The sequence below is a fragment of the Equus przewalskii genome, chromosome X (genome assembly GCF_037783145.1).
Source record: "Equus przewalskii isolate Varuska chromosome X, EquPr2, whole genome shotgun sequence".
Lineage (NCBI taxonomy): Eukaryota > Metazoa > Chordata > Mammalia > Perissodactyla > Equidae > Equus > Equus przewalskii.
This window is the reverse complement of record NC_091863.1, coordinates 24,304,160-24,376,248: the sequence shown is the minus strand read 5'-3', so window position 1 is coordinate 24,376,248 and position 72,089 is coordinate 24,304,160.

The following is a 72,089-nucleotide window of genomic DNA, read 5'->3' as shown; positions in this document are numbered from 1 at the left end:
TTATATTTGTATGTATTTATATAAGTCTACCAAAGGAAGCTGAGGTTGAGTATAAATGTATAGGAGGGAGTGAACAGAATAAGCCCTTGAGAATGGTGAAAGGGACCAATAATGGAAGTTCCTAGAAAACACCTAGAACAAAATATTTAAGGAAGTTGGGGGTCTTACTTGGATGTGCTAAAGCTGTAGCCATTGTTTGTAGCCATAGGTGCAGGACATGGGTCACCTGGCCTGGTGCAGAAGCTCTCAAAAGTCCAGTCTGGGTTGGAGAGTAGAGGAGTTTGGGCTCCACAGATAATCACACAGATGAGACATAACTGCAGGAAGCAATTTGTCTCTGTGGTAGCAGAGAAAGAGTGTTTTGTGAACCTGTCCTTGTCCCTTACCATCCCCCCTACCCCTTGCTATATACATGTACTGGAAATAGTTGACCCATGAGAGTATAACCCATTCAATTATGAGTAATAGAAAAGGAAGAAGTATAAAGACACCACACAGAAAAATTATGTGATAGAGCAGTAAATCTTACCAATACCTGAAGAGCACTCACCAGAAAAATGTTGCCTTAGAACCAAGGAAAATTGCAACTAACAGACATGATTGGTACCTGCTCCATCCCCTTTGCACTCACAGATCCTGAACATGCTGATGGCTTCTTGCTGCAATCCCCTGTGACTTCAGGGGCAATGCTGAGATGTCTTCTACATCCCTGTTAGTCAACATTACCTGGGATCTTGGTAGAACTGCAGACTCTCAGACCTCCTGAATGAGAATCTGTATTTTAAAAACAGATTCTGCACAAGCTCCATTTTGAATAAAACCATATTTGTATGGCAGTAAAATTTGAGGATCTCTGTTATACACAGTTTCCTAGAGGACTCTAGCAGGATTGGGACCCACTGTCCACAGCAACAATCTGCTCATTAATGCACCCTCTATTGGCTGCCGTCCCTTCCTTGTTTCAGTTTACCAGTCTCACACCCGTGTTTCTTAGGATCACCTCCCAAATAAATAACTTGCCCTCACATCCTTGTCTTAGAGTGTACTTCTGAGGGAACCCAACCTATGACAGTGACCAAGAATCAAAAAAAATAGTAATGAAAGCAATTGCCATTCTGAAGAAAAACCACAAAGAAGAAATGTAAGAACTCAGGAAAAACATAACAAGACATAAGGAAGATAATCAAGTGAGTTGTCAGAACATAGTAGAGTATTAGAAGAAAACACAGTAGAATCATAGAAATAAAGATAGAATTGGAAGGAAAACGAGATCATAGATGTAATTATAGACATTATAGTAAACAGGTAAGAGAGAAATAGAAGATAGAAATGAAAATATCAAACCTAATGAAGCAGAAGTAAAGAAAAAGTTAAAAGAGATTAGAGAGAAAATAATAGTTACAGAAGACAGCAAAAGGCCATCCAATACATGCATAAGTCCCAGGAGAAGAAAAACAAAACATGGATTGGGAAAAATATTTAAATATGTAATTTAAAAAAACTTTCCTTAAACAAAAGATAATCTTTACACTGTATGCTGGGAAAAAATTGACTTAGAATGGTCTACCTTAAAACATGTTCTGGCAAAGTTATTGGACCTCAAAGATAAACAAAGAACGCAAATTTGAATATCTTTACTGATATGCACACACCCATGCCCCCAATAATTTTCCAAATGAAAATTCATAAGCACGTTATTAAAATTCTCTTTCAGTACATTAGTTACATATATAAAAAGAGAATCCACTGGGCAACCAGGGAAAAAGATCAAGTCACTCAGGCTGACGTTGGATTTCTCCATAGTATCAGTCCGGGCCAAAAGACAATGGTGAACTTCCTACAAAATACTCAAGGAACAAAAGAATGGGCCAAGGATTTTATATCCAACCAAGCTGTCCTTCAGGCATAAAGGCAACAGAAAATAATTATGAATGTGCAAGAATGCAAGGGGTATTGCTATCACGAGCTCTTCTTGAGAAAACTGCAAGAGGATGAACTTCAGCCAACCAACAGATCACTGGGGAAAGGACTAGTGGTGAGCACCAAACATATTTTAATTGCAGAGTTAAGACTAAAACACATGTGGGGATTAGGACGACAGGTGACAACATAAGTGTTATATGTCCTGACAATGTTTGAAATAATGCATTAAAAAATTGCAAGAAGAAGGGAGGAAAGTAAGTTTTTTCTTTAAAAAACTTGGATTGCTTTAACTGGGAGTCAAAATACATCATTTTAGACTTTCAAGTAAAATCATAGAAATATGAACATAAATAACACCGTACAAAGTTAAGCATCAAGAAAGACCATATTATTTACAAAATCACTGGTAAAAGACAAGGATGAAAGGGAGAAAAAAGTAAATGAATTTGGGTTATTTGCAAATATCATATGAATTATCGCTTTGAACAATCTGGTAAAGTTATTTTTAGTTAAACGTGTTTTAGTTAAAATGTGTCAGAATCTTCTTTAATACAAAACTATTTCATTGCAACTTGTTAGGGAAGAGGATTTGGAGGTCTAAACAGTGTAATCGAGACATATTGTGATTTTACAAACAGGTTGGAGTTTGGCACTTATGTAGCATTATATGAGATTTAAAGCACAAGGCTCCACATTACTGAAAGAATGCATGATTAAAATAGCCTTTATCAAGCAAGTATTTACTTTCATAAAAACTTACGCACAAAGTAATCGTGAAGTAGTCTGTTATGACGCTATAAATTTTCCTTCTGAGGAAGGAAGAACATCCAGGTAGCTGGAAGGGTACACAAGTGGGAGGAATGTACTTGCCACTTATGAGCATATAATTATTATAAAAATTGTGCTCATTTAGAGCATGCTATAATGATCGATCTCATAAAATTACTTTGAGCTAAGCTATCTCATAGAAAGAAGTACTAAAAGATGAAAGGCCTTCATATGTAGAATGCATGACTAATTTCAAATTAGTGCTAAGGAAATTCATAAACTCATTATGTAAGCAACTAACCTAGAAGATTCAAGAATATGCACCTCAACTGAAAGAAAATTCTTGCTGAAAAAGTGCTTTATAAGATTTTCTTTTGTAGTGTTTCCTGCTTCCTGGTGAAGTTACCTAATGGGCCAAGAAAACTCACCGAGCTAGTGACTTATAGGCACAAGAAGTCCCAAAGCTGTCTAAGGCATCACACTCACCACACTAAGGATCTAAATTGACAGACAGAAACTTTAGTTACTCATCCATGTGTTTGATCTATATCAGTCCATATACTCCTATAGAAAGAAGAATTGATTAGATATTCTCAAGCTTTTCAAAGGACCCATTTTTAAGCATCAAAATATTATAAGATGAGAAATGCATCACTGCAAATTACTGAGATGCATTCATAATGCTAAAATGTCCATCCATTATTTTTGCTGGTCAGCATCCCTTCCCTTTATTGAGGTTCCAGTACCCCAATTTTGCTATGGTGAACCATCACTCGTTTTCTACTCTCCAACTATTCATGTTGGAGATTTTGACTCAATTCTTGCCTCCAGGGGTAGGCATGTGACTTAGGCCTGGCCAGTCAGAGCATACCATCTCCCTGGCCACAGTAATCATGTCCAGGATAGGCATGGACTACCCAAATTGAGATGGTCTTTGAACCTTTGCTGGGACTGTTGAGAATGAGGCAGTCCGTTTTGTCCTGACTGTTGGAATTTGCCTATATAGACCTGTAGCTGTTGGCAACCACCTTCACAATGATAAAGCATGCATGAGAAGAAAGCTCAACGACAGGAGATAAAGCTGAGATATTTAAAGAGATGAAGTACCATTTTCATGGTTTTGGATCCTGGAACTATTCAGGCCTGGATTTACTCATATACTTTTCAGATATACGAGCCCATAAATATCATTTTTAGCTTAAATTGGATTTCACTTACTTGAAAGCAAGTCTTCTCTAATATAAATGCTTTAGATGATATTTTATTTTATTAATCCCCAAGAGCAAGTAATACTTAAAATATTAGCACAAATATTCATGAGACATATTATGAGCACAAACACTTATGCTAATATTTGAAATATTAGCACAAATATTCATGAGGCATATTATTTAGTAAATGAGAAATTAACATTCTGTGTGTATATGAATGCGAAGATCTTTTGCAATTAACTACCACAAGGAGCCAGGAAATCTATGGGTTTGGAACCATTTTAATCTAAATTTTGGAGGTCACAGATACAGATTAAGGTCACATTTAATGTATAAATGTATAAATACAACTAAAATGTAGAGTAGAAGATGATTATCTTGAAAATCTAGTGGGACTTAGAAAGCTAATCAACACTACATTTTCTCTCTCAGTGAGCATAGTTTCAAAGTCAAATATGGCTTGAGTCTAGAAAACATGCACTGCGGTTAGAAGGTGTTTTATAGTGATTGAAAATACTCCGGGGAATGCACTACAATTTTATTTTAGCATGTAGAATATTTAGAACGTCAATAAGGCTACAAGGTATTATTCAGTAAAATAAAATAAGTTTATTCTCGATGTCGACTTAAAAAGAACCATGAGGATATATACATAGCTATAGCTATTTTTCAAGCACCATTTTATGACTTCGGAAGTTTGTCAAGTTAACCTACTGCTTTCCAGGTGCCTCCAAATACACTATTTCTTTTAATTCTAACAGTAATTCTGTAAGGAAGTGAACTAGCAGTTATAGAGACTATGTTGAGTTCTATAGTGGGTGATGCATAAACACACATACATGTACTTTGGGTTTTTTTGTGTTTTTTTTGGTAAGGAATATTGGCCCTGAGCTAATGTTTGTTGCCAATCTTCCTCTTTTTGTTTGAGGAAGATTGTCCCTGAGCTAACATCTCTGTAGGCTTCCTCTATTTTGTATGTGGGACACTGCCACAGCATGGCTTGATGAGCGGTGTGTAGGTGTGCACCCAGGATCCAAACCTGCAAACCCCAGACCACCAAAGAGGAGTGTGCGAACCCAACCACTACGGCACCAGGCTGGCCCCACATGTACATACTTTAATTTAAAGTAACACCATAAGGTGAGTGTTATTATAACCATTTCGTACACAAAACAGTTAAGGCTCAAAAAGTAAATAAGTTGTCCTAGTTCACATATTTAATATAAAGCAACATTTTTCAGGACTCAACCGCCTCTCTATTTTATATCTTGTTTTCTATTTCTAATAGACCGAAGTGGGGTCTATATGTCTGAAGCAGAATTCATAAGTACAGCTTTGTCTGATTAATGGTGTTGAGGACCAGCATATCTGGATTTCTTGGCTGCATGTTGACTTGAATTATTGAAAACAATCATCTCTATGCCATTCTACTGCACCTCAGTGGGTTCAATCAAAACATTCTTTCCTTCCTTCACCCTTCCCTCCTCCCTTCCTCCCTTTTTTCCATTCTTGTTCTTGTTCTTGATTTATCCTCCTCCTGCTTCTCCCCTTCTTCTTCTCTTTCTATGGTGGTGATTTGGTAAAGGGCAAATCTTGCTTTGCTAACTTGCCAAATTTTTATTCTGTTCCTTAGTCTGACAAAAGTGACTTTTTTAAAAGCTCACTTTGAACACTGGATTTTGGAAACTCTGATTCAATTATACCACTGGGTATCACTGATCTACAAAGGCTAGTGGCGAGGTGAAAGACTAGAATAGATCTGAAAGGCTTGAAGAAAAAGATGTAGTGATTCTAGGTAACAAATAAAGAAAAAGCCATGGAAATCAGGGGAAGTGACGAGGTTTAATATAGGGAAATAAAGCATAAGGTCTGTTCCTTCTATCTTGTCCAAACTAGGTTCTAAGACTAGTAATTTCAATATCGCTTTTGGCAGTAATTTGAAATACTCATTCTGCTTGACCTCATTCCAGATGGATCTTTTTCCTCAATGAGGTCTTGACTTTACTCCAGGTGTGTTTCATTCATAGGTGAGTGACAATACCCAACCTGTGATGCACTGTACTGTCTAGAGTTTCTGCTCACATACAAGAAGAAATCACAAAACTGAATGGTTCTACTGAAGTTCATGCCACTGAACTTAAGTGGGACTTCCCAGTTGGTTTTTCCATGGGGGCCTCAAATTCAACATATTTTAAACCTGAACAAATTATCTCTCTTTTTCCATATGTCCTACTTTCTTGGCTTCTAATTTTTAATTAATGCCACACCATTTTCCCAGTCACACAAACTTCACAGCTGATTCGTATTTTTCTGTACCCATTTAGTCTTCACAGCCTAACACTTAGGAAACCCTGGAGATTATGTCTTTCTTTTTTAAAGACTTTATTTTTGTTTAGATCTGTTTCAGGTTTCCAACAAAATTAAGAGGAAAGTACCGAGATTTTTCATATATCCCCTGTCCCCACACATGCATAGTCTCTCCCATTATCAATACCACTCACCGAAATGGTACATTTTTTACCAAGGATGAGCCTACACTGACACATCATAATCACCTAAAGTCCATAGTTTACCTTCATGTGCACTCTTGGTGTTATACATTCTATGCTTTGGACAAATGTATAATGACATATGCCCATCATTAGAATATCATATAGAGTATTTTTACTGCCCTAAAAATTCTCTCTTCTCTGCTTATTCATCTCTACCCCTGTCCTTCCCCCTCCCTCTACCTACCCCACATCCACTGATCTTTTTATTGTCTCCATGGTTTTGCCTTTTCCAGAATGTCATATAGTTGGAATCATGCAGTATATAGCCTTTTCAGATTAGCTTCTTTCACTTAAATATGCACTTAAGTTTCCTCCATGCCTTTTCATGGCTTGAAAGCTCGTCTCTTTTTAGTGCTGAATAAAATTATATTGTCTGGATGAACCACAGTTTATTTATCCATTCACCTACTAAAGGGCATCTTGGTTGCTTCCAAGTTTGGCAATTATGAATAAAGCTGCTATAAACATCCACGTGCAGGTTTCCATGTAGACATAAGTTTTCAGCTTCTTTGGGTAAATACCAAGGAGTGTGATTGCTGGATCCCATGGTAAGAATACATTTAGTTTTGTGAGAAACTGTCTTCCAAATTGGCTATGCCATTTTGCATTCCTACCAGCAATGAATGAGAATTCCTGTTGTTCCACATCTTCACCAGCATTTGATATTGTTAGTGTTTTGGATTTTGGCCATTCTAATAGGTATGTAGTAGTATCTCATTTTTGTTTTAATTTGCATTTCCCTAATGACATATGATATGGAGTATCTTTTTGTATGCTTATTTCTCACCCATATACCTTCTTTGGTGAGGGGTCTCTGATGATCTTTGGCCCATTTTTCAATTGGGTTGTTCATTTTCTTATTGTTGAGTTTTAAGGATTCTTCGTCTATTTTGTATAACAGTCCTTTATCAGATGTCTCTTTTGCAAATATTTTATCCCATCCCATGGCGTGTCTTTTCATTCTCTTGATATTGTCTCCTGCAGAGCAGAAGTTTATAATTTTAATGAAGTCCAGTTTATCAATTCTTTCTTTCATAGATTGTGTTTTTGGTGTTTATCTAAAAGGCATCATCCTACAAAAAGCAGTCTAGGTTTTTCCTATGTTATATTCTAGGAGTTTTATAGTTTTGGGTTTTAGGTCTATGATCCATTTTGAGTTAATCTTTGTAAAGGGTGTAAGGTCTGTGTATAGATTCATTTTATTTTTTGAGTATGGATATCCAGTTGTTCCAGCATCATTTGTTGAAGAGGCTATCTTTGCTCCATTGTACTGTCTTTGCTCCTTTGTCAAAGATCAGTTGATTATATTTATATGGGTCTATTTCTGGGTTCTGAATTCTGTTCCATTGATCTATTTGTCTATTCTTTTGCTGATACCACACTGTCTTGATTACTGCAGCTTTATAGTAAGTCTTGAAGTCGAGTAGCATCAGTTCTTGAACTTTATCCTTCTCTTCCAATGCTGTGTTGGCTATTCTGGATCTTTAGCCTCTCCATATAAACTTTAGAATTAGTTTGTTGATATCTATCAAATAACTTATTGGGTTGTTGATTGGAATTACCTTGAATCTATAGATGAATTTGGGAAGAACTGACATCTTGACAATATTGACTCTTACTAGCGAATATGGATTATCTCTTCATTTATTTAGCTCTTCTTTGATTTGTTCATCAGAGTTTTCCTCATATAGATCTTGCACATATTTTGTTAGATTTAGACCTAAGTATTTCATTTTTGGGGTGCTTATGTAAGTGGTATTGTGTTTCTAAGTTTAAATTGCAGGGCCGGCCCTGTGGCCGAGTGGTTAAGTTCACGCACTCCACTGCAGGCGGCCCAGTGTTTCATCTGTTCAAATCCTGGGCGTGGACATGGCACCGCTCATCAAGCCACGCTGAGGCGGCATCCCACATGCCACAACTAGAAGGACCCACAACTAAGAATATACAACTATGTACTGGGGGGCTTTGGGGAGAAAAAGGAAAAATAAAATCTTTAAATTGCACTTTTTCATTGTTGGTGTATAGAAAAGCAATGGACTTTTGTATATTAGCCTTGTATCCTACAACCTTGCTATTATCACTTATTAGTTCCAGGAGTTTTTTTTGGTTAATTCTTTCAGATTTTCTGCATAGATAATCATGTCATCTGCTAACAAAGACAGTTTTATGTCTTCCTTCCTGATCTGTATACCTTTTATTTCCCTTTCTTCCCTTATTATATTAGCATGGATGTCCAGCTTATGTCATAAAGGAGTGGTGAGAAGAGACATCCTTGTCTTGTACCTGATCTTAGTGGGTAAGCTTCTAGTTTCTGGCTGATAAGTATCATGTTAGCTGTAGGGTTTTTTTTTCTTATAGTCTTCATCAAGTTGAGGAAGTTTCCCTGTATTCCCAGTTTAGTGAGAGTTTTCTAAAATCATGAATGGGTGTTGGACCTTGTCAAATACTTTTTCTGAATCGATTGATGTGACCATGTGATTTTTCTTCTGTAGTCTGTTGATGTGATGGGTTACATTAATTGATTATTTTTTTAAAGATTGGCACCTTAGCTAACATCTGTTACCAAACTTCTCTTTTTTTTTTCCTTTTCTTTCTCCCAGAAGCCCCCCAGTACACAGTTGTATATTCTAGTTGTAGGTCCTTCTGGTTGTGCTATGTGGGACTCTGCCTCAGCATGGCCTGATGAGTGGTGCCATGTCCACACCCAGGATCCAAAGTGGCAAAACCCTGGGCTGCCGAAGCAGAGCATGCGAACTTAGCCACTCAGCCACGGGGCCAGCCCCTGATTTTTGAATGCTGACTCAGCCTTGCATACTTGGGGTAAATTCCACTTGGTAGTGGTGTATAATTCTTTTTATGCTTTTTGAGGTTCAATTTGCTAATATTTTGTTGAGGAGTTTTGAAATTATTTTCTCGAGAAATATTTGTCTGTAGTTTTCTTTTTTTGTAATGTCTTTGTCTGGTTTTAGTACTAGGGTAATACTGGCCTCATAGAATGAGTTAGGAAGTAACACATTCTCTGTCCTTTGAAAGAGATTGTAGAGAATTGGTATAATTTATTCCTTAAATGTCTGGTAGAATTCACCAGTGAACCTATCTGGGCCTGGCCTGGTGCTTTCTGTTTTGGAAGGTTATTAACTATTGATTCAATTAATAGATATAGGCCTATGCAGATTATCTATTTCTACTTGTGTGAATTTTGGCAGATTGTGTTTTTAAGAAATTGGTCCATTTTATCTAGGTTACCAAATTTGTGGGCAACTCTATGCTGTTCATAGTATTCCTTTATTATCCTTTTAATTTCCATGGGATCTGTTGTGATGTCCCCTCTTTCATTCTGATATTAGTAATTTGTGTCTTCTGTTTTTTTCTTAGTTAGCCTGACTAGAGGTTTATCAATTTTATTGATATTTTCAATGAACCAGTTTTTGGTTTTGTTCATTTTCTTTATTGATTTCCTGTTTGCAATTTGATTGGTTTCTGATCTAACTCTTATTATTTCTTTTCTTCTGTTTATGTTGGATGTAATTTGATCTTCTTTTCCTAGTTCCCTAGGGTGGAAATTTAGATGACTGATTTCAGATCATTCTTCTTTTTTAATATATACATTCAATGCTATAAATATCCCTCTAAGCACTGCTTTTGCTGCATTCCACAATTTCAATAAGTTGTTTTTCATTTTCATTTAGGTCAAAATATTTTAAAATGTCTCTTGAGATTTCTTCTTTGACCTATGTGTTATTTACAAGTGTGTTGTTTAATCTTTACATATTTTGGGATTTTCCAGTTATTTTTCTGTTATTGATTTCTAGTTTAATTCCGATGTGGTCTGAGAGCAGACATTGTACGATTTTTACTCTTTTAAACTTGTTAAGATGTGTTTTATGGCCTAGAACATGGTCTGTCTTGGTGAATCGTTCATGCGAGCTTGAGAAAAATGTGAATTCTGTTACTGTTGGATGAAGTAGTCCTAGATATGAATTATATCCAGCTGATTGATGGTGTTGTTGAGTTCAAACACGTATGTCCTTACTGATTTTCTGCTTGCTGGATCTGTCCATTTCTGAGAGAGGGGTGATGAAGTCTTCAATTATGATGGTGGATTCATCTATTTCTCCTTGCTGTTCTATCAGTTTTTGCTTCATGTAGTTTGACACTGATAGGTGCATACACATTAAGAATTGGTATGTCTTTTTGGAGAATTGACCTCTTTGTCCTTATGCAATGCCTTTCTTTATTCCTGATAACTTTCCTTACTTTGAAGTTTGTTCTGTCTGAAATTAATATAGCTACTACTGCTTTCTTTTGATTAGTGTTAGCATGGTATATTTTTCTCTATCCATTTACTTTTAATCTATATGTATATTTATATTTAAAGTGGGCTTCTGGTAGACAACATATAGGTCATCTGTTCTGATCCACTCTGACAATCTCTGTCTTTTAATTGTTGCATTTATATCCATTGACATTCAAAGTAATTATTGATATAGTTGGATTAATAGGTATAATATTTATTATTGTCTTCTGTTTCTTGCCCTTGTTCTTTGTTCCTATTATTGTCTTCCAATCTTTTTCTGCCTTTTGTGATTTTAATTGAGCATTTTATATGATTCCATTTTCTCTCCTTTCTTAGCATATTAAAGCTTTTTTAGTGGCTGCCCTAGAGTGTGCAATATACATTTTCAGGTAATCCAAGTCCACTTTCAAATAACACTATACTACTTCATGGGCATTATGAGTATTTTATTATAACAAAATAATCCTAATTCTTCCCTCCCATTCCTTGTATCATTGCTGTCATTTATTTCACATATATAAGCATATATTTATTTGCTATTAATATTTTGAACAAACTGTTATCTGTTAGAGCAATTAAGAATAAGAAAATAAGTTTTTATTTTACCTTCATTTATTCTTTCCTTGATGATCTTCCTTTCTTTATGTAGATCTGTGTTTCTGACCTATATTATTTTCCTTCTCTCTAAAGAACATTTTTTTTGTATGTGAGGAAGATTGGCCCTGAGCTAACATCTGTTGAGAATCTTCCTATTTTTTTTTTTTCTCCTCAAAGCCCCAGTACATAGTTGTATATCCTAGTTGTAGGTCATTCTAATTCTTCTATGTGGGATGCCACCACAGCATGGCTTGATGAATGGTGTGTAGGTCTGTGCCCAGGATCCAAACCGGAAACCCTGGGCCACCAAAGTGGAGTGCATGAACTTAACCACTCGGCCACAGGGCTGGTCCCTAAAGAACTTTTTTTGTTTTTTAACATTTCCTGCAAGGCAGGTCTACTGGCAGCAAATTCCTTCAAGTTTTATTTGAGACAGTCTTTATCTCTCTCTCATTTTTAGAGGATAATTCAGCAGAGTACAGAATTATAGTTTTTTTTTCTCTTTAAATATTTTACTCCACTTTAAATATTTTCCTCCACTCTCTTCTTGCTTGAATAATTTCTGAGAAGAATTTGGATGTAATTCTTATCTTTGTGCCTCTAGGTAAGGTGTTTTTTCCCTCTGGCTTCTTTCAGGCTTTTTCTTTCTCTTTGATTTTCTGTAGGTCAGAGATGATATACCCAGATGTAGTTTTTTTTGGCATTTATCATTCTTGGTGTTCTCTGAGCTTCCTGGATCTGTGGTTTGGTGTCTGACACTAATTTGGAAGAAATTCTCAGTCAATATTGTTCTAAATATGTCTTCTGTTCCTTTCTTTTTTCCCTCTCCTTCTGGTATTCCTGTTATGTGTATGTTACACCTTTTGTAGTTGTCTCACAGCCGTTGGATGGGGAAGCATTCTACAGTCCTATGATTAGGTCTCAGTCTTTTAGTAAGCCTGTGACTCTGAACTGAAAATTTCACAAGCGTTTCTCAGTTTTTTCTATCCCATTAGGTGGGACAGGATGGTTAAAGTGGGCTGGAGTTGGGTATTTCCCTTCTCCCATGTGGAAGCTACAGCCAGCTAGAGTTGGGTATTTCCCTTCCTCACATTAGTTATGCTCTGATAACGCCCCAGCATGTTAGGCTCTAGTTAACTAGTTTCTTTCTACTGAAGGCTGGCCTTATTAAGAACAGAGTGCTCTGGTATATTTCAAAATGGTTCCTTTTCCCCTCCCCCTGGTGGGAGCAGGGGAGATATTTCTCTGATATTTACTATGTGAACCTGGTCTAGTTCCAGGAGGTAAATCTCACAATATTGTGGTGGCCCTCTTATGCCTGAGTCCTTCTGGAATTTTTAATACTCAGAGTTGTTCACACTGAGCCTCCATCAAGTCATCAATTACAGTTCAGCTTTTCCTACCCTGGCACTGGTTCTCATGGCAGTTTCTACTTGTGAGTCTCTGCTCTGATAAGCTGTGACTCCCTGCATTTGCTTGTCTGTCTCTCCACTCTTGGGGGAGTGGTTTGCCCCGTATTCTCCCCTCTCTTATGAATTCAAGAAGAATTGTTGATTTTGCAATCTGTTCAGCTTTTTACTTGTTAGGACAGTGGCAACTTCCAAGCTCCTTATATGTGGAACCAGAAACTGGAAGTCATTATGTCTCTTTATGTCTCTTGAATTTGAACCTTCCTTTCCATTGCCCCTGCTGGTGCCCTGGTTTAAGGTTTCATTACTGGGCTATTATAATAGCCATCTTGTAGGGGTCCATCTGAAGTCTCTCTCTCCTCTATTGCTGCCTCACATCACTTCCTGATTAATCTAAAATGCAAATGAGACCAGGTCATTTCCTTGCTTTGAAGCATTCTCATTGATTATCTTCTAAATCCAAATTCTTGGCTCTGACACTCAAAGTCACCCATTATTTGTTCTATACTTAGTTTTTCACACTTTCTCTCACTGTTCTCTTCACTCCTAGGGGAACTAGACTCTTGACTTCTTCTTGAAGACCCCCTGGTCCTATGTTTTTCTCATTTTCTTTGACTAAAATGCCCTTGCGTTCCCAGGCCTGGTTAGTTCTGAAGTTAACCCTCCTTTCTCTGAGCATTGCTGACCCTTTTGACACCTTTATAGGATAGTTATCTTATTATTCTGTACATTTTAAGTATTTATGTGCCTCTCTTATTGTCCCTGCTAGACTGGGAGCTCTCTGAGTAAAGGGATTATCTGTATCTTCAATCCTTACATTTAGTTTATGCGTTTTCAAATGAAAAGTGATTAAATCTTCAATTTGGATTGTTTCTCTTATGGTGACTGGAAAACTGGAGAATAGTTGTGTACGTGTGTTCATTTTGACCTCTGTGTTGGACCTCATTCTAAACACTAACTTAATTTAGGATTGTAGGTAGTTAAGGAAGAGGAAAATGTCTTTCTTTGTTCTTCGTGCTATTAAGGCACTATTGGGAGCTGTTTTAAAAGCATGGAGATAGAGAGAAGGCAGAGTTCTCTAATATTTTAAAATTTGGATAGATACAGTATAAATCACTTCTGGAGGTGACATAGTACCCACAGTAGTACTGTATCTGAGAGGGCTGTTACATGAAAGTAATCTTTTCTAAACTCAAACTGACATGGGAACAGTTAAGTCTGATTTGTGAGCTACGGAAGTGTCATCTTTTATTCTTCTCAAAGACCTTAACAACTTGAAGGTGAGAACAAAGAGAAGGAAAGAAATGGAGGCTCATTTATTTTTCTTGATGTAGAAATTGATGTTCATCAAAATCTTTTCTCTAACGACTTGCAATGATACAATTGATGGGTCATAAAAATGTTCACTGAGTTTTGACATATTGGGTCACATTTTTATTTTATTTCTGGTGGCTTTTGGCATTCAGCTTTCTTTCTATGGATGGGATTATGCCCCACTACTTACTAGTGGGGGTATTAATGATTACTTACTTGTACCACAATTTGCCATCATTTTGCAGGTCTTTTTCCCACTTTATTTTATTCTGAGTGTATGACTCTAATCCTAAGTTTTGTCTATTCATTAAATATATTTTTTCCCACTAAGGTATAAGAAGGGGAAAAAACTCAGTTCATATGCTCTTCTAAAAATTGAAACATGTTCCCACTTCTCATGGAACTGAATAGTGCTTTGAGCTGCAGAAAATGAAAATGGGGGAAAAAAACCCCCAGAGAATATGACAAAATATTTATTATGTTTTTTTTATTGCAACCATATAAAAGAGGTCATTAATATTTTCTTACCATTTCAGAGACAAATATCACAGAAAAGTCATCTATATTTTCTTGATACCTGCTTTTCCTGTTTCTTCATTCATTCATCCATCAAAATATTCTCTGAGTACTACTCTGTGCCAGGTAGAGTTCTGGGTGCTGGTATTCAGTAGTGGGTTCTTAACTGATGGGGTGACATTCCCACGTCCACTGTCATCTTTACCCACTCCATGTTAACCAAACTGATCATGGAGATCTAACATTTATTTTCTACATACATCTATTTTCGACAGTGTTTTGCATAGTACATGTGTGACAAAGTGATTCTTAAAAATTTATCAACTGAAATTTCTCTTATCTATGTCAGGAGGGCAGCTATTTCAAATAAGGGTTTCCATGAAGAATTATATAGTTCTGTTTCAATTGAGAATGTGAGTCTCCCCAGGACAGAACTCATGTCTCGTCCTTGGCAGCTGCTTGACTAGTCCTGAGAAAGGAGTTTTTGGTTTCTTTCTTAGTTAGAGGGAATAGTTATCAGCATGACAACTACCACAATGCATCATAGGAATTGGAAAATTTTAGTTTTTCACGTATGTGAACAAGTGGTGGTCTTTTATATACCTCTTGTTTGAGTACTGAGCTTTCATTATGTCTACTTTGTCAGGTCACCTGGAAGAAATCCCTCCTCTGTCTTCAAACTCCACATTTTATTTGGTCTCTTGTAATAGCTGTTGGCTGATTGGTTGCAAGAACCTCTTAACTAGTTTGTCTTTTTTCCCTGCCTGAGTGCTTTTTCGAGAAAGCTGAGCTAATCATGCCTTTCCCCAGCTTTAAGTCTCCAAAGGCTTTTCAAGGCCCACCTTAGCTCCAGAACCTTCCCTGACCTGTTCTTTTCCCTCCCCCCAACAGCCAGAGACTAGATCTTTCCTCCCTCTGCTTATTCCCATACCACTTTCTTTATACCTCAAACGTAGCACTTATTATCCAGTAATATAGTTAGTCATTTATATTTCTGTCTTCCTCACTTAGATTTTGAGCATGTTGAGGGCAGAGAGAATGTCTTATTTATCTTTGCCTTTCCAGCACCTAGCGTAGTACCTCGGGTGAAATAGGCAATAATTATTTGCTGAATCGAATTAAACAAATACACTGGAAGCCCCCAGTGAAGTCCTAAATAATTTTACAGGAAACATTAAATTCTTTCTATGTCTTATGAATTTTTACCTTTTTGACAACCACTGGTTACTTGGTAGTATATTCTAAGTCCAAACAGTTAGTCATCCTATAGTAATTCAATGAATTCGGTATCTTTTTGCTCTTGGTGAGGCACAGTTGATTACTTACTATATGACAGACTTTAGACGATGTACGCAACTATCAGATAACCCCCATCAGTGCTCATTTTGTCCTATTTCTCCTTCCCAGCATCTATAAAAATATGAAATAATAGTTTTGAGATTGTTCTTCCTTGGGCAATTCATTCCAAAAAGGTGTGGTTTGAAATGGAGGTTTTGAGCTCTAGATCAATCAGAATTGTAGCAAATCCCACAATAAGAGTGGAATTCAAAGGAAGTCCACCTGCTTGGCTTTCCCAACAGAAGGAGAGGGAAGTGAACTTCCTAGGGGTTCTGTGTTGAGAGAAAATGATTTCTATATGGTACTTGCTGGAGCTTGCTTAGCGAAAAAGTATTTCTCAGACAAGGCTTACCTCTGTTTTGAATTCACCTCACCTTTCCACTTGCATATCCCTTTTTTTCCCTCCCTTTTTTTCAGAATTTCTCCTGACCCCTTTTCACCACATCCCTTGGATATCTAGGTCTTGCAGTTTTTATCCCACCTACATATGCTGTCTATAATCCATCCAAAAAACCCTATTCAAGCTAAGGTATTAACGGACTGATAGATTATTTCTCTAATTTTACCCTTTTAAAAGGACTCCTGGACAAGAAACAGCTGTAGACCAAAGAAATAGTACCTCCAATGGTAGATATTCAGGTACTGTAGCAGACTAAAGGGAAAGAAAATTTCACACGCACCTAAGATCATATCACAGAGGCCCTGGGCCCAAGATAGGTTTATACTTTCACATAGGTTTTGGGAGACTCAGTGTGCTTTGAAAAATGAGAGAATCTACTAGACATTCTTAACATAAGAGTTTATGTTATGAGCTTTCAAACTGTGTTCCTCATTACCTGGGGATTCTGTGGAAGAACTTCAGAGGTCACCAAGGTGATATGAGGAGGAGACCAAGAAAACAAGCGGGTTTATCTCTTTCCTGCCCCCTATCTGAACTAATTATAGTTGACTATTAATAATTATATTAATATTATTTGACTAAGAATAGGATAATCATGTAGTACCACTATGATCTTTTAATAAATTGGGTTTTACATTGTTTATTTGAAGATAAAAGCATTTTACGTCCAAAATTTTTTTGACAATTTCTATTTAAGCTCACATGCTCTGTGCCCAAGAATCCCCAGGTAAGCAAAAACCTATTCAGCTGTCACTATCTCAGGGGATGTTAGTCATCAGATAGCTAAGCCTTGACATGCAGAGGGTAGGTTTAGGCAGAGTGGGCTACAGGGGTGGAACATTTTGTTATGGAGACAGAAGAAGTAGATAAGACAGAGGCATGAAAGTGAGGATGATTAGAGGTGAGCTTAAGGAGTGTCAAAGACAAATGGGCATGCTTCATGACTTTGCCCGTGATGGGCCCTGCCCATGATGCTAGACTTCAGGTTTTCAGAACTTAGAGATACATCACCTGCGCCTTGTTTAACTGATCACATTTGATATTCTTTCAGCACCCCTGACTGTATCAGAATGATAGCTCATTCCTTACCTCACTACAAACACAGGCGTCTCAAATTATTTATGGAAGATTAAACCACAGTGAGAGTCCACTGACAGACTGAGTGGGATATGTTGAATTCTTATTTCCAATTTTTCACCCTTTCCTGTATCCATACTCTTTGCCATGTAACTTTGCATGTCCTTTCACTGAAAGAGGAATATACTTCCGTGCCATTTAACTTTGAGCTTGGCTACATGACTTGCTTTGGTCAGTGGGATGTGCGTGGAAACAGTACTGTACCAGTTACAAGTTTAGGCCTTATGAGGCCTTGTGTGTTCCACTCACGATTTGTGCTCTGTCATCAACCATGCGAAGACCGTAGTCCAGCTAGTCTGTTGATCCACGGAGGGTGAGACATGTAGAGCAGAGCTGGATCCAACCTGCAGCTTGGAGCCATCTGGTTGAGCCAAACCAAGATCAGCTGGGCCACCTCGGCTACTGTGTAGACATGTGAGAAATAAATGTTTAGAGTTGTCCACCACTGAGGTTTTGTGATTGCTTATTATGCAGTACTAGCTGGCTGATACCATAGTTAAGAGCTTGAGTTTTCAGTCAGACAGATTGGAATTTGGGCACCCTCTCTAAAGATTCAGTACTCTCATCTGTAAAATGTACGTAATTATAACTGTCACAGTGTTACAGGCATTAAATAAAATAGTATATGCAAACTACTAGGCAGAAGGCCTCACTATTATCATTATTATACTCACAGATACAAAGATACTTTGGGACTCAGAAATGCAAGGAAGTAGGAGACATGCATGGATTTCAAGATAGGGGTTAGGTGTTAGAATATATGGTAGTTTAAGAAAAGGCATTTTTTTCTGAAACTTGGGGCAGATAAATCATTTTTCTTTAGTTTAATGACTGTTAAACTTCATAAATTTACTACTTGGGGAGATGAATAATTGTTTTGGAAATAGTTTTCTTTTAAAGGGAGATAAAAACATGACTTTACTAACATCACTTGGTGTATAAAGTGCTATTAGTCACATGCTGTAGTTAGCACATTTGACTTGTTTGTGACCAAGAGTTCGGGGGAATACATTTGAGATTTATTTTGTAATTTTCAACATGCCAATATAAAACAGCTTTTTTTTTTTGCCCCTCCATTGCCATCAGGTCGGAATAAATTGACTCTTGATGCAAAGCTGTGGCCAGGGGTTGAAATCTACAAGTGATTGATGGTCAAAGCGCTGACTAGCTGCACCTCCCCCTCTTCTTGTACATTACCTCCTGTTTTGTATAAAATATTGACAACTCGCTGTTCTCTCTACCCCTCATATGCCCTTGAAAGTGAAGAAAAATTGTTGATTAAATTGGTTGTTAAAAAAGAAAAAAGACAACTCCTAATGGGTAAATGCGCTTTGTAAAATATATTTATAATTCTTGGGTCTTCAAGTATACAATCAATCTTAATATATTATTTCTTAACCAATTAGTAAATCAAATGGTTCAACCAGATTTTAGCACCCAGTTCAAGTTTTCTTGCAGGGATTTTGGAATAGATACAAAATTTCTGGAGTGGAGGTGCCCTCTTTCCTTACTGACGCAATTTCCCTATGTTGGACTCCCATTTCCACAAAAAGAACGCCTGAAGGGAATGGCAGCAGGGCTGCGAGCAGCTGTGAAAGGCTTTTTGGTTGCTTTAAAACTAAAATGTGCTAGACTTGTCTTTGCTTTTTTTCATTTTGGTGTTTTGTTAATGAAACTGGAAAAATGCTTAGAATTCATTTCTTCCCCTTTGAAACACATGTACCTGTGTATGAGCACAGGTAGATCACTATATTCATTTGAATTCCTCCAAACGCTGTCCTTGAGACAATGATTTGGGTGCACGTAGTTTATTGGGTGGTGACCCCAGGAAGCGTGGTGAGGGAGTTAGGAAAAGAAAGAAAATAAAAGGTGCATTAATGAGCAAGTTAGCGCTGTGGGAAACTGGAGTTCAATCCTTCCGGGGACCCCCTGAGAGACCATGTAGAACAGAACTCAGAACTGTCCCACAGATGGTTACGAAAGTCCAGGTATTTATTCCTTCGTGCTTGGCCCTCTTGATTGCAAGTGGCTCATGGGGGTGTTAACTTCCAGGCACTTCCAGCCTACCCGGCACAGGCAGGACTCATCTCTGCAGCCAGAGATAGACCTCAGGCAGAGAGAAGGCATGTACTGTACAACTGTCCACCCAAGCTGCAAGTGACTCTTGGGGTCAGCAGAAGGAACATGGGCGAAATTGCCGAGAGCATCTGCTGCGGGCACTAAAAGGGAAAACATGTCTCCTCTATTTTTATTTAAAGTTAAAAAAAAAACAAATCAAAGTTTCTCATGTTACATGAATTGCAAAGTCAATTATTTTGTTTTAAACAATAAATTTATAGAAGAAAATATTTGCAGTGTCCACATCTATTTCCATGAGGGGGTTTTTATTTTTTTTATTCTTGTTTATTTATTTATTTATTTATTTTTTTCCTTTTTCTCCCCAAAGCCCCCCGGTACACAGTTGTATATTCTTCGTTGTGGGTCCTTCTAGTTGTGGCATGTGGGACGCTGCCTCAGCGTGGTCTGATGAGCAGTGCCATGTCCGCGCCCAGGATCCGAACCAACGAAACACTGGGCCGCCTGCAGCGGAGTGCGCGAACTTAACCGCTCAACCACGGGGCCAGCCCTGAGGGGGTTTTTATTTTTGAAATTAAACTCCTTTGTCCCTTTTGGTATGGGAAATATAGTTTTAAGGTAGAAACTTAGAATCTTTCTAATAGCCAAAAGGCAAAATGAGAAAAATTCATTTTACCTTCAAGAACAAAGATTTAATAAGGTTTTTTTCTTTTGGTTGTTTTCTTTTCCACTTCACTTGGCTTCCCTGCCTTAACTTTTCCTGACCTTTGGGATTTTGTTGCTAATTCTTACCACAAGATGTCACTCTTTCACCAGCCTAATATCTAAATGCTTTTTCTACAACCGTTTAAAACTGTCTCCTTTGCTGATATTTCAATAACTTATTGAAACACGTCCACTGAAATTGTCAACATTTTTCTGGTAGCAGAAGTTATAAAATTTCACTTGAATAAAGATCAAATCACAAACAATCTGATCATCTCCCATAGAATCCAGAACCTTCCAGGGACTTTGAAATAATCACCCCCCACCCCCAACAATACACATTGGGCAGATACAACTATCAGGACTCAAGAAAATATTTTATTTTTTCATTATTTGCTTCATTCTATGTTTTTAAGATTTATGAAGCCATCTTTTAATTCAGCACTTCTCAAATATTACAAAATACACACCTCAAATGATATGTTTCTGGAAAATTCCTTTTGAATTTCGATTTAGCTAGCAAGAGGGGAACTCTTATGAAGCCTGCATGAGGAGCATATACACACGTCCACTACAAAGAAGCTTCATAGAATTATTAAACCTTCAGGCAGAGGCCGGACTCCTTCACAACAATGACTCCATTAGGGGTAGCCACTCCTAGGTTTATAGGCCCTCTCCCTGGAGTTTTCATGCAGAATCCATTCTTGATAGTTGTTTTATAACTGTATTTCCCATACCTATAGGGATAATGAAGTTTAATTTGAAATATAAAAGCCCCCTTATGGAAACAGACTAGGGCCTTGCAAATATCTGATTCAATCACCTCATTGTTTAGAACAAATACTTTCCCTTTGAAATGCATGTCCCATGGGACACTTTAATTAGCTTCTTTTTATTTCTAAACAGAGGAAACAACTTTTGGGACAAGACAGTGAAATGTACCTTGATGGTTCACACGAGTTAGTATGACAGAGAATGGTCTGTGGGCTTCAAGTAATACTTCCAGTGCCACACTTCTGTCATTCCCTAGCTGTGTACATTTGCCTAGTTATTTATTTTTTTTACCTCTCTTTGTGTCTCATTTTCTTCATCGGGTGTGTGTGTGTGTGTGTGTGTGTGTGTGTGTGTGTGTAGTAATAATACCATCCTTCCAGAGTAGTTTTAAAATTAGAAATTGTATTAGTTCCCTATTGCTGCTATAACAAATTATCACAAATTTAGTGGCTTAAAACAATACAAATTTATTCTCTTACAGTTCTGGAGGCCAGAAGTCCAAAATTAGTTTCACTGGGCTAATGCCAAGGTGTCAGCAGGTCTGGTTCCTTCTGGAGTTTCTAGGAGAGAATCTGTTCCTTGCCTCCTTTAGCTACTAGAGGCTGCCAAAGTTCATTGCTTTCTCTGGTTCATGGATTCTTTCTCCATCTTCAAAGCCAGCAACATCGCATCTTCAAATCTCTCTCTGTTTGAATCTTCATATCGCCTTTTCTCTTATAAGAACTTTGTTGATTTCATTGGACTTATCCAGATAATCCAGGACAATCTCCTCCATCTCAAGATCTTTAATTTAATCAAATCTGCAAAGTCCCCTTTGCCATATAAGTAGCATTCGAAAGTTCCAGGGACTAGGACCTGAGGGAGCCATTATTCAGCTGACTACAGAAATGTTATATGTAAAGGCTCCACCACTGACTAGGTGCTCAAAAAATAGAACTATGTTTATTATGATAGGACATGAAATGTTAATTTAGCAGTATGGTGCTGTGTCAGTAAATGAGTCAATGATAAAATGACATTTTTCACATTCTAGGTTCAGTGAAAGGACACAGGAGTTTATTTTTCAATATCTACTCAGGTAAGAGGTCGATTTATGAGAAAAATAAAGCCATTTAAATCAGTCTTCAAACAGTGTGAGGAATAAGGTGTCTATTTCCTCTGTTGAATTGAATCATTTTCATTTTCTCTTTGCTATTACAATATAAGGATGTCAGCGTATTTTTACAGATCAACATCTAACTTACTGGTCAGCAAAAATACTGTGTTGTTAGGTGACTTTTTTAAGGTACTTTCCCTTGTTCAAATCAGGCTGAAAAAACTATGCAGGACATTGGATGTCTGTAATCTGATTTCATAAGGAAAAAGAGTTCGTGAATCTATGGAGGAAAAATTAGATAAAAATATAAAGCTTTAATCTCATTATTTTCATTTCATATCTGTCACATCTTGTTGACATTTTCGATGTCATCTAATCTTGAACATACTTGAAGCTATTATTTAAAAAACATAAAGGACAACATTTTGTCAGCACTCCAACTTATGTGGAATAATTATGTTGAAGAGACTATCATTTGGATACTTCAGTTCTGTACTGAGTTTAAATTATGCGTTTCACCAATATGCAATTAATTGAAGTAGAGACACCTGCAAACTAATGTCCTCAAATCAAGTGTGTAAGTAGACTGTACACTCAAGTGAAGTGGCCTATCTTCTTACATTCACATATTGTATGTTTAAGATGACAGTAGAATTAAATACTGCTCAATTAAGAACAGGCATCTAATGGATGGCAGCCTTTGGGAGAAATAGGCAACAAAATTTATTCCAGGTGAGTGAGCATGGCATATTCTGTGCGATCTTAAGTCTCTTGAATGCCCATTGCCATGTAAATTTGCCATTCACACACTTTTCATTAACTGTGTTTAATAATAATTAGTTCTTCAAATGCCCTAGACCAGTGTTTTTTTTTTTTTTTAAAGATTTTTTAATTCTTTTCCTTTTTCTCCCCAAAGCCCCCCAGTACATAGTTGTATATTCTTCGTTGTGGGTCCTTCTAGTTGTGGCATGTGTGACGCTGCCTCAGCGTGGTTTGATGAGCCGTGCCATGTCCGCGCCCAGGATTCGAACCAACGAAACACTGGGCCGCCTGCAGCGGAGCGCGCGAACTTAACCACTCGGCCACGGGGCCAGCCCCTAGACCAGTGGTTTTTAATATACAATTCAGATAAAATTGGATCCAATGAAGGCCCATGAATCCTCTGTAATTGTGTAAGAAATTGTGTGTGTGTGTGTGTCCACGCACACTTTATTGTGGTGTGGTTGAACCTACCAACGGATAGCCAATGTCCAGTCTCTCCTTGTTTTTGTTACTAGAAGCACAGATTTTATTCTGTCTGGAAGTTGGTTGGCTGAATGCTGCATGTGCTTATTTTCCCACTTCTCTTCTAGCTAGGGTTGTCTAATGAGAATTAAGTGCAAGTTGTTGGTGAGACTTCGAGTCTCCTTAAGAAGAATCAGACAGCAGGCACGTGTCCTTTGTCCTTTTATCTTTCCATTCGTTCTCCTTTTCACTATGTGGAATGCAGATGTGATGGTTGGAACTCCAGCAGTCATCTTAGGACTTTTAAAATGTCAAGTAAATACATTATTTTTAGAATTTTTGGATTGAGGTAAAATTTATGTGCAATGAAACATTCAGATCTTAAGTATACATTCAATAAGTTTAGGCAAATGCATATCAAGACCCACAGAATTTCCATCACCCCAGAAATATCCTTCATGCTCTTTCTCAGTCAATTCCCATATCCCCCTAAGAAGCAACTACCAGTTTGAATTGTATTTCCATAGGTTAATTTTGTCTATTTAGAATGTCATATAAAGGGGTCATACAGTATGTACTCTCTTTTGCATCTGGCTTCTTACACTTAGGATAATATTTTTGACATCCATTCCTGTTGCATATGCCAGTAGTTGTCTTAGTCAGCTGGGCTGCTATAACAAAAATACCCTAGACTGGGTGGCTTAAATAATAAATGTTTATCTCTCACAGATCTAGAGGCTGGGAAGTCCAAGATCAAGGTGCCAGCAGATTTGGTGTCTGGTGAGAAGCCTTTTCCTAGTTTGCAGAAGGCTGCCTTCTTGCTGTATCTTCACATGGCTGAGAGAGAACAGCTCTTTCATGTCTCTTCTTATAAGGACACTAATTCTGTTCGTAAGGGCTCCATTTTTATGACCCAAACTACCTCCCAAAGGCTTACCACCAAGTACCATCACATTGAGGATTGGGGCTTCAGCAGATGGATTTGAGGGGGGCACACACTTTCAGTCCATAGCAGTAGTTCATTCCTCTTTTTATTGCAGAGTAGTACTTCATGACGTGAATATACTACAGTTTCTTTAGCCATTCTCCTGTTGATAAGCATCTGGCCTGTTTCTAGTATTTGGCTATTACGAATAAAGCTGGCCATGCACATATGTGTGCAGGTCTTTATGTGGACATATGGTTTCATTTCTCTTGGATAAATAACAGGGGAACAATTGCTGGGTCATAGGGTAGATATATTTTTATTAAAAAACTGCCAACAGTTTTCCAAAGTGGCTGTAAAATTTTACATTCCCATAAGCAATGTCCTCGCTAACATTTGGTGTTGTCAGTCTTTTTTATTTGAGTCATTCTAGTGAGTGTGGAGTGGTATCTGATTGAGTTTTTAATTTGTGATTCCCTGATGATTAATGATATAGAACACTTTTCATGTGATTATTGGACGTTGCATTTTTAATGCAATCTCGAAGTAGAGGATGAAACCTTCAAGGGAACACACTCCAATAACCATAGTATTCACTTAAACCGCTTTTAAAGGATGATGGGTATTGTTAACTGTTGTTTAATGAGGCTTGCAACTTTGAGTATGAATGGAAATGCTTTGGAGAATATTGGGGTCTGAAAAATTTGTGGTGGAAAGGGAAAAAGAAGAGAGACCTGGGGCTACTGGAGGCTAGAAACAGACTTTAGGATGAAACAATGTGAATTTCAATAAGGCTTTAATTAAGTTTTTTGGTGGTGTGTGGCGTAAATAAACGCTCTTCTCCATTCATCATACAAATTTCAAGAAAAACTACATTATTTACTTGTGCAGGAGTGGGCAAACTATTGCTAGCGGACCAAATCTGGGCTGCCACCTTTTGTTTGGTGAATACAACTTTGTTGAAACACAACAACACTCATTCATTTACATATTGTCTGTGGCTGCTTTCATGTTACAATGGCAGAGTTGAGTAGTTGTCATAGAGGTCGTATAGCTTGCAAAGTTGAAAGTGTTTACTATTTGGCTCTTTACAAGGAAAAATTGTCAACCCCTGCACCACTGAACAGGGGCTCTTTGTGGGGGAGGGGAGCTGCAATGAAGTGCTGAGTACTGGGTTAACGTGGGCCAGGAGGAAGAATCTTGGAGGCTGGATCCACTGGGTTCCAAACTCAGTCAAGAACATTTGTAGATACTCCTGGCCCAGCAGCAAAGTATGCGAAGGTGTGCCAAGTGATGCTGCCAGGTAATGTGGGAACAGCTATTGAGCTTATTTTTCTTCTTCTCTCTTTTTGCTGCTATACTGGCTTCACACAATAATTCAGGTTGACGTAGTCCTTACTTCTGATGTGAAGGGACATGAAAAATCACATGGTCAACAGAATAAGAATGCTAAAAAACAGCCAGTATTGAAATACCTTTGCAGACCATTCAAATCTCTGACTTTATGTTAACTAAGCAATTAAAAAAAATCAACTTCTTGGACTCATTCATGGATTAAAACGCAAACACAAATATACACTCTTTGACCAACTATAGCTCCCTCTATGAAATAAAAACATGAAATTCCTGATTTAAATTGGTTTCATGTGACCTTGGAGGTGTGAGCTTGTTTTCCTTGGGCCTAATCACTCTTAAATGAGCTAACCAGTAAATATTGAAATTTAAGAAAGGCCCCACGGGCTAGCAGAAAAACTATAGCACTGGGGTCAAATGGGACAGGGTTTGAATCTATAAGGTTTACTAGTTTTGTGGCTTGGAGAAAGTGATTTCATCTCTCTGAGCCTCCCAATGTGGTTTGCTCTATTAAATGAAATAATATATTGAAGCACTTAACCCAGTGCCAGAACTAAATAAGTGCTTTATAAACAAAGCTTCCTTCTTTATCGTCTATGTCTAGGACCAAGAGACCAAACTTTGAACAATGGTGCTGGGGGCTGGATTGTATCCCTAAATTTGCATGTGGAAACTTTTAGCCCTAGTGTGATGGTACTCAGAGCTGGGGCCTTTGGGAGGTAATTAGGTTTAGACGAACTCATCAGGGTGGGGCTTCATGATGGGGTTAGTGCCTTTACAAGAAGAGACACCAGAGAGCTTGTACTCTCTCTCCACAAGCAGACAAAGGAGAGGTCACATGAAGACATAGCAAGATGGTTGCCACCTACAAGCTAACACCTTGATCTTAGGCTTCCCAGTCTCTAGAACTAAGAGAAAAATAAATGTGTTGTTTAAAACACCCAGTGTGTGGTATTTTGTTATGGCAGCCTGAGCTGACTAAGACAAACAGTGACTCAATGAAGCCCAGTTTCGAAAAGCTCTCCCAATTCCCACTTATCTCCACTGCTGAGAATTTTACGGTGGATGTGATAATTTACGGAGCTATCTAAATAATTTGTACTTTTACGTTCTCTGAAAGAGAGAATAGTCACCAGCTATTCACTTCATTGTCACTCTCTACTGATTCAGTGTTTTCTTTATCTTTTGAGATATTTCAAGCCACTAGGAGATACTTTAAATTTCAAAGAGTTGAATTGGGTCTGCTATGGATGGGTAGAGAGCCTCAAACTCTATTTTACTGAAAGTCCAACCAACGATGGGAATGGTCTTTGGGCTAAGGATATAATGGATTGAGAGGGCTATGCGGGCCTTTTAAAAAATAGATTTTATTTTTCAGAGTTTTAGGTCCACAGCAGTACTGAGCACAAGAGAGTTCCCATATACCCTTTGCCCTTACAGATGCACAGCCTCCGCCATTATCAACGTCCCTCACCAGGGTGGTATTCTTGTTACAATGAATGAACTACATGGACACATCATTATCACCCACAGGCCATAGTTTACCTTAAGGCTCACTCTTGATGTTGTACGTTCTATGAATTTGGAAAAATGTATAATGACATCTATCTACCATTATATCATACAGAGTAGTTACATTGCCCCAAAAATCCTCTGTGCTCTGCCTCTTCCTCCCTCTGGGCCCTCATTTTTCGGGAAGTTTAGGGATTCTAATTCAGAGTCAGAACGATAAAATGTCTGATTCCAAGCTCAAAGCCCTTACTAACTATGTGCCATTGTTTTGCCAATAAGTGTTACCCTGTTCAGGAGCCAGGTCAGGGAATTTCAGGTATACTTGTTTGAAAATGGGCTTTTAAAATCTCAGAGTGCCAGCTGTGAATATATTTTCTTCTTTCTCCATTTAGTGTTCACATTTAACGAAAAAGCTTTGTTTATTTTATTTTTTGCTTCTTTTTCCCTTTTTATTTAATTAGGGACTATACATAGCACTGATACCTGGTCACGATAGAAGGTGACTGAGATAAGTCTAAAACTTGCCACAAAACCCTGACTGTATATCAGTCAATAAATTATATGTAAACATATTTTTCATTCATATCTAAATGATTCACATAAATTATATAGAATTTTGCTTTTGTATTTAAGAAAAGTTCTATGAAATATAGAAGGGTTGCATGTTAAAATGCGGTTTCCCCATTTTGCCCTTACTATGCACCAAAATAAAAATTTAAATATTCATTTGCTTCTTTAATATAGTGTGCAAAGTGTGCTAGCATGTGGTGAAGGAAAAGGCTGTAAACGTCAGCCTTCAGGAGAGCTGAAAGTTCCCCACAAAGGTTAGCAAATTGACCATAATTCCACTCATTGATCGTAAACTCCATGAAGGAGGGATTTCTATTTCAATGTCTGGAGCAGTGCCTGCAGAGAGTGGCTGCTCAATAAGTATTTGTAAATGAAAGAATGGATAATGAAAGAAAGCACATGTGTTTGTTTGGAAAGAGACATTTTTCCTAACATTAAATACTAGAAAAAAAAGTTTTAGGATTTTTTTCTATTTCTTTAAAGGAAAGAAATTGAATGCACAAATTAATGCCTTTCATATGGCAGGAAGCTTCCTTTTGGCCATTTGTCATATAGGCTTTTGCTTAAAAATAATCCAAGAAAGGATACAACATTAAAATATTTTAATGCACTGAAAATATATCTAAGAAACTGAGCAGGGCTGGCTCCATGGGCATGAGGCTGGTGCAGCCGCACAGGGCCCAATGTCTAGAAGGGCTTGGTTTAATGCTCTGTTGTTGCTTTCTTGAAATCGTCAAAAAGTTTTGCACAAGAAGTCCCGTAGTTTCATTTTGCATTGAGCCCTACAAACTATGTAGCTAGTCATAGAACTGAGTTTATATAAGGCCATTACATGCTAACTTATTATTAAGAACAGAGTTTAGAGGGGGCTGGCCCCGTGGCCGAGTGGTTAAGTTCGCGCGCTCCGCTGCAGGCGGCCCAGTGTTTCATCGGTTCGAATCCTGGGCGCGGACACGGCACTGCTCGTCAGACCACGCTGAGGCGGCGTCCCACATGCCACAGCTAGAGGAACCCACAACAAAGAATACACAACTATGTACCGGGGGGCTTTGGGGATAAAAAGGAAAAAATAAAATCTTTAAAAAAAAAAAAAAGAACAGAGTTTAGAGAAGCTAAAGAAATGTAAATGAAAATGAAAATTTTCAGTTCTATAATTTGTTAATTAAGACTGCAGTACCCACATAAGATAGCTCTAGATAATCTAGAAGTCTCTAGAAGTAGGCAAATTGTCTCATATGATAAGAGAAAGGGGAAAAAAAGCTCACAAAATTTTTGATATCATAATATGACATAATGTCTCACTTGGTGACAACTTTGCCCTTATTCCCTAATCTTCTTCACTCAGGCTTATAATTTAAAAGATATAAAAAGTAATGGGGGAGTCTAAAGAGGTGTCTCTGATTGTAGATCCTCCTAACATCTCACAAAAAATATTCTCATGAATATTCGCACACAATAACAACTAAAAAGGGCTTAGAATAAACATAAACAGATACGTTATTGCCAAAATCTAGAAGGAATTTCTCACAACACTACGGCTTATGAAACTGGATAAAGAAAAAAAATTCCCTTACCCATGCTTTGGTTCATTAGACACAGCAACCCAGAAAGAAGATAGGAAGACATTTTATCCCTCTTCCACTCTAGTCTGATGCCTGGGAGACCCAGGACCTGTACCAATAAGCAAACTGGGTGGGCATTCAGATACTAAGAGAAAAAAAAGAAATGTAGCACATTGCTAATGTTCCTTAGCCTGAGTTTTTCAATTATCAGTTGTTCCAAGCTGTATTTAAGGAACAGTTACCAGTTTAAAATTGGACTTTGTAAGGAGTGTGTAAAATTGCTGAACAAAGATATCAGCTGTGTTAGCAAAGTTAACATTTTGTTATAAAAATGAAGAAGGCTGACTTTTGATTTCTGCCTTAGATGAAGAGCCGTTTCAGTGAACTGATAGCATAGCCAGATTCTACAGAAACAATGGGAAAATAAGGCAAAAGGTGGCTTGTTTTTTGTCATTGCTATCTTTGTCATCATCATGATCTCATTCTCTGTAGTACAGGTCTGTTTTATGATGGCTTCAGAATTCCAGACTTCATACAGGTCTTGTGATATATCCCTAATTTCCAGGTTGTCCTATATTGGGGGTAAGGCTGACAACCCCTGAGACCGGGGTGGGCAACACATTTTAACCAAGGAGGTCAATGACCTGTGGTGGTATGACCTCAACATGAGCCTCACTTTCCTTATCTACAAAATAAAAACAGCAGCAGCTGCCACACAGGTTTCTTATGAGGATTATATAAATCAAATATGTATGTAAGTGTGTATGTTTGTATGTAAACTTTTTGGTGGGAGAGTAGGTGCTCAATAAACACTAATTTCCTTCCCGATCCACCTTCTCTAAAGTACCATTTCTCATAGTGGCTTCCCCTGCATAACATTATACCTTCTAAAAATTTTTCTTCTAAAATTAAAGCCAATATGTTTAATTTTAATACTTAGCAACTTTATGCATTCTGGAAGTTTCAATCAATGTAATTTTCCATTTGAATTACATAAATTTTCCCAAGAATTATTCTTTTAGCATTCTTGTATATAAAGGCAGTATTGCTCTGTGTTACCAGCATGGGCTCAGGAGTGAGATTTCTTTGGTTCACATCCCAACTGTGACACTTATTAGTTGTGTGATACTGAGTACAATCCTGGTACCAATTTTGACATGTTGGTTTTTTCCCCACACCGAGCAATTCTCCAACAGTAGCTGAATATCCTACAATTCAACTCAATTCTGACACTATCTACCTGGACACTGTATCAGATCCCACAGATTAAGGGGTCAGTCCTACAAGACTGTCCTCCCCCTCACTTTGAATGCCAATCGAAAGTCCAGGTTGTCACCTGTGCTTCTGACTGACTTGCTATAGATTGGAGGTTCCAATGACCCCCCACCTTGGTTTCAATTAATTTGCTAGAGTGGCTCACAGAACTCAGAGAAACATTTCACTTACTACATTATCCGTTTATTATAAAAGGATGTAAGTCAGGGACAGCCAGATGGAAGAGGTGCATAGGGCAAGGTATGGGGAAAGGGAGCAGAGCTTCCAAGCTCTCTAAGTGGGCCACTTTCCCAGATCCCCACGTGTTAACCAACCTAGAAGCTGTCTGAACTCAGTCCTTTTGGGTCTTTATGGAGGCTTCATTACCTAGGCATGATTGATTAAATCATTGACTATTGGCCATCCGTTCAATCTCCAGCCCCTCTCTCTTTCCTAGAGTTGGGGTGAGACTGAAAGTGCTAACCCTCCAACTACACAGTTGGTTCCCTTGGCAACCAGCCTGAAAGTGCTTTCCAAAAGTCACCTCATTAACATAAACTCAGGTGTAGTTAAAAAGGCTTTATTATGAATATCAACACACATTTATCATTCTTACTGCTTAGGAAATCCCAAGGGTTTTAGGAGCTCTCTGCCAGAAATGGGAGGAGGACCAAATATATATTTCTTTTTATAAATCACAATATCACATGAGCAAGTACTTAACCTTCCTGTGGATAATGGTTGTATCAGCTTCACAGGTTTAATTGTAAGGTTATAAGAGTTAATACATGTATACTCTTCAGAGTAGTTTCTGGCATAGAGTAAACTCTCAGTAACCATTAGCTATTATTTTTTACAGTACTCAGTAAGAAACCCAAGTACAAAACTTGCACCTTCCTATGGATGATCTCTCTTCCTCACATATTTGTAAATTTGCTGGGTATTTAAATCATTTTGTGTCAAAATGGCACTGTCAAACTGGGTCATTCGAGGATAGTTTAATAAAGACACTTACAAATGAGTAGTCAGAGCATAGAAAAACCACAAAGGATATGGAGTACCCAGGGCTAGTAACTACTGAGTGCTGTTACCACCCCTAAGCCTTAAGGTGTGAGAGGTGGAAACTCTTATTGGAACTTGGAGTCAGAGAAGGCAGTGTGGAGGGGGGAGAAGGGAGATAGAAGCTCTAGATTTTGGTGGAGGAATGCCACCAAGATTAGGTAACTGGATAGAGAGGGAGCTGGGGGACTAAATTCTCTCACCCTACTCCCCTCCTTCCTACCTCCCGCCAGTATTCCCTAGCGGCCAAACTGAATGCAAAACTAGAGGGAAGCAAAGCCCACTGATGCAGTTCATTTGCGGCAGCCTCCTCGGTCACAGCAGGATGGAGAAAGGAAAAGAGTGGGTACTCTGGACGAATGGAAGATGCTCAGTGCCATAGTCATATTAATTCTTGAGCTTAAAAATCTGCCGGTTTCATGAAGTTATATCTGATTCTTCAGCAATAAGCATATTTACTTTTTGTGGAAAGAAAATCTCTCATATAAGGCCAATATCTATTGAAACGGATGATATTTCTATGAGCTCTATATGTGTAGGACTTGTGTTAACTTTTTGATTTCTGTTGGAGTCAATAAGTCTCTTAAATGGAGAAATTATGTTTCTTGGAAAAAAATACTATTTTAAACCACAGCCAGTCATCTCATATGTATCTGCTTTTGGCCACAAGAGGGATAATGTTCAAGATTTTGTTGGGCTCAGTCCAGTCCATCTCCAAAAATGGAAAGATTCCATATATATGTCTTATTGACAGGTGAATCAGTCGTATCATCTCTATATATGAAGACCTATGAAACCGGCAAACAGATAAATGTAAAATGAGATCTTTGAAAACTTTGATGTGCTTCTAACTTCAAATATACCAAAGGACCCCTATTCTTTATTCTGTTGCTTCTTGTTCACAAAGACATCCCTCAAAGCTTCCCATACACATTCTTTTGAACTGAAAAGACTTGATTATCATTTCAAAATGCAGCCTCCCCTTCTCCTTTATCAGGTTTTGGCACAAACTCAGTTCCTATTAGAGACAGCCTTGATAGATTTCCTCCTTCTCTTCTGCTAACGAAGATTATCTGGGGGGTTCCTAAATACGAGTTCACTAATGGCCCTTTCCTGGCATGGTCCTCTTACTTCTTGCAATTGGACCAGTAGGAAGCAAGATGGTGTCTGTGGTTTTTATTGCCGAACTTCCTTTGGATCTCTGGAGTTCACCTTGCAAATTTATTAAGAAAATTTGCTCTCACCCGCTCACTCTCTTGCTCATCCTTAGGCCTACTTGATTGTTTTCTAAACTCTTTGGAAGCAATTGAAAAGATTCCTCAGTTTCCCTTTCTTCATATCACTGACACAATAATGGAACCCAAACCTATAAAATTCCATTAAAAGTGCTTAAATTCCTCCCCTGCTCCCACTGAAAACTCTTTCCCATGTTTCTCTTTATCTGTGGATTATGGTTGCTGTTTTTATACCAGGCTTTTGGGAGTTTAATGTTAGTGCTCCATTAATAATGCTTCGTGTTTTTAAAAAAACTTGAAACACATAAATCTTGACAGTGGACATAAGTTTATTTTATTGTTTGTGCCTAACATCACAGGGAACAGTTTAAAAACAGTTTTGTTTCTACTTCAAGATACAGAAAGGCAGCATTTTACAAACCACAGCCAAAGAGAGAGAATTAATTAGTGGAAAGACAATAATGCTTTTATAATTTAAAAATAAATTTTTGCTTCCATCAGTAATAAAAAGATAAAAATTGCTACATTGAGAGAAGAGAAAAAAATTAAAAAACCACACATTTTCCTGGAATAATATGGCAAACTCATGGGTGTGCTAACAATAGAATTTGTACAGAAGATAATAAAAATAGGAAATTTCTAGTTTCGTTTTATTTGAAGTGAATTTGTGACACTAATTTTGGCAATATTTGTCAGTAATTCAGTTTCCATTAGAAGATAACCTTGACTAGTTTTCTATTCGGTCTGATACTCTGCAACATTACTATTGTAACGAATTCGTATACAAGTGAAAATAGTGAGTCTCTTCTAATATTCTCAAGAGCCTTCCCTCCACAAGGACGCCCCTTCCCCCATACAAAGCACCAGATGCAGCCTTCAATCTGGTAGGGAAGTTAAGCGACATTAGATCATTCCAAGTCTAAAAACTTATTTCTGCAACATCCCTGAGAGATGACCAAACTTGACGTCTACTTGAATATTTTCAGTGAGCGGAGCTCATTCTTCACTAGGTGTTCCATTTGAATTGTGTCTAATTGTTAGGCTTTGTATTCAGCAAGAATCTGCTTCCCTGTAACATTCTTTGCTTTAGGATAAATATCTGTCCTTCTCTCAACTTTTCTTCATGTAAAATGATTTCCACATCATTCGCCATCTTGGCTGCTTTCCTTGAGACACTTTCTAACTTGTGAAAATCCTTCAGATGGAGCATCTAGAAATGCATGAAAGGTTTGTGTTATGTTCTTACTAGTAATAATATTAGGCTTCATGATGATGCTATATACCTATCCATGTAGGTTAAAAATTGCATTTTTATGTTTTTTACCGGACATATTATATTGTAAGCTCCAACTGAACTTAGGATTATCTAAAACTGACCATCTTTTTCAAATGATTTGAGGTCAAATGTGGCCTTTCATTTTAAACTTTAAAAATAAATTTTTGGTACCTAAATGCAGGACTTACTAATTATCCTTTTAAAATATTCTCTGTTTATTCCAACTCAATATTTTGGATTTTAATTATATCATCCAATGTATTAGTTTCAAACATTGTGGCATCTGAAAATTTGAAAATCGTGCCGTTGATATCCCCTTGATGTGGAAAGCACATCACTGGAGACCTTTCTCGGTTAGAGATTGAATATATTAGCCATGTGCTAATAGTAGTTGGGAAGATTTTCAATGCCCATAGCTGATAATAAAAAATATAATAGACAAATCATCAGTAATCAATTTTTCAACTGATATTTCTGAGTGCCTGTGATGTGTCAGAAACAGTGCCTGGTGTGGTAGATTATTGCAGTAATGGACCACAATTTGTTCTCACTCTCTGTATCTGTGCTCTTGTGTATTCTGAATCTGGGTTTGGCTCTATGGCTTCCTTTGGCCAAGGGGATAATAGAAAATGTGACACAAGCAGAAGCTTGAAAAATATCTGTGCATTAAAGCTTGCTCTCTTTTGCTGGTCCTAGAAATCTTGAACCTCCAGCATGTGAATAAGCCCACACTAGGCTATTGGAGACATGCGGTTCTGTCACCCTTGCCACTCCAGCTAACAGTCCAGCACCAATTGCCAGGCATGTGAGTGAAGCCATCCTAGACCAATTGGCCCCTAGCAAACTCGCCAGCTGACTATAACTGTGTGAGTGAGCCCAGAGGAGACCAGCAGAAAAACTGCTCAGCTGAGCCCAGCCCAAACTTTCAAACCATGTAATCATAAGCTAATAAATGATTGCTGCTTTAACCCACTGAGTTTTGGGGAAGCTTTTTACATAGCAAAAGATGCAGTGGAGAATACATCAGACACAGTCCCTGGCATCATGAAAAAAAATTTCTAGTAAGACTCTTAACGGATGTGGTAAGTTTTTCAATTTGTCACCCCTACTTGTATCCATTCGCCTTTCCATGTGACTTTTCAGTTATTCCCGTTAGATGCAGAGCATTCTTTCTGGGCTTGGCCATGTCGTTGGGCTTGGCCCATGAAATGTGAGGGGAAGTGACAGTGTGCCAAGTTTCAAGCCAAATCCTTAAGAGGCATCTGTGTTTTGACCCACCTCTTGTGCTTCTGTACTATGAGATGAAGGACACATGGAACTCACCTGGACCCAATCTGTAGTGTGGCACTATGCCCGTCTGAGGCCAACCCAGATCAGTGACAGTCCTCAGCCAAATTACAGATGTGTGGGCAAGAAGAAACTATTGTTTTATGCTACTGAGTTTCAGAGTGGTTTGTTATACTGCATTTTGGTGGCAATATCTAACTGATAAAGTAGAGATATTTAAAGATATTGCTAGGTCAACATTATCCTTTAAAGAAACAAAGTCACTTATCATAGTAAATTACTGTTGAATTTTATCTACTAATAAATTTTTTCATTAGGACAAACAAAAATAATAGGTATTCAAATACTACTGAGAGAGTTAGAAATCATGGGTCATTGAAACATCTGGGAACTGAGCAGTAGCAGCAGCTTTGAATTTTGCAATTGTCATATTTCTAGGACTGAAGGTCATTTGGTTCCACCCCTGGAAACCACTATGCTACTACCACTGTTACTCAAGATTGTTCCTAGGCACTTTCAGTACCAATTGATTTGTCCTCTTTTCCCCTTTATTACGCCAAGGAGGGAGGTGATGATTAAAGTGCTAATAGTTAGTGGAGGTCAACAAGATTTCCATTAGAGATATTTGTACTTAGTAGGGGGTTTCTTAAACATCAAAAGACTTCAGTACTCAAAGGAGCTATGCTACTATAATGGTCTGGCATGAAGTGTGGTTTATATTTTGGGAAGGACACCGTTCTTTCTACGCAAGTCACAAAAACGTAGATTGCTCCAATCTAGCCTGGTTTTAACGCTGGCCCTGCTGGTATGGAAGAACCAGTAAGAGAGTGTTTTTGTTTTAAATTTCGAATTCACCAAAGTCTGATATTTTTGTAAATCGTAATACAAATGAATTCCCAGACGTTGCAGCAATGTACACTTGCTAAAGGTTTTTCTTTGCCCACTCCTTGGTTTCTGTACTTAATCTTGTGAACTTGCAACAAACAATTCACAGCCCCGGACCAGCCTGCGGGCCATACTGTGAGCAGCTCTGCAGCGAGATCTTTTGGACAGGAGGGGATGTTAGAGACAAGCTCTGTTTAATTTTTTCCCTGACAATACCACAGCCATCTTACTGTCTCAGACAAGCAGAAAGTGGTAAGCATGAACGTATCTTTGTTTAGAGGATCTCACTGTTATATATAATAATATGCAGTAATGAGGAATGATGAAATGATGCGATTACCAGCATCTTCTGTCAACCAATATGATTATCATTTTTTAGTGTGGTAATATGTGAGAGGACTTAATTAACTTATCAAATATATACTGAGCACCTACTACGTGCAAGATGCTGTCTTAAGAGCTAGGGATACACCACTGTAAAAAACAGGTGAGCCTTGGCCCTTACAAAGCTTATGTTGTAATAGAAAGCCCCCAAAATATAAAATCAGTTTTGAATGGACCCTGCATTTTTCTCCTACTGCTCTTAACACACATGCTTGATAAACCTCATTAACTTTATCACAATTAATTCTTGGCTTCTTTCTTTCATGATAATTTTAAAACTAGCTTGTATTTATTTTCTGACTCGAGGGTATAATTTTGGAGTAGTCTTCATTTGCCCTTTTCTGAGCAAATTTTTTAAAAAGTTCCATTGTGAAAGTGTCTCTGATCGATTTTTTAATTTGCATTAATATGACCATGTCCCCCATGGAAAAATGAGGAATAGAAAGAGGAAAAAGACTTCTGATTTGCAGAAGTATATGCTTGAAAACGAAAATTACAAAACAGGAAGTTCGGCTTACCATTTTTAACATGCAAACATTTACCACAATAATTATTCTTAAATATCAATCTACATTATGGATCCTAGAGAAAAGAGTTATGAAATAAATTATCCTGAGAGCTGCCAGTGGATAATAAATTGCAATGGAAATGTAAATGACCTGCTTTCAACCATTAACAGCATGGCAAATGCCTACAAATCCCAGATCTGTCATTTACAAACAAGTTGACATGCTGGCTATTAATGCTGGGTGATTTGGAGCAAGATACTTAAGCACTCTGGGTCTAAGTTTCCTTTTCTGTAAAATGGCAATGAAACAGTACCTTTCATATAGGGTTGCTATGAGGATTAATATGCTATTCCATGTAAAGTGCTTAGCACAGTGCCTGGTACATATTAAGTGCTCAATGAATGGTAGTGATTATGGAGGGGATCGAGGCTGTTGTTTGTACCTAAGTTTTTATATTTGATTTCTGAACATTTTTGGAAACAGCTATCAGGAATAAATTCCTCTGCTGGTTGTCCAGGTACCAAGTGAACCAGTGTAGCAATTATTAGATTCCCAAGGGAATGTCTATTTAGCGTTCTTTTTTTTTCCTGCTTTTTCTCCCCAAATCCCCCCAGTATATAGCTGCATATTTTAGTTGTAGGTCCTTCTGCTTGTGCTATGTGGGACACCGCCTCAGTGTGACCTGATGAGCAGTGCCGTGTCTGCGCCCAGGATCCGAACCAGCGAAAACCCGGAACACCGAAGCAGAGCACGCGGACTTAACCACTCGGCCGCTAGGCCACAGGGCTGGCCCCTAAGCTTTCTTAATATAATTATTTCAACAGACATAAAGGCATTTAAAAAAATCCTGATTTCAGCATTCTACCAAATATGAGTAACAATCTCCTCAGAAGTTGACAAAATAAAGAGTGAATTCAAAGCACACAATGGAAGATCAGCCAAGTTCCAAGAAGCAGATTCTAAAGGTCATGCGTCATTGGTCAGTGAAAGCAGACTCCTTTGCTTGTTTCCAGAGCAGAACGTTCTCTGAAGACATTTCCTTCTAAACTGTTCAGCTATTTCCTGTCCCTTTACTGCTACGATCTGCTACTTCAAACACAGTTTAGCAGGGTCACCCTGGTACCAAAAACCTGTCAGCTGAAGGGCCCCCATCCTGGAAGAGACTGTTCCTTCCTAGCACTGACTGAAATAACTTGATGAGATTCTCCTTCTCTTTCGAAACATCACATCCTCAATCCTGACTTCTGTGGAGGTTGGAACTCTAAAAGCCCCACCTTCTGGAACACTGCTCTAAACATAGAATTATGCTTACTTTAATAAAAATTTGCTGGCTACCATTAGCTACAATTTAGAAAGAAAACTTTTATGTCATTCTTAGAAACAGATCCTGGAGAATATCATAGTATGTGGAGTATCGTAGTTATTTGATACCAACCATTATCAATTTAAAGATAAATGCACAAGTTGTTTTTTTTTTTAGTTTTCGGATATACATCATAATATATTTTGAATTCTGTGTAGATTACATCATGTCCACCATCCCAAAACACACACAAGTTCTTTTTTAACTGTAGGAAGTTTTACTGTTCTTTTCTTTGAAATTGAATTTTTATTTCACTTTTATCACACAATTTTATCGTGGATTTCTCCATTACAAGAATATGTATATGAATCAAAATTAATTTTTAAAAATTCCCATGGTCATTAATCTTTAATGGTTTAAAAATTCTTCTGTATTAGATTATTTTTCAGTTATTATTAGAGCCCAATCAACCAAAACACTAGAAATATAGCACACAATTTGATAAATAATTATTGAACATTAAAAGTCAAAATTTATTAAAAGTCTATCTCTTGATGAAATGGCTAGGGTTTTTTTCTAATTCATTTACATTTGTGGATGAATGTAATTAATTCTCCCCAAAAGATAGTAATCAACATCAAGTCTATTCTTACTGTTTGCTCTTCTAAGTGTAAGAAATGATAAACCTTCATATAAATAAGTAGATGGGAATAGAAGGAGTTTTGTTAAAGCTATAACACTCAATTCTTTTACCTCCTTCTGAATTATATGCCAACTATAAGATAACCATATATCATCAAACATAAATTTTAATGATCTATTAACTGAAAACTCAATTATGTACTCCTTTTATTTTGTTGAAAGCAAAAAACTGGAAACCACCTGTCATGCTGAAAGAGTTGTTACCTGGTCATTAGGCTCATTTGCTTTCCCGAGAGCAATACTAATATTTCTAATTATCTTTTTTTGGCACTCCAATATTTTAATGCTCTGGGGAAACGCACTATAGTAATATTTACGATGGGGGAGAAGTAAAGCGACAGAAGTGTAATTCTGCAAAGGCAGACAGAAAGGGGTCAGTATAATCAGCTTTAGGTAAGAATACATATGGAAGTTAGGATCTGGAAATTGATGTTCTTAAAGTTCTTCATGACCATATACCACTTGGTGTATTCCCAGTATAATCTTTGTGTCTTCCCAGTACAACCCACACCTAGTCTGAAGACTCTTATGCAGACAAAATGAAAGTGACAAGGCCCCACCCCCCCTTTTTTTACTACAATTGTAATATTTGAACTAACGCTCATTGCAATATATATATATATATATATATATTTTACTACACTTGTAATATTTGAACTCGTGCTCATTGTAAAAAATTCAGACGATATAGAAGTACACAGAATAAAAGATAAAAATCCCCTTTCACCTTCCCTCACCCCTAATTCCCAGGGATAACCATTTTCCAATAATCTGTTAGGTAACCTTTCAGATGTTTTTGGTCATTTTCCTATACACACAGGGGAGTGTTTCATTAAACAGGGAGCTCTTATGCTGGTTCTGCTCAGGAGCCCCTAAGAGTAAGTATGGAGATTTCCCCTCCATCCTACCATACCCCTGTAGGAGTCTATCTTTGGTTGATTGGCCTAGAAACAGACCTTGAGATGAAGATTCATGTGCAAGTGATTTATTAAGGAACTGTTCCGGGGGAAACTGATAAGGTATTGAGGGAAGCAGGGCAGGGAAGGGTAAGAAACTAAGCATAAAATATAATCCTTTTTGTTTTTGTAAACAGTATATCTTGGAGCTATTTCCATCCTATTACATATACGTCTGCCTCAGTCTTTTAAATAATGACACAGTTTCCTAGTATTCCATGATATAGATGCGCCATCACTTATTTAATCTTTACTGATGTTCCTAAATAGGTAGATTACAAATTTTCACTTTTGGAAGCAATTCACAAAACATCCACATTTCTATGGGCGCGTATATGATTATTCTGTAGGAAATATTATTAGGAATGAAATTTGCTGGGTCCAGCTTATTTAAAATCTTGATAAGTGTTATCAAATTGTCCTTTTAAAAGGCTGTAACAACATCATCCCATCAACAACGTGTGGCCCTTTCCCCTCATACTATCTTTGCAAACTCTCAAGTTATTAGTATTTACAATATTTGGAAGTAATATTAGAGCAATAGTCAAAATTACTAGTGAGTTATGCTTTTTCTTCTGTATACTTATTGGCTATTTGGCTTTGTTGTAAGCCATCCGTTCATGTCCTTTGCCAATGTTTTTTTGTTATGTTTGTCATTTTCTTACAGTTTTTAGGACTTTTAAAATATTATGGATGGCAACTCTTTGCCATTTCAAAAATATTTGAAAATATTTTCCCTTAGTCTTCTGCGTATCTTTTAACTCTGCTTATGCTCTCTTTTGTGATATAAAAGTTTCCCATTTTATGTGGCAAATTTCATCTACATTTTTTTTGTGGTTTCTGTGTTCATTGTCTCCTAGGTTTAAAAAGTCTTATATTTCTAGATGGCTAATTTTAATCTTTTTTAAAATCAAGAAGTGTTGTTGAATTTTATCATGTTTTCAATATCTATTAAAGATGATTGTATGCCTTTCCTCCTTTCTTTTAAAATATTATACTTCATTCTTACACCTCCTAATGTTGAATTATTTTGTTTTGGGGGTAAACTTTATAGATTTTAAATGTATTATTCTTTTAATACATTGATTTGATAATGTTTGATTTATATTTTTGCATCTATGTTGATAGATGAGTTCTCTGTGTGTGTGTGTGATATCTTGTCTGAATTTGATACCTGCCTTACACTAAGCTCTTAAAATGAGTTGGGGAGCTTTCCATGTACTAAATATTACTATATTACTTTGTTGAAGACATTCTTACCCTCCTCCCGAGAGCCATGTTGGTTACTATTTAGCTCAGTTACAATAATCTAGTTTAGAGGGTTTCTCTGTCTACAATTGATGAAAACTCTAAATTAGAGTACGAAGTGTAGTAAATAAAGGCTGCTGAGTGAGGGCTAGGAAAGGGACAAATAGATATAGAAATACTGATAACAACAAGAAGTGACCCTTGAATGTCAACTTCTTGGACTTGCTGGAGGTATCCAAAAACAAAGACAAAATCAGCAATGGACCATTTGGTATAGAAGTTAGGCACTCCACCCATTGCAATAATGCCTAACAGCAGTTTCCTTAATCATATATTAATATTTTCAAATGTTCATAATTATGGATTTGAATCAGAAGGGAACATTTACATTGTGTTCACTATGAAGAGAAGGACATTTAAAAAGTTTACTTAGAAATTGTTTATAATTTAACAAAAGGTGTGGTGTTTGCAAAAGTATCTTAATCTATCTGGGTTTTTTAATTTAAATTTAAATGCTACCCATATCAGCAGCTTTCCTGAGCTTAGCTGCACATTAGAACTTCTTTCTTTTTTTTTTTTTTGAGGAAGATTAGCCCTGAGCTAACTGCTGCCAATCGTCCTCTTTTTGCTGAGGAAGACTGGCCCTGAGCTAACATCCATGCCCATCTTCCTCCACTTTATATGTGGGACGCCTACCACAGCATGGCTTTTGCCAAGCGGTGCCATGTCCGCACCCGGGATCCGAACTGGCGAACCCCAGGCTGCCAAAGTGGAACGTGCGCACTTAACTGCTGTGCCACCAGGCTTGCCCCCAGAACTCATTTCTGAAAATAGCCATGCTTAGGTCTTACTCTCTGAGATTCTGATCTAATGGGTAGCGGATGAGGTGAAGGCATCAGTGTGTTTTCAAAGCGTCCCATGTGATTCTAATGTGGAGCCAAGGCTGGAAAACACTGTCATTTGAATGGACATGTGGTTCTCCACCAGGGGCAGTTTTGCTCCTCCAGGGGCCCTGGCGATGTTTGGAGACATTGTGGGTTGTCACAGCTAGGGGGAAAGGGCTTCTGTTATTTAGTGGGTAGAGACCAGGGATGCTACCAAATATATTACAATGCAGAGGACAATCCCCAACAATAAAGGATGATCTGGTCGAAAATATGAACAGCGTCAAGGTTGAGAAACTCTGGCGTAGATCTATCTCACCCTTACTTTCCATGTACCACCAGTCACCAATCTTGTTGATTCCACTGAGTAATCACCACTCCGATCACCTTTTCTCTACTCTCTGCTGCCAACGTTTTAGTTCAGGCCAGCCTCCTCACACACTTTGGTACCATGAGGGTCTGATCTCCCTCCCTCCAGTCTTGCTGTCCTCCATTGCATTCTCAACCCATGGGCAGAGTGGTCATTTTCAGACACAGATCTTTTCATAATCCCTTAGTGAAACCCTTCAACGGTTTGGGGTTGCCCTCAGGGCAAAGCCCTAGCCCTTAACAGGGCTCACAGGCCATATTGAGGTTGCTCCAGCTCACCTTTGAATACCTCATCTCTCACCAATTTTCTTTCAAATGCTAAACTCGAGACACAACTAAATGGATTCAAATCCCTTCGAGGTCTTTTTCCTCTCCTGAACAGTTGCTCTTTCTGCTACTTGGAATGCCACTATTTTCTTCAGCCTGGCTCATTCTCTTCTCTCTTTTGGGTTTTGGCTTAGAGGCTACCTCCTGTGGGGAACCCTGCCTGAACTCTCATTCTGGGTTGAGTGGTCTTCTTAAATCTGCAGTGGGTGGTTACTACTTCTGTCAGAAAAGTGAATCAACTCCCTTACTAGATCCCAAATTCCATGAGGGCAGAAATGGTGGATGTTTCGATCATCACTACATCTTCAGAGCCTTATTCAATTCCTTGTTCATAGTTTTCAATGTTTAAAATGTTAAATATTTAATTGTTTGCATAATGAAGGAATGAATTACATATAATATTTGATTTCTTAACATCCTAGGAGAATGAAATATTACTCTACTCATATTATCTTTAGAAGAGTCTGCTTTCTTACAGGAGCATGATGCTACTTATTTGTATTAAAAACATCTTTAGGGTAAGAAAAAATCACTCAAATTTTCAAGCTAGTAATTAACAAAAAGCGTTAATTGTGAACCTACTATGAATAAGCTCTGCGCTCTGTTGGATAATCCTGAAGAATATCTGAAATACACTTTTTGTCTTTAGTAAAGTCATTTCACAACACTTGGCACATAACAGGTATTCATTAAAGGTTTGCTGAAGACCATGCAGAATGAGTAAAGTATGACTTTGAAACAAATTAATTTTCATGTGCAAGTTTTGAATTTAAACACTTATTTTGAGAAATGCTTCACATGTGAATTCTTCTGGTGTTAATTGCTATATTTTGTAAATGAAGCAAACATGCTATCAATAGCATTCTTTTTTATTTGTTTGAGGAAGATTAGCCCTGAGCTAACATCTGCTGCCAATCCTCTTTGTGCTGAGGAAGGTTGGCCCTGAGCTAACATCCACGCCCATCTTCCTCTACTTTATATGTGGGACGCCTACCACGGCATGGCTTGCCAAGCGGTGCCATGTCCACACCTGGGGTCCGAACTGGCGAACCCCTCACCGCCGAAGCAGAACGTGCGCACTTAACCGCTGCGCCACCGGGCCGGCCCCCTCAATAGCATTCTTTATCTTAAGTTATTTACGAGATATTGGAATCCAGTGAAACATATTGGCAGTAAAGATTTAGATTTTAATTGAGACAGTTAATTCTGAAACTTAAGACTTCTTGAAGGGCAGCCTTGACTACAACAGTAATTTGGAAAGTTGTTGTAATATAGACTACTTTATATTTTTCCCCTAAACTTATTTAGCTACAGAGCATATATTTTAATGTGCTTTAAATTATGTTTATATACATACAACTACATGCATAAGATTACAAAGTAAATTTCCTATTAGCTGTTGACATGCAAAATTTTCTGTGTATATATAGTTTTCCTATTCTTATTTTTCTAGAAGTGATTAATTAGTGCTCCAGCTATAAAGCTTCTATTTTCCTTGTCAATGACAATCTCAAGGCCTCTGAGCTGCCTCTTGCTTGACCTTGGTTTAAAAGCACAAAGAATAGCAACCTTGAAACTGGCATCAACAAGATTCATTCTACAGAAACCAGAGGCAGCACAATAGAGAAAAACCACACATTTAATTTTAAGTTTTTATAGAAAGGGCTCTCAATATTTCTTCTTCTTAAGGACTTTTAAGTGCAAACGTCCTTCGTTTCACAAAGGGAAATATTGCCATTCTGCCGCTTAACACTGGCCAAAAGAGTCATTTGGAGACCCCTCTGGATTGTTCCCTTTGATGGACACATGGCAGCAGGGGCCACATAACCCCGGGAGAATAACACAGCTGGATGTGACCGTGTAACTGCGAAGCTTGCATTGAGCGAATCCTGACTGTCAGAGCATGCTGTAAAGCATTTCATTAACATTTGAACAAGAAGGTTATGAAGCTGTAATAGAATCATGCAGTTCAAATGGAGATGCATATATTATTTCCCACTTGAGGGGAGTTGTTTTCCATTGTCTTATACCAGCGTTCATTTGACAGTGCAGTGCCATGGCCGTCCTTTGCCCCCAGAATTAAATGGCTCATTGTTTCTCCCTTCTGAGGTGAGAATATAACTACTAACGACAGAAGCTCTCCGGTGGAGTGCGGTGGAAGGGCAGTGGATGAAGACTGAATTGGGAACTTGCTCTTAGTTGTGAACCTGTTTTTCAGCTTCATTATTACCTAACTTATCTCCTAAAATTAAATCACACTTATTAAATTGTCATTCAGTTATCATTTTAAGCCACAAGTATCTTAAAAATTAAACTAAAAGGTCTTATCAAATGTATGAATATATAATCTCTCCCATCCTCTCATACATTCCTATTGTTTCCTTACTCGCCAATAAAATTATTCACATTTAGAGATTTACATCAGGAAGAATTATATTCAAAACATTGATAACTTGCATGCAATAGGGTTTAAATTGCTAAATACTGACTTCAAAAATGAGAGAAGTACAGAGAGTCTTTCTTTTTCCTTAGTGCAATGGTATACTGGTCAATGTTTAACTGGCTCCCTGAAAAGAAAAAAAAGCCTGGATTTGTAGCATTTGCAGAATTCTGTGGTGTAAATACTCCGTCCATGGCCTCTTCCAAGCTACGGATGAGATGTCACTGAGGGCTAGGTTTGGGAGCAGCTGGGAAGACAAGTACACGGTCAGCTCTCCCAGCGGGTGCTAGCAGCGCCAGCACTCTACTGTGTTAACGTCTTGTATCTGTCTCTTTCCTTCCACTTCAACACCCAATTCGGGGGCGGCCCGCTGGCGCAGTGGTTAAGTGCACATGTTCTGCTTTGGCGGCCTGGATTCGCCAGTTCAGATCCCTGGTGCGGGCATGGCAGCGCTTGTCAAGCCATGCTGTGGTAGGCGTCCCACATATAAAGTAGAGGAAGACAGGCACGGATGTTAGCTCAGGGCCAGTCTTCCTCAGCAAAAAGAGGAGAATTGGCAGCAGTTAGCTCAGGGCTAATCTTCCTCAAAAAAAACCACAAAAAACCCACCCAATTCAGACCTTTATTACTGCATGCCTAAAACATTATAATATTAGAATGTCATAATCCCTTTGCACCCTCTGTTTCTCGGCACTCACTCACTGCTTTTATCAGTCAATTAATAAAATTCACACTGAGGCTCTATGAGCAATTCCCTGGGACAAGCACTTGGACACGTAGAAATATAATTCATGGTCACTGCCCTCATGTTCCTTACAAACTGGCTAGAGAGACAAACACATGCATTCTGAAAATTCAACGTCACATGAGACAGATAGCAAAGGAGCGGTTCTAACACAAATTGCTCTAGGATTTCACAGGAAGAAAGTGTGAAGTGTGTATGTTCATAGCTAAAAAAACAGATGTGGGAAGTTTTTAGATGTAGAGGTCCAGTGAATAGTTCTGTTTTGACTGCCAGCTTCTGATGCACTTCCTGTTCTTGGAGACTTTTCTGCCTTGGGAAGCAGGGCCTATCTCCCAGTATAAATGCTGAAAATGCTATGTATTTGATTTCCCATCAGCCCCTGCAGCTAGGATATGGACAGGTGACCTCAGTCAACCAATTAGGTGCACCTGTCCCAAAGGTTAAATCTGGAACAGACGCACAATAGCAGGTACTACTTAGACTATATTTTGCAGATGAGCAGTAGCTGAAGCAGCAGCAGCAGTGCCAGCCCTGTGGAGGGGCCGCAGAGACAGTGATGCTGATGGGAAGCCCCAAGGCCCTATGTCCAGTGTGCTGCAGTGGTGATGGTGTGAGTTCTGAATCCAGTTTTTAACAGCACACATGCTACTCTTGCTAGACTTACAGGGTCTGATATGACTGTGGCCCTGGGTCCCACACAGCCTTCATTCTCCTGTCCTGCTTTATTCACCTTTCTTGTTATTCTTTTATGCTGAGCCAGCCAGAGCTAGTCTCTGTTGCTTGCAGCTAAGAAATCCTGCCTGATATTTGGGGGCTGGGAGGCTGTGTGGGCAAAGTGAGTAAAGAAGTAGAGTGAGGATTCACGTCACCTATTTGCTCCAAATACTTCAATAGCTAAACAAGTGCTGAAAGATCAATTCTAACTTCTGTCGTCTACCCTTCTGGGCCCCTTTTAACTGCACTCTGCTGATCTCAAACATACTCTGAACTGTACTATGAATATCTTACCTCTCTACCTCTGCTCATTCGGTTTTGCCCCCCTGGAATGCTCCCCCTTTCCCACTTAGTCTAATTAAATCCTACCTATTTTCAAAGGTCCAGCTGAACTATTGTTTTATTTGTCAAACCTTCCTAGACAACCCTGATTCGTTAACATTTTTCTCTTCTCTGCACATTCAGAGCACTTGGTGGCACTATCAAGCATTTAGAATGGATATTCTGACACTCTGCATGATAATTTGATTTATCATTCAGCAAATGTTCACTCCCCACCTCTCCCACTATGGGTAGAGAATGCTTCCTCCCCCGTGGATGCTATTCTTGGCCATGTTACTTGCCTTGGCCAATGGAATCTGAGCAGAAGCCTAAGTGTATGGTGGCAGTTTGGCTTGTCTCCTGTGCTCCAGGGGTTCACGATAAGCTCAGGCCCGAGCTAGCTGCTGGGAGGGCAGACCCGAATCCAATTTGGAATGAATCCTGAATCTGACCAGGAGAACAGCATACCTTTGAGTGAAAATAATGCTTCCTGTCTTATGTCACTGAGATGTCGAGGTTTATTATGTAGCCTTATTGCAGCCATTGCTGGTACACTGTCTTTCACTTCTGCATTTTCATATCTGTGCCTTCTTGTTCTAACTAGATGATCTGTTCTGCAGGGCATCGATCATTCTTTATCCTTCTTTATATGCACACATCCAGAACGATGGAGAAGTGATGTGTTTAATAGATATATGTTTGTTCGTTCATTCATTCATTCATTCATGTTTATTGAGCTCCTACTTTGTTCCATGAAATCATTTTTCCAGATGCAGGGGATGAAGGTAAAAGTTACAGTTCTTGCATTGAAAGAATGCATAGTCTGATGATGGAAGGAGACAAGAAAATGGTGTCAAGACAGTGGATGAATGCAATAACAGAGGAGTACACAGAGACCCAGGGGACGGAGAGTGACGGCTAGCTCACTCAATTTGGTACTAGGTTGCTCAGTAGAGATGGTGGCTAGTAGCATGCTAGCAAAGGCTTCTTGGAGGAGGCAATGTTTAAACTATGTTTGTTTGTTTGTTTTGGTGAGGAAGATTGGCCCTGAGCTAATGTCTGTTGCCAATCTTCCTCTTTTTGCTTGGGGAAGATTGTCCCTGAGCTAACATCTGTGCCAATCTTCCTCTATTTTGTATGTGAGATGCCACCACAGCATGACTTGATGAGCGGTGCAGAGGTCTGTGCCCGGGATCCAGAACCATGAACCCCAGGCTGCCAAAGGAGAGTGTGCGAACCTAACCACCAGGCCAGCCCCTAAACTGTGTTTTAAGGGATAAATAAGAGTTATCCAGATGCAGAAGGATGAAAGACATCCCAGAGGAACAGCACATGTAAAGCCACAGAGTGAAATAGCCTAGTGTGTTTGCGAAACTGAATGTAATTCAGCGAGCCTTCCACCTCCATTTTGTGTGGGCAAATAATCCAGCTTTCAAAGTGCTTCCCAAGCGTTTTCTGCTTAAGAGGGTTCATAAGTATATCAGAAATGAGGAAGTATGATGCCTCCTGCTTTGTTCTTCTTTCTCAGCATTGCTTTGGCTATTTGGGATCTTTTGTGGTTTGATATAAATTTTAGGAGTGTTTTTTCTATTTCTCTAAAAAAATGCTATTGGAATCTTGATAGGGATTGCCTTGAATCTATAGTTGGCTTGGGGTATTATGGACATTTTAATGATATTAATTCTTCCAATTCACGAACACAGGCTACCTTTCTGTTTATTTGTGTCTTCTTCAATTTCTTTTATCAATGTCTTCTAGTTTTCAGAGTAGAAAGCTTTCACCTCCTTGGTTAAATTTATTCCTAAGTATTTTATTATTTTTGGTGCTGTTGTGAATGGGGTCATTTTCTTTATTTCTCTTTCAGATAAAACAACATCTCTTGGTAATCAGTATGTGATTCAATCTACTGGGCACACGAATCTCACACCATGATGCACAGAGAGACTGTTAGAGCCACTGCCACTGGACGGAGTAAGGAAGCTTCAAATAGAGGTTCCAGCAGTTTCGGTTAGGCCTGTGGGAGAAATATGTTATTGAATAAGAGTAATTACTAGTACTATTGAGCTCTTACTCTGTGCTTGGTACAGTTCTCAGTACCAGGCATATGGTTATTTCATTTAACGATGGCAGCAAGCCTATAAGATAGGCACTATTATTATTCCCATTTAACAGGTGAAGAAACTGAGGCAAAGAAGGATTAAGGAACTTGCTCAAAGTCACATGGCTAGTGGTGGTTCAGCCAGATTCAAACCCAAACAGTCTGATGCCACCCCTGTGTGCTTAATCTCTATTCCCTACTGCCTCCAGAATGAGGGTAACATGAACCTGAAAAGAACTATTTAAATTAACGTAAGGAAGGGCCATACTCAAAACATGGCTAACAGAAACATAATAATGTTTAACTCGCTTAATATCCATTTGAAAAGGAAAAAAAATGAAAGAAAGCTTTATTTTATACTGCCTCTTAGAAGCCTGAAGGAGGGCAATGTAGACCTGAAAATGAGTGATTAAATTCCTATCATCTTATCATAAATGAAGACTCTATTCTGTTATTATTGAAATGGCTAACACTAAGGGCGGTGGCTGAGAGAACATGAATGCTTACACAATTCGGTGGAAAATTGCTCTGAAGTATGCAGAAGGAATCAATTCCAGTGTCGGTTTAGTCAAGACACTAAATTAAGATTAATCTGAAGCCACACATTTTGACAGAATTTCAAATGATTTCATTTCCAAGACCCCAAATATTCTTCTAGGGATGATAAACAGAGCTTGTGCTTTCATCTTTAAAGTATGATAATTACCTTTTATTTGATTTGATTAGCCTGTATCCAGGACATGATGCTTTCCATGTTGCTATGGAGCTAGGGTAGAAAACTTGAAGACATGTTTCCAGCTTCTCTAGCCCAATTGTTCTTAACATTTATTTTCTGTCTCAACAATGATCTCATGAGTCAACCTTCTCCGATGTGAATTCCTGGCTCACTTGCTATAAAAATCACACTATTCTTTCCCCACTCAGGAAAGCTTGGCATGCAAATGCAGGAGAGTGCTGTTATTACAGGAATAGACTTGAACCTCTTCTTGTGCTTATAAGAAAATGCATCACTCATGGGCAATACTCTTTGTTGGTGTATACACTGTGCCCTCTGAAGCTCTCTCTCATATCCCAAGGGTGGAATGTTGGAAACTATATTTCCCAGACTCTCTTGTGAATAGGGTTTTAATTAGATTTCGTCAGTGAGAAGCAGCTGGATGATATTTGGAAGCTGGAAGAGAAGGGGAAGCAGTCCGCTGTCATCTTGCTGTCTCAGATCATCATAACAGAAGACGAGAATGCTGAGGGTCCCAGAGCAACTTTTCATCGTCTCAGCCCATAAATAACTACTTCTGCTCACAGTCCGTTGTCAAGGTCTAGTCAGTTTTGGCCCTGCCAAGTTGCAAGGTGGCCAGAAAATATAGGTGAAAACATGAATATTTGGTAAGAATTACATGTCTGTGCCACAGGGGTAGCACTTTACGTATTTGATGTATTTATATTCATGTCATTTGGATCCCTATTGGGTCCAAAAGGAAGTAGAAAAGTATGGGCTGGAATGCACATGAACTCTTGAATCAAGTGAGTCATGTAACAACAGTGGGTGAAAGTAGTGGGGAAGAAACAACAGAAAGCCCGGTATGTTGGGGGGATGGGGGCGGGGCATGAGCCAGGATGGTGTCATAGTGCTTTAGAGGGATCCAGGGAGTTGATGATAGTTGACTGGGAGGAAGCCAAAATGGGTGGAATATATCTCGCGAATAAATCTTAGCTGATGATCCAGACCGAGGAGAATATCTGTCAGTGGTTCTGATTCATGTGCGGTTGTAAAACAAGATATGTTTTTAAATGGCCATGACAAATTGGAACAATGATCCTTAAAGAATAATTTCTTTTTCCAAAAGATGAGGCCTCTTTTTAACATTATAGAAGTTGCGTGACCTTTTTATTAAATATTTAAGCAATATGTAAGCATATGAAGTAGAAAGTGATGATCTCCCACATAATCCTAACCCCCCATAGAGCTGTTGATAATGGATGTTATCTATTGCACATATAAGTAAATACATGGATATGTAGATGCTTATCTAAATATAGACTACATATGCTATTCTATAATCTATTTTAAAATATTACATCATTACCTTTTTCTTTGCCATTACATATGGCTCTACCTCATGCTTTTCCAAAGTGGCAGGACACACTCTAAGGATTACCATAATCGATTCAGCCTAGCCTCTCAGAATAGACATGTATCTTGTTTTGTTCTCTTGCTATTACAGAAATGTTGCAAATACATTTTTGAGCATACATCTTTGCGCACATATGAAAGTATATCTGTAGGATACATTTCTAGAACCAGAATTTTGGGTCAAAGAGCATGTGCAAGGGGCTGGCCCAGTGGTGCAGTGGTTAAGTGTGCACGTTCTGCTTCAGTGGCCTGGGGTTCGCCGGTTCGGATCCCAGGTGTGGACATGGCACCGCTTGGCAAGCCATGCTGTGGTAGGCATCCCACATATAAAGTAAAGGAAGATGGGCATAGATGTTAGCTCAGGGCCAGCCTTCCTCAGCAAAAAAGAGGAGGATTGGCAGTAGTTAGCTCAGGGCCAATCTTCCTCAAAAAAAAGAAAAAAAGGAATATGTGCATTGACATATTTATATATATTGACTATTGTTCTTCAGAAATATTGCACCAATTTATACTTCCACCAACAGTATATAAAAGTGAATTGCATTAAAAAATTATTTTATTGAGGTCATACTGGTTTATACCATTGTATAATTTCAGGTGTACATTGTTATATATCAGTTTCTGTGTAGACTGCATCATGTTCACTGACAATAGTCTGGTTTTTATCCGTCACTATACATATGTGCCCCTTTACCCCTTTTGCCCACCTCCCTACCTCCTTCCCCTCTGGTAACCACTGTTCTGTTCTCTTTTGAATTGCATTTTTTAGGAGTATATTCTACGAGTTTCTAGCACAAGGACGCATGTAATCAACAAAATCAACTCTTGTGGAAGTTTTGAGCAATTAATAGAGAGTGACATTGGGAAGTCAGCAACATTCATGATACATCACAGTGACATTGTCCACAGCCCACGTAAACTATGGACGGGGCAATGTGATTGGTATAGAAAATCCCAAGAGCCTGAGGGATTGGGAAGGGCAGTTTTGTTTTCTTCTTCTTCTTCTTCTCCCCCCAAAGCCCCCCAGTACATGGTTGTATATTCTGGGTGTAAGTGCCTCTGGTTGTGCTGGGAAGGGTATTTTGAATCTGAATTTGAGCTTTGTTGCAGTTCTTTCTTCCTCAAATGAAAGAAGTGCCACCTTCAGAATTTCCATTTAAGTCACTGGAGGTAGGGACTGAGCTTTACGAGCACATCAGTGGCTTCTATTTGCTAAATTTGTATGATATTGTTCCCACCTTCACCTTGTGAATAAGAACAAGAGTTGTTAACCTTTCTAGGTACTCTGCCTATTTTAGAGAAAACACAATGTACACTTAGGCAGATCGAGTTCCCTACAGGGATTTCACAAGTTGGCATTGTTAGAACAAAAATCCAACCAAAGACTTCTATTGCTAGATCCCACGCTCTTTCTGGGCTGTCCAAATCTGATTTTGAATTTATTCTAAATTTTGGCTAGACCCTGAACATATGCCATTGAGATCCTTTGTCTCAAGCATGAAATCCATGTATTTATTGAATAATTTGGATTTTAAAAACTATACTTTATCCAAATATTACATAACATTTAAAAGTTACCCAGACTTCTGCACTTTTCAGAGAGACCTCAATAAGTGCTTTTCCTCTAAAAATTAGAAACTTGATTTTTTGATAATTTTAGAAGTGTAAACAATTTCTAAGTTTCCATCAAAATTTCCAAACTCATGATATTCCAGTAGGTTCTAAATGGAGTACACACAATCTTCCTATACTCTCTCTGACATCTCTTTGTTATCATGTGAATATTTTTCTCACATCTCATTTGGTAATAAAGGTGATTAATAGTATCTTTTTGATATTTTCAAATGCTCATCTTTTAAAATTTTTCAAAGTAACATAGACTTTCTCTTTTGTCTCATTTTCCTTTCTTATATTCTTTCTCTCACATTTTTCCTTTGCTATATTAAATTCCCCTAAGAACTGACCCTGGCATTGTGATTCCTTTTCTTTACGTAACATCACGGACCCATTTTAAATAATTAGTAACTTTGTAAAATCAGTTTGTTATTACACTTAAAGACAGTGTAATAAGTTAGAAAATATCTGATTAGAGTCACACAGAGTGTAGATTGGCTAGCATTTCTTGATGGGGAAGCTGCAAAGGCCCCTCCGAGAGAGCCCTGTGCTGGGCTGTAAGCAACTTAAAGCAATGGGCTGCATTTTAGTCACCACTAGACCCCCAGCCTATCTAGATCAATGCCAGGAATCTGAACAGGAAATCTATAAATACTTGTTGAATGAATGTAGTTATTAGGCAAGTTACTTAACCTCCACGGCCAGGACTGCTGTAAGCTTCTCCAGGGCCTTGTATATAACTGATTACACGTGCCTGGAGACATCTGTGCATGACGACTCTGCGTGTTGTGATCTTACTCATTATTTTATAATACTTTTACTGTACTTATATGAGATCTTATGTGTTTTCCTCTCGACCCAGGATTTCTATTCTTAGGCATTATTGAACAGAAACATGTACATATGTGCACCAAGAAACACCTATGAGAATGTTTATAACAACATTATCTCTATTAATTCCCAACTGGAAACTATCAACATGTCATCAGCATGGTAGATTACAGTGAAATTCTGCACAGCAATGCAAATGAATGGATATACAGAGTACCATGGATACTTCTTAGTATTGAGAGAGAAACCAACACAAAAAATTAAGTAGTATAAGTTTGCTTACATGCTTATATATAGTTGGTTTTTTTTAGGAAGATTAGCCCTGAGCGAACATCTGCCACCAATCCTCCTCTTTTTGCTGAGGAAGACTGGCCCTGAGCTAACATCCATGCCCATCTTCCTCTACTTTATACGTGGGACGCCTACCACAGCATGGCTTGCCAAGTGGTGCCATGTCCACACCCGGGATCTGAACCGGCGAACACTGGGCTGCCAGAGTGGAACGTGTGAACTTAACCACTACGCCACTGGGCGGCCCCTAAAGTTTTTAAAAAGGTAGAATGAGAAGCTATAGCGTTAAAAAAACAGAATACTGGTTACTTTTGGGAAAAAGCTTAGGTTAAGGACTGTGAAGAAGTATGGAGGGGGCTTCTGATGTACTCGTAGTGGTCTATTTCTTGATTTGGGTGGTGGTTACACAGGTGTGTTTTTTTGGTGACTATTCATTAACTTGTATCATTATGATTTATGCATTTTTTTGCATATGTGCCTTCACTCCATAAAAACATTTAAAAATTAAATACATTTCTATACAAGTACAAAGACATAGCAAGTATCTGGAAGGATAGGCATCTTGGGAAACTTTAGGCTGGATTGAAAAGGAAGAAATAAGATTTCCATTCACAAATGATATCATTGTGTATACATGGAAAATCCAGAATAATCAAGAGACAAGTTAGTAGAACTTAGCAAGATTGTTGGATGTGAAATCAACATTAAAAAGCAACTGTATTGATTATATAATCAAATGACTCTTTGTTCTAGTAACTAACAGAAAATAAAATAAAAAGATATAATTTATAATAGAATTAAGAATTATCTAGTACCCAGGAATAAATCTAAATTTCCAATCTCTAATTTTAATAAGAAAAATTAAATAAGATCCAAATAAATGAAATGATATGTCATTCATGGATTGGGTGCCTTGATATTATGTAGATATATATATATAAATATTTTTAAAAATATAAATATATAGAAATTATTCCAAATTGATCAATAGAGTCAATAAAATGCAATAAAAACCTCAGATTTTCTTTTGGAAAGTGACAAGCTTATTCTAAAATTTATATGGGAATACAAAGGGCGAAAAGTAGACAAAATTATCTTGAAGGATACTAACAAGATGGGAGCGCTTGCCCTACTGGATATCAAGACTTATTATAGAGCTACAGTAATTGTTGCATTGTAACACAGACAGATAAGAAAGAAAATGAAACAGATTAGAAAACCCAGATATGGACCCAAGCGAAAATGGACGCTTGATTCATGACAAACAGGGTTTGGCAGTGGAGAAACGACAGTCTTTTCAATAAGTGAAGCTGGGGCAACTGGGTAATCATGTGGGAAAAAAGGAAACACAATCTCTTATCTCAAGCCATACATAAAAATAATTTGCAGATGTATCATATGTTAAATGCAAAGTGCAAAATAATAGAATGTTAGAAGTTAATAAGGAAGAGTATCTTCATGACCTTAGGGTAGGGAGAGACTTCTTAAACAGAACATTAAAAGCACTAACCATAAAGGAAAAGACTGACAAATTAAAGTTAGGAATATTATCAAAAGTCACCACAAACATGGAAAAGAAAGGGCACAGTGTGAGAGAACAGATTTGCAATATGTACAAACAATAAAGGATTAATAATGAGAATATATAAAGAACTCCTACAAATAAATAAGAAAAATACAAACAACCCAATAGTAAAATAGTCAAAAGTCGTGAATAGGCACTGCACAAAGAAGAAATCAAATGATATAAGCATACGAAAATTGCTTAATTCCATTTACAATCAGGGAAATGCAAATTTAGACTACAATAAGATACCACAATATAGCCATGAGATTGGAAAAAAATGTAAAGCCTGACAATACCAAGGGTTAATGAGGATGTGGAGCAGTATTAATTCTCATACACAGCTGGTGAGAGTGCACGAGATCACTATTCTTCTAAGTAAAGCCAAGTGTGGCCTGCTTTAGTAGTGTGATTTTGATCATTCAGGCAAATCCCAAACCAAGAGTGGGCATGGCAAAGGTTTGATAGTCAAAGTTTGAGCACAGCAGGCTAATTTCATAGAAGGAACCAGGGTTCCTGATGAGTACCAAGTGGCCATACCAGCACTGAACTGGTTGATGAGTAGTCATTATACCACACTTTGGGACTTCATTTATCTAAGAGTGATTTAACCTTTTTCTTTTTTTGATGAGGAAGATTGGCCCTGAGCTATCATCTGTTGCCAATTTTCCTCTTTTTGCTTGAGGAGGATTGTCCCTGACCTAACATCTGTGTAAATCTTCCTCTATTTTAATTCTAATTAAAATGCTTTTTCTTGGGTAACATTTCTGAGTGCCATGCATGGTGTTAAAATCTTCACATAAGTTCTCTCATTCAATTAATTCAACAACTGTATTAGGGTTTGCCAGAGAAACAGAACCAATAGGTTCTCTCCCTCCCTCCATCTCTCTCTCTCTCTCTGAGAAACACAGAGAGAGATTGAGATTCATTGATTACAAGGAACTGGCTCATGCAATGATGGAGGCTGAGAAGTTCAGACCCAGGAGAGCCCATGATATAGTTCCAGTCCAAGTCTAACAGCACAAAAAGCAGGAGAGTCGACGATGTAAGTTCTAGTCCATGTCTGAGTCTGAAGGCATGAGAAGACGGACGTCCCAGTTCAGAGACAGTCAGCCAGAGAGAGCAAATTCTCCCTTACTCAGCCTCTTTCTTCTATTCAGGCCTTCACTGGATTGGCTGAGGCCTGCCCACTTTGGGGAAGGCTATGTGCTTTACTCAGTCTACTGATTCAAATGTTCATCTTATCCAAAAACATCCTCACAGACATACCCAGAATAATATTTATATCTGGGAACCCCATGGCTCAGTCAAGTTGACACAAAATTAACCATCACAACACCACTATGAGGTTAGTGCTGAAACACAGAGAGGTTAACAAATGTGTGATGACGTCACATAGGAACTTTAACTCCAGAACACACATTCTTTTTTTTTTTTTTTCAAAGATTTTATTTTTCCTTTTTCTCCCAAAGCCCCTCGGTACATAGTTGTGTATTTTTAGTTGTGGGTAATTCTAGTTTTGGCATGCGGGACGCCGCCTCAGCATGGCCTGATGAGTGGTGCCATGTCCACGCCCAGGATCTGAACTGGTGAAACCCTGGGCTGGCGAAGCAGAGCGCGCGAACTTAACCACGCAGCCAAGGGGCCGGCTCCCACACATTCTTAATTATACTTTATATTATTGTCTGTCCACCTATAGATGAGCCTTAATTATCTTTATGTTCCTCATAATATCTAACAGTACTCTGCACATAGCTCATTATATTCCCTAAAATAATGACTTGGATTAATCAGACCAAATGAAACACTTAGAGGCTTTTGACCTGAGGACATTGTTTTTGTCACTCATTCAAGGTAGATCCTGAATAAACTTTCAATTCTTTTTGTTTTAGCAAAGTGAATTTTCAGTTCAGAATGAGATGTTTCTTTGTGGAAACCACAAAAAAAACATATCTTGACAATAAGTTTTTGCATTTCAATAGTTGCTTTTCATGATGAAAACAAATAAACAACTATACAACAAGGCTTATATAGAAAATCATTGCAAAGGAAAATATCAGGAACTCAATAATTCCTTGTCTGTAGTATTTTCTAAAGGTCTGTTTCCTTTCTCAATGAATGTATATTCATTGCCAAAGACCAAAAGCATATTCTGTTAATGGAATTCAAATTGCTAAATGTCAACTTCTTTTCTAAACGAAGTCCTTGAAAACATTCCCATGTCTAAGAATTCATTTTCTCATTATCATAGCTGGGAAAAATGATTGTCTAATTCTTAATAATCAAAGGTGGATGTGTATCATATTAGTAAGGAGGTACAAACATAAATTTGAAGTACAGGTTTTCCCTGTGTTAAAATAACAAAGTTTTCCTTCATGCTCTTGACAAATAATTATTGAGTACTTATTTTGTGCCAGGTACCACTTTAGGCTCTAGAATTTATGACCAAAAGTGCTTGTTTGTTGGAGGAGACAGACAATAAACAGATACATGAAAAGTATATTATGGAATGCCTGGTAGTGTTAAGCGTCACGGAGAAAGATGGCGCAGAGTGAAGAATGGGGGAAGATGTGGTGGTCAGGGAAGGCCTGAGGATGTGGTATTTGATCAGAGAACTGAATGAAGTGAGGGGACAGTTAGGCCTATTAAGGAGGAAGTATGTTCTACATAGACGTGATGAGGCCCTGGGGCAAGCTGCCAGTGTGGCCGGCAAGCCTTGAGTGAGGAGAGTCTTAGGTAATAAGGTAAGTGAGGTAGCCATGGTCCAGTGCTCTAGAATGAGAACTATGTATAAGAATACAGTGCACATATATATACATCAAATTAAGAAAAATTTAGAGTAGACTTCACATTTTTGGTGATATTGTTAATCCAAGGTGGTGAATGGACTGTGGTAGGCAGCTTCTGAACATGGCCCCCAATCACCCCTGCCTTCTGGTATTCACACTCTTATGTAATCTCCTCCCCTTGAGTGTGGACTGGACCTAGTGACGTGATTCTAACAAGTAGAATATGGCAAAAGTGATGGATGTCATTTCTGTGATTAGGTTACAAGACTGTGACTTGTGTCTTGCTAGCACTCCTTCTCTTGCTGGCACTCTCTCTTGCCCTTTCACTTGCTCACCCTGATGAAACCAGCTGCCATGTTGTGAAATGCTCTACAGAGAGGCCCTTGTGGCAAGGGGCCAAGGGAGGCCTCTAGCCAACAGCTCATGAGGAACTGAGGCCTCTTTCCAAGAGTCCATGAGGAACTAAATCCTGCCAGCAACCACGTGAGTGAGCTAGGATGCTGATCTATCCCAACTGGGGCTTTGAGATGACTTCAGCCTTGTGGAAGACCCAGAGCTAGAGGACTCAGCTAAACCATGCCTGGATTCCTGACCCGCAGAAACTCCAAGATAATAAATGTTTTTTTTAAGCTGCTAAAATTTTGGGAAAATTTATTATGCAGTAATAGATAACCAATATAGAGCTGCAATTCTGTCTCTATATTGAGCACTGAAGGGGCAGTTTTCCCTGTAAGTTTAGCGTTGTTGTGTGTGGTGTAGAGAAGGGAGAGGGATTTAAAGATCCTTTAGCGAAAACAGTATTTGCTACTTGGAGTTCAAGCTGATTCAGTTTTCCCGGTAGGTGGAAATACGAAAGTCAGGATACTTGTTTTGTCTTCTGTCCCCACTCACCTACACATGTTCCCATTAAAGCATTTCATGCCCAATGCCCTGGGCCTCACAAATTATAAGGTCAGGCCTAAGAACATCCCTCCAAATATATGTATATTTGTTATAAATTGCATACATATATAGCTATGCTAATATGTTATATATAATACAGTGCAGTCACAAATTTAGATATTACAAAAGGATGAGGTAGAAAATAAATAATACTTTGAAGAACATTGGCTTGTTCTCAATCCTTCAGCTCTCAGCTCAAGAGTCACTTCTCTGAAGTCTTCCTTCTCCCAACTAGGTCAGATCCCCTCTCATAGACCTGTGATTCCTTTTTGTCCGGAGCACTTATCTCATCTTGTGATTATACATTAATCACTGTAGTTATTTCATTAATCTGTCTCCCCTACAAGATTGAAAGTCCCATGGTTGTAGGGACCACTTGTACTTTTTCTCTCAATTGTATTCCCAATGAGGAACACAGTGCCTGGCATAGAATTGGAACTCAGTTTGTGGAATGAATGGGAAAATGATTCCCAAGACCCTGTTTTTCTGTTCCCAGCTCTGAGGCTCCAGTTGTTAAACTAGGAGGCCGAATCTTCCCATGGGAATTCTGGGGAATCAAGTGGCAAGTTTGGGCTCTTACTCTGGTGCCTCTTCTATCACCTCATTTTGATTGCTCGGACTGTGGCCAGGTCAGCTTTTTTCTTTTTTTAGAAATTAGCACCCAGATCAAGAATATTTTATTTATTTATTATTTTGTGAGGAAGATTGTGCCTGAGCTAACATCTGTGCCAATCTTCCTCTATTTTATGTGAGATGCCACCACAGCGTGGCTTGACAAGCAGTGCTAGGTCCGCACCTGGGATCCGAACCTGTGCACTCCAGGCTGCCGAAGCAGAGCATGCGAACTTGACTGCTACACCACTGGGCTGGCCCCAGCCAGGTCAGCTTTCTCATGTTACCTCCACTGGAATCCTTGGGAGTTGATGCTTGGCCTGAATTGGACTGTGAATCCCACCGTGAATGGGTCAGAGTGGGGGCCATTCCCACTACCCAAGTCAACTTCTCTTAGCCCTAATCTTGTTAGATCTACCTTTTTCATCTATTCTGGCTTCACTCAGAAGTTTTCAGCATGCTATGTGGAAAGTCACACTGTTACTACTTCATTGGGTTCCCATGAGAATTAAGTGATAAAACGCACATGAAAACATCTTAGAAATTGTAAAACACTTTTCAAATATTTGTTATTTTCCTTGTAGTATAAAGAGATTTTCTTCCTTGAGAAACAAATACAATTAGATGATTAGGAAATACATTGTTGGAAGTTTTTACAATTCATTGCAGTTAAAAGTGACTAATAAAGAAATAAAGACAATAGGCTGGCTTACTTGCAAAAGCTATCCAGCGAAGAAGTGATTTTTCTTCTGAGCCAGATGAAAGTAAACCAAGGTTTACTGATTCAGCTATTGCTACTAGACATCATCTGTTTGGCATGGATTAAGCGTCAGCTGCTAAATCCTGCACATTTAGCTCCAAACCCCTCATGAGAGACACTTAGGTGAAGCCCAAATCTTCTGTTTCTAAGTTGATTAGAAATTAAATCCAGAAACAAGTTTGGAATATAATGTACTAAGATGGAAGACCATAATGCACAGGGTCAGAAGCAATAATTTTGAGAGTCAGGGATCCTCAAAGTTTAGTGTGAATAGGATTAACTGAGAGATCTTGTTAAAACTCTGATTGTTGGGCCCCATCCCTAGAGATTCTGACTAATTGGGCCTGGGATGGGGTCTGTTAATCTGCATTTATAACAAGCTGTCATGTGATGCCAATACTGCTCAACTGTGACCAACACATTGAGTAGCACAGATCTAATGAATAACTGTTTTTCTGCCCAGTGTGACATATCCAAACTGGACAGCCTTATAAGCCAATTTTAGTTCTTTGAAGATGTTCTTTCTAATCAACAAAAGATGTATATTCAAAAAGATACTTGAAATACTTCTAGTTTATGGAAATTTTTGATGTGGAACTAGCAGAACCTGGTCTACCCAAGGGGAAAAAAAAAAGCAGCAATAGGAAATCTTTGGTTTTCTGTAGGAATAAGACATAATCCGGAGATAAAAATTAGATCCTATTTCTTTGCCAAACAAAATCTTGAACGTGAGTAAAGTGGTTTGTAGGATTAAGCAAAGAATGTCACATCACTTTCAATTCTCGGAGTTAGAGTTTAGAGCCGAGTAACATCTAATCCAATTTCCTCAATTTACAGACAGTGACAGGGGACCTGTGCCCACGGAAGATGAATGGCACAAGGTCATATAGATAATTAAAGTCAGGGCCAAGATTGTGACCCAAGTCTCCTGGCTGTGAGTAGAGTATGCTTTCTCATCCAAAAATTTCCTTTCTTGCCAGAAAAAGAGCAGGTTACACATCTGGTTGGAAGCTTCTGCTGGCCTCATCGATAGCAAAGACTATAGTGATTTGTGAAAAGCCTCCCAACCACTTTGGAAAACACTCTAGCAGTTCCGCAAATGATTAAACATAGAGTTACCATGTGACCCAACAATTCCACTCCTAGGTTTATATAAACCCAAGGGAAATGAAAACATATGTCCACACAAAAACTTGTATGTGAATGTTCATGGCAATATTATTCATACGGCCAAGATGTGGAAACCCAACTATCCATCAATAGACAAATGGGTACATAAAATGTAGTGTATCCATACAATGAAATATTATTCAGCAATAAAAAGGAATGAAGTACTGATACATGCTCCAACATGGATGAACCTTGAAAACATTACGCTAAGTGAAAGAAGTCAGTTACAAAAGAACACGTACTATATTATTTCATTCATATGAAAGCCCAGAATAGGAAAAGCTATACAGACAGAAAGTAGATTAGTTATTTCTTAGGGCTGGGTGGGGGAAGGACAGGAGAACAGGGGAATAATAGCTAAAAAGTACACGGTTTCTTCTTGAGGTAATGAAAATGTTCTAAAACTGACTGTGGTGATGGTTGCTCATATCTTTGAATATACTAAAACCCACTGAATTGTATACTTTAAATGGAGGAATTGTATGGTATATGAATTATATCTCAGTGAAGATGTTAAAAGAGCTTACTTCATGCAGAATCACCATTATAATATTTGTAAACACCACTACTAAGAGAGTTAGAGGAAACTGACAAAAACCACCCTGAGAACATGCTTCCTAGCTCTGAACTTAGACAACTTGGCATTAAAGACCATGTTTCTTGTGGGGAGACTACCTAAGTGTGTAAAAATATATGCTAAACACATTAGCACATGTTTATTTCCCTGTCTCATCTATGATTTAGTCTTTGTATCAGAAGGTCAGGGTAGAGATTCTGTCTGTCTTGCTCATTTTGTTGTGGTTCTGTACCTAGTGTAACTGACACCTGGAGAAGATCATTCTTTAACAAACTCCTTCTCTAAATGGCAAAATTATTTTCAGTAATAATCATGTAATAATCACTAATAATTACATTTTCTTGATTCATTCTTTAGTTTTGAGCCACACAAGAATTGTAAAAGAAAACATTTTACTTTTAAGTGCTTATGCAAACACCTCTTTAAAGGTATTTGATACAGAGTATACAAACACAGAGGGGATATGGTGTAAAATATTTGCATCTTCTAAACAGAAATATTATACCTCGCAGTTCACACTCTTTGTTTTAAATTTTAAACACAGATAAAATTCTAAGTGATCGTGTGAAATGTGAAAGTTGTTTCTTCCTTACAATAGTCATCTTAGTAATTTATTTATTATTATTTACTGTTTATTTTGAATTTACTGTTTATTTTGAATCTACTGTTTAAGCCCAGGAATAATTTATGACACGGGGTTGGAAACGCACACTGTACCCAAAGTAAGCTTGAAAAATTCCAAATTGTTATGAAATTATTTGTGAAACAAATATGTATAGCTGAGTGTACACATGTCAGGAATGACAATATATCTGGGAGTTCTCCTTATTAACTTCCATGTGGAATAAAATGCTTATTAAAGGATAAATAATAAAAATGTGCTAAATTGAAGCTAACATATATATTATTAAAACTTAGCAGTATCCACAGCAATTGCTTAGAACTTAGGACAACAAAAAGCTTTGCCATTGTTTAGACTTTCTGGTGCACGGTGATAACAAAAAGCAGAGTGATTTTCGTCGGTTTTGTCATTGTTTTTGATTCTCTCCAGACAAGCACTCCCTTTTGCCTGCACTCCAGGTGAACTGCTCCCACCACTCTGCCCTTGCTATGCCACTGCTTTATTGCTCTCCAGGCACCAAGTGTATGCTCAATAAATAATTGTTCCATGAAATGGACCTAAATAGATGCACCTACAGCATTCAATTGTTCCATATTGCTTAACAACAACAAAATAGTAAAATAAGAAAAATATAAGTTGCCAAATAAATAAACTCCACTGATTTAGTCAGAACAAAATATTAATATAAAAACTACTTGCAATAAATTGGAAGCATCCAAAAGACAAGTTATACCTAGTTAAAATTAATCTTTGGGATTCAATTTCCAGAGAAGCCTGCTACTTCATTGTAAAGTTGGCCAGAGTCACAATCAAGGGAACTATAAGGCATTAAAATGTATTACTTCTTATACACCTGTTTGTAAAACACATGAAATGGTAGCTTAGGATGGGGCTGGTCCCGTGGCCGAGTGGTTAAGTTTGCACGCTCCGCTGCAGGCGGCCCAGTGTATCGTTGGTTGGAATCCTGGGCGCGGACATGGCACTGCTCATCAAACCACGCTGAGGCAGCGTCCCACATGCCACAACTAGAAGGACCCACAATGAAGAATATACAACTATGCACCGGGGGACTTTGGGGAGAAAAAGGAAAAAATAAAATCTTTAAAAAAAAATAGTAATTTAACAAATATCTAAACTGGAACCCAATCTTGAAATGGTATAGTAATGTGAATAAAGAATATGCCTTTTAGTGCAATTTGTTTACTTATTTTGCCATTTTTTCCATGTAATGGATAATTACTATATACTGTTTTCTAGCTTATTTTGTAGATTTATTAATGCCCTGCTGTCACCTAGTACTTTTCTAAATGTTTCATGAGACCAGCTAAAATCAAACAAGGCAATGGGCAGACATTCTTTAGCCCTCAAATCTCACCATTAATTGTTAGGTTTTTACACATAGCATTAAATCCAAGAGAATAATAAAGCCACATTGATATTGAATCATATATTAATGCATAATCATGCACAGTTGTGTATGACATTTTTATTTTCTGACTATATATGATCCTTTGAAATCAGAGGACAGATCAATAGAAATTACCAGATACCAATCAATTAATCGTGTTTAAAAGCAAAGACAGCCAAAGATACACTATTTTAAGAGCTCTCTAATTTTCTTTTTCCAAATGTAGATTATAAAGCAGTGTTTCCCAAAATTCAATGTCTACTAAAATCACTTGGGACATTTTAAAGATGTTGATGTCTAGGTTGCATGTCATACCAACTAAATCAGAATGTCTTGAGGTGGGTGCATTTTTGAAAGATTGCAGGCGATCCCAATGTACAGGAAAGTTTGGGGAAAAGTGACATAATGTATAGAAAATTTTAGCACATCAATTTTTTAGGACCAGTTTTTTCAGATGATAGCAAAGGCTACTAATGTGTTTTTTCCTCTCAAATATACTTTGTTAAGGTGATAATTTGGGGGAGTTTCACATGAAAATCCTTTAAGCTTCCACAAGAAAATCTTTGAAATATGAGCCATTAAATATGAGTTGACACATAAATGCACTCTGAAAATTTACATAAGCTGCTTTTCAGGCAATTTAGGTAAATTGACAGACATTTTTAGTCTTGACAGACTTCAAATCGGAGAAAGACTATTAGGCAAACTGATGACTTGGCAGTGTGCAGACAACCCATCCTTGCCAAAATTAAGTGCAGGAGTGAGGAACACAAACCAGGAGAAACATTTTCATGTGAGAGAAAGTATGGTATGGAGATAAAAATACATTCTGGAGTTCAAATTCTTGGATGAGTGCTGTATTTTTTCCTACTTGCTAGATGTGGTGTTGGGCAATTTATTATCCTGAACCTGTTTTTTTCATCTACAAATAAAAGAGATGAATATCACCTTTGCTCTTTGGGTTCAGCATTGGGAGGATCATATGAGATTATAAGTGGGCTGGAACTATAAAACAAAGCACAGACTAGTTGTTCTCATGTCTCAACTAGCCTGATAATCCACGCAGATAGCAGATTTAGGGTACGCATTACCTGGTCAATGCTATTATTCTGCTCCTCACTTTAGTCTTAGGAAACTTTTCTCTTGATTATGAGTCTCAGATGAATTATCTTCCCCCTTTGGCCATGGATAAGGAACCTAACATCAATACCTTGGTCTAAGAGATGGAAAGTGACAGCAGAAAATAAAGGGAAAGTTGCTTATATTGTTGTGTGCTGCTAAGCAAGGTCCAAACTTTAGTTCAATTTCTGAGGTGAAAGTGTAGCCCTGGGAAAAATCTCAGGGAAGAATATATTTGGCTGAAAAACCTAGGCTTCAATCAATAGAGCTGTAAATATTGTTAATTATATAAAGCATTCATTGAAAAGTAAAGGCAAAATAACACATTTAATTATGTCACTTAAATATATCTATGACATCTTTAGAGAGAATATCAACTAAAAGGCAATTACCCAAATGATGACCTAGTTATACTTAACCTTCAAATATCAAGGGGCATGTATTGCCTTTTTATATACAGAGAAGAATTTGGTGATGGGAAAAATATGAACCTAATCAACTGAAATCAACTAAAATGGAATGACTTCTTTTAAATACTAGAACCTTAAGTTGAAAGAGGACCTCACAGTACATCTACTCTAACCTCGACCCCAGTTCAGGAACCTCTTCTGGTATATTTTGTGTCGGAATACTTTCTGACTTCCAGTGACTGGAATCTACTGCTTTTTGAGAAAGCCTATTCCATTGTAAGATAAGTCTAATTATTTAATGGCTCTTCCCTACATGGAGTTGAAGTCTGCCTCCCTGCATCTCCCCCTCATTAGTTCTAATTCTGTCCTTTAATGTAGTGACATTTAAAGTTTATACCACCATCCACTGGACAGCACTTTATGTATTAGGCACTCGTGCTTTCCCCACCATATTGTTCTTCTTCATGCCAAACCGCAAGTTCTTCCTCTAGGTCATTTCTTATCAGGGAAGTCAGTGTGGCTGGAGCACAGTGAGCACAGGGATATTGAATGGGAGGTCAAAGAGATAACAAGGGCCAGCTCATGTAGGTCTTGAGGGATGTGGGACACCATTGGAGAGTTCTAGGCCAGAAGTAACATGATCTGACTTAGGTTTGAAAAGGAACACGTTGCCTGCTGTGCAGGGACTTTTTTTTTTTTTAAGCGTACATCATAACATATTTCCAATTCTGTGTAGATTACATCATGTTCACCACTCAAAGACTAATTACAATCCATCACCACACACATGTGCCTTCTCACCCCTTTTGCCCTCTTCTCTACCCCCTTCCCCTCTGGTAACCAACAATCCAATCTCTGTTGCTATGTGTTTGCTTGTTGTTGTTTTTTATCTTCACTTATGAGTGAGATCATGTGGTATTTGACTTTCTCCTTCTGACTTATTTCATTTAGCACAATACCCTCAAGGCCCATCCATGTTGTCACAAATGGCCAGATTTCATTGTTTCTTATGGCTGAGTAGTATTCCATTGCGAATATATACCACATCTTTTTTTTTTTTAGATTTTATTTTTTTTCTTTTTCTCCCCAAAGCCCCCCAGTACATAGTTGTATATTCTTCGTTGTGGGTCCTTCTAGTTGTGGCATGTGGGACGCTGCCTCAGCGTGGTTTGATGAGCAGTGCCATGTCCGTGCCCAGGATTCGAACCAACGAAACACTGGGCCACCTGCAGCAGAGCTCGCGAACTTAACCACTCGGTCATGGGACCAGCCTGTACACATCTTCTTTATCCATTGATCCCTTGATGGGCACCTAGGTTGCTTCAAAGTCTTGGCTATTGTGCATAATGCTGTGATGAACATACGGATGCATGTATCTTTATGTATTTGTGTTTTCATGGTTTTTGGATAAATACCCAGCAGTGGAATAGCTGGATCATATGGTAGTTCTATTCTTAATTTTCTGAGGAATCTCCATACTGTTTTCCATAGTGGCTGCACCGGTTTGCACTCCCACCAGCAGTGTATCAGGGTTCCTTTCTCTCCACATCCTGTCCAACATTTGTTGTTTCCTGTCTTGTTAATGATAGTCATTCTGACTGGAGTGAGGTGATATCTCACTGTAGTTTTGATTTGCATTTCCCTGATGGTTAATGATGTTGAGCATCTTTTCATGTGCCTGTTGGCCATCTGTATACCTTCTTTGGAGAAATCTCTGTTCAGATCTTTTGCCCATTTTTTAATTGGGTTGTTGGTTTTTTTGTTGTTGAGCTGTATGAGTTCTTTGTATATTTTGGATATTAACTCCTTATCTGATATATGGTTTGCAAATATCTTCTCCCAGTTGTTAGCTTGTCTTTTCGTTTTGTTGATGGTTTCCTTTGCTGTGCAGAAGCTTTTTAGGTTCACGTAGTTTGATTAATTTTTTCTATTGTTTTCCTTGCCCAGTCAGACATGATATTTGAAAAAATGCTGCTAAGATTGATGTCAAAGAGCGTTCTGCTTATGTTTTCTTCTAAAAGTTTCATAATTTCAGATCTTACATTCAAGTCTTTAATCCATTTTGAGTTGATTTTTGTGCAAGATGTAAGATAATGGTCTACTTTTCTTTTTTGCATGTAGCTGTCCAGTTTTCCCAACACCATTTATTGAGGAGGCTTTCCCTTCTCCATTATATGTTCTTGGCTCCCTTGTTGAAAATTAGTTGTCCATAGATGTGTGGGTTTATTTCTGGGCTCTCGATTCTGTTCCATTGATCTGTGTGTCCATTTTTGTGCCAGTACCATGCTGTTTGGGTTACTATAGCTTTGTAGTATATTTTGAAATCAGGGAGTGTTATACTTCTAGCTTTGTTCTTTTTTCTCAGGATTCCTTTGGCTATTCAGGATCTTTTGTTCTTCCATATAAATTTTAGGATTCTTTGTTCTATTTCTGTGAAAACTGTTGTTGGAACTTTGATAGGGATTGCATTGAATCTATAGATTGCTTTACGAAGTATGGACATTTTAACTATGTTAATTCTTCCAATCCAAGAGCACAGAATATCTTTTATCTTTCCATTTCTTTGTGTCTTCTTCAATTTCTTTCAACAATGTTTTATAGTTTTCAATGTACAGACCTTTCACCTCTTTGGTTAAGTTTATTCCTAGGTATTTTATTCTTTTTGTTGCAATTGTAAATGGGACTGTATTCTTAATTTCTTTTTTTGCTACTTCATTATAGTGTATAGAAATGCAACTGTTTCTTGTATGTTGATTTTGTCTCCTGCAATTTGACTGTATTCATTTATTATTTCTTAAATTTTTTTTAGTGGATTCTTTAGGGTTTTCTATATATAAAATCATGTTATCTGCAAATAGTGACAGTTTCACTTCTTTTCCAATTTGGATCCCTTTTATTTCTTTTTCTTTCCTAATTGCTCTGGCTATGACTTCCAATGCTATGTTAAATAAGAGTGGTGAAAGTGGGCATCCTTGTCTGGTTCCTGTTCTTAAAGGGATAGCTTTCAGGTTTTCTCCCTTGGGAATGATATTAGTTGTGAGTTTGTCATATTATTTTATTATGTTATTACTTTATTATGTTGAGGTATTTTCTTTCTATACCCATTTTACCTAGAGTTTGTATCATAAATGGATGCTATATCTTGTCAAATGCTTTCTCTGCAGCTATTGAGATGATCACGTGATTTTTATCCTTCATTTTGTTAATGTTGATTGATTTGTGGATGTTGAACCCTCCCTGTGCAGGCAGATCTGATGAGAAGTTATTAGCAGCAACCCAAGTGAGAGATGATGGGGACTTGAGCCAGGGTGCTGACAGTGCAGAAAGTGAGAAATGGTCAGATTCTGGAGATATTTTGAAGGATTTTCTGATCAGACATGAATTATTAAAAAAAGGAGGGGGGAATTGAAGTTCAACAACCCAAAGATTCTACTTGTCATCATCAGTAGGAAAGTAAAGAAGCTTTGGGGGTAAATATTATTTTTAAACATACTAAGTTTGAGAAGTCTATTTGACATCCAAGTGGGTATTCTGAGTTTGAAAAGGTCAAATTGTTTTATAAGTCTAAAAGACAGCAGTCTTCTCCCCCAAACTCCCCATCCTTATTTCCTGCTCCTGAGGAATAATCACTTTCAACCTTTCTAGCAGCTTCTTCTGTTACTTCCATATTTCAAATGGCATGTTGTCAGGATAGTACAGGCTATGCTGTAGTACAAATTTAACCCATAAATCTCAGGGATCCAACACAACAAGATTTATTTCTCACTGCCTCTAAGTAGTGAGAGGTCATCATGGTCTCTTCATGTGGTGACTCAAGGATCTTGGCTACCTTCATATTGTCGCCATCTTTACTCATCGTGTCCAGGATTATGTGGCCTCTATTGTGGGCAGAAGGTGGAGTGGGAATTTTTGAGGGCAAGGCCTGGGAGAGGTTTACATCACTTCTAACAACATCCTGTTGGCTATTGCCAAATCATACAGCTCCAACCTAGGCTAGGAAATGGAGTCTTTCCATAAGGCCAGGGATACAAAAAAGAAATGGGAATTGTTAAACACATAACATAGTCTTTGCTCCTTTAGTTTATACTCTTATTTCTTGATTTTTAATTTTATGTAATGCACATTGATTTGCTACTATTGGAGAAAAGTTTTAAAATACAAACAACTCCCCGTAGTCCCCAACTACCACCAACTCCAATACTTCTCCTTCCACACTTCCCTTTTCTCTATTCTTCAAAAACAGTTATATCTCAATTTCTGGTTGAATGGCTATTTAATATGTAAATTTTATGATGATGTAAATAGTGTTTATTGATGAGCCACAAAGTTTGCCTTGATAATATTTTCTTTGTTGTATATATTTCTATTTTCCCCAGAGTTAATAATTACTACATTTTTTTGGTTTTTAGTGTAATACATACTAATTACTGATTTGTCCCTAAACTCATAATAAAAGTTTAATTTCCTCCGCATACTTTCAGACACATCAAACAATTTACCAGTAACATTTGTTAGAGTGTGAGGAGATATCCCTTCTGGTGTCCTCTTTCTTCCTACTCCAATTTGATCTGGTTGTTCTCTGGGCCTGCACAACTGAAACTATCTGTCACTGTCTTCTTGGGAATTCACCTTGTGTCTCACCTGTGTTAGATCCCCTGTTTTCTGCATCCAGTGTTTTCAAGCACCCTCCAGACCTTCCTGAGAAGACGCATATAAGGTAAATTTTTTGACCTTGCATATCTGAAAATGTCTTTATTCTCTTTTTTCTCTTGATTACTAGATTGGCCAGGTACAGAATTCTGGTTTGGAAATCATTTTCCCTCAGAATTTTCCATGTAATTCTCCATTTCTCCAAAATTCTAGTTTTGCTTTTGCAGAATCAGATGCCATTCTCATTTTCTATCAATGTTATGTTACCTGTTTTGTTTTGTTATTTAACTTTGAGGTTTGTTAGGGTCTTCTCTTTATCCACAGCATTCTGAAATCTTACAATCATGCATCCGAGTGTGGGTATTTTTACATTCCTGATGTCTGAGCACTCATCCGGAAACTCACATCCTTCAGTTTTGTAAATTTCTTCTTGTATTTTTATCTTTATAATTTCTTTGCCTCTGTTTTCTTTGTTCCCTCTTTCTGGACCTCCTGTTTGTAAGATTTTGGATATCCTAAAGTAATCTTCTAGTTTTCTTTTTTCTCCTACTTTCCATTTCTTTTTCTTTTTGTTCAGTGTCATGGAAAATGTCCTCAACTTTATCTTGCAACATTTCTACTGCATATTTGCCTTTACTTCAGCTTATTTACATTTAATTTGCAGGGGCTCTTTGTTGTTCTTTGAATTATAAAAATGTCATTCTGTTCTTGTTCTATGGAAGCCGGTCTTCTCAGATGTTTCTGGTGATGCTAATTAAAGTTTTTCTTAAAGTTTTCTTGTACTATCTGCCATTTGCTTTGGCCTCTGTCTTTTGAGTCTGAGGCTTTCATCAAACGTTCAGTAATTCTTGGCTGATGTTCATATATACATGATACAGGCGCTAAAGTGTTGGCTGATACCTCTGCATGTGTGGGTGGGGCTTGTTGAGTGGTGGGCTTCTCTCTATGGGCATAGATGCTATGGGTCATTTTTCATTTGACTGATCAGTTTCCCCAAAGTGAAATCTTTAAATTTATTGCCCTTAGTCTGTGTGTGTGTGTGTGATAGTGGTTGCGGGGGTGCAGGGGATGAGAGGAGGTGAGAAAGAACGACTAGCTGTATTCTTACATGCGAGTGTGGAAAGAGTGCTAGAAGTCTCATGTTTAGCGTATAAACATTTAACATTTTTGTTTTTAGCAGTTCTACTTGGCACCCCAACAGTGGTTTTCATCATGGCTGCCCACTGTAATCACCATTAAAAATAATAATTCATAGGGTGCCATCTCCAGATACACAGATTTAATTGGTTTAGGAGGCAACCTGGGTGTTGTGATTTTTAAACGCTCCCCGGTTGATTCTAATGT